Below are 72,089 nucleotides of genomic sequence, written 5' to 3' on the forward strand. Positions count from 1 at the left end.
TACTTGGGACACCCATTCAAAGTGCTCAATAGGGTATATGAATCCACATTTGATAAGCTTGTCAAGCTCTTCTTTAATAATCTTTGCATACTTAGGGTTCATTGGGTAGGGACGTTGCTGGACCAATTTAACAGTGCTAACCATTGTACCACAAAAGGTGGAACACCTTTCATATCAGAGTCCTTGGAATTTAGTCTATGAGTTGCATTGGTCAAATTCTTCTATAGAGTCATCGGTGGTACTGTCAGCTTGGTCTACAAATTTGGGATTTAGATTCTGAGTTGCATTGGTCAGAATCTTCTATAGATTCATCAGTGGTACCGTCAGGTTGGTCTACAAATTGCTTACCCTTAGAGGATATATGCATTGCATTTATCATGTTTAGGGGTGAAACCTATGGTAACTCTTCCCCCTCTGGTGTGACCCACGTGGTTCCTCTGTTTCCCTAGGTGTCTATGGTTGCATCTAGGTGTATCCAATCAATGTTATGTGACTCCGTGATACTCGATAACACATCCATAAAACGAGAATCGTGGCCAATGTATGTATCCTTCTTACACGTATAACAGTATGTAGTGGGGCTGAGTGAACTTTGGTGTCACCGTGATGATCGATAATGGCTCTACTTCCTAGGGGGTGTACTTTATTGATCACCAAATTCACTCTAATGACAGAGTCGTAGAATTGCAGATACAAATGGTTTTTAGACCAATCATGGACCATTTGTGCTTCCCTCATAAAAGGTCATCCTAAGATCATTTCATATGACATAGGATGCTTAGACAAATCCATCACGATTAAAGTATGTCATACCTTGTGCCCTAGAACTTTGAGCTTAAGATCCTTGAGCATCCCAATAGGTTTTGCAATGGTACCATTGGCCATGTTTAGCACAATGTTTGTAACGTTGTGGGATTTTCCCATGGATTCCCAACAATTTTTAGTAACGATGCTAACTCCTTCACCACCATGAAGGATTCCCTTTATTTCTTTGTAGTGATAGGTAGGGTTGCATTAGACTCATCACCTTCAAGATACTGCCCTAATTCATTGATGGGTACCTTGACAATAGACTCGTGTCCATCTAAGTCAGGCGATTGCACTTGATTCTCCTCAACACTCATAATCTAATTGGGCCAATTAATTTGCACAAACTGTGATAATCCAGCCTATATCTCCCCATTGAGGAATGCTCGAAGTGCAAAGAATATCTTAGGATCTCCATATCTTTGTTATGATGGACCTCTAAAGACATGAAATCCTCTAGCTTCGCAACATTCAATGGCATTTTGTGAGGTGTAGGTCCTTCACTAGGAATTGGTGAGGATGGAATCTCCCCTTCCGCAATGGGATCAGGCATTCCCTCACTAAACATCCTTTCATACAAGAAAGGTGTATGCCCACTTTGTGATGTCTTATCCTCACTCTCTTCTCGAATGATACTGGGTATGGCTAACGGTCTATGCTTCGTGTGGTGAGGATGGACTTGGGTGGGAAAAATTGTGTCAAAAATATTCACAAGTCTAGGTTCTAGCTCTAGAGTTCTTTGAGTCTCTTCCACCAAACCTCTTAGGTGTTGATCTTGCTCAATCTCCTTTATTGGGTTTGGGTAGGTCCCAATCTTCTTCTTGCGGTTTTCCTCTTTTGGCCCTTGTGGCTTATCTTGGAAGTTCTTGATTGGATTTGGTAACACTTGTTGCGTTTTCAGGGATTCTTTATGGCTCTTGCAAATTGGGTTTTTGTTTGGCTCTGTCTCATGGTGTTCTTTGTTGGCTTTTCCCTTTGTGGTAATGGTTTTGGTTTCCATTGTTTCAATTGAATATGAATCATCATCCGGGTCATTCATATACAAGGGATCATCTCATGTCCCTATGTTTGTCTTGGAACTCGGTTTTGAACTTTCGGTATTTAGCGATCTCTTCCTTTGTGTTTTCTTTTTCTTTGCTCGAGCAATTGATGCAGTATCTCTCTCTTCAAGGATTTTGGTTTGAATTTTGAATAATTGATCATGTAATCACATTGGCGGGTACAACGGGCGGTATTGTTGACGTCCCACTCCACTATCAATTTTGACCAAATTCAAGGGTGTTATCTTGGGTGCATTCCATGTAATATAGGACACTCTTCATGAGTATCCATCCCATAGGCAATACTAGTGTCTATTTCTTCCTCACAGCCATCCAAACAAGCATTGGATGGCTCGCAATCCATATGATTCACAGGGGTGACTCTTGGATGTGGGGAATGCGGTCCTAGCACTGGAGGTGGTAGCGGTGTAGCTTGAACAACATTTTGGGCTCTAGGAACCATGTATTGTGATAGTTGCTCAACAGGTGGGACAAGCATCAATGTAGGTACTCAAGGTGAATCCGTCTAAGCCAAAGGTGGTCTATTCGTCATCACATGTTTGAACATTGTGCAATCCTTAGCTTGGTGAGCATACTTACCACATGCATTGCAATTCTTGTTGAATTTTACTCTAAATGTAGGGCATTCACTAGTGCTGTGTGCACCAAAGAAAACTGAGCACCATTGTTGCTCCCTTCTTGGATACATATGGTTGTTTTGTGGAGCACGATTATCTCTAAGGCTTTCTTGAATGGCCTTGGTGAGGTCTGCCAAAGTTATCTTAGATATCTTTCGCTCTTTAACAATAGGCTTTATGGTCATTGGCTCATGCCCCAATGCTTGCCAGCTACTAGACTTTGACTCACAGGACACTCTTCACTTGCAATCATTAAATTATCTTCCAATTGGATTGCATTGGTAGCGACTGCCTCCCAGGTAGTAATACCTCTAATGACTAGTCCATTATAGATATTTTCATGCTGCAATCCTCGAAGGAATCTATCAATCAATCGGTTATCATTAAAACACTCATTTACAGGACAATGAGAGTTTAAGTGCTTTAGAAAACTGATAGAGTCTCTCATTGACTCGCATTCCTTACGTTCAGCCTTTTGTAGCTGAGATGCTACACCCCAAAGCCCACCTTCTCGTATGTACTCCTTCAAGAACAATCTTCAAAGAGTAGGGTAAATCATTTTCTCTTCCATCCTTAAGGTCCTATACCAATCCCCAGCCTTCCCACTCAAAGTCAAGCTTAAAGCATTGCACTTATGTATTTCATTGTGTTCTCCTAGGGAATCACATACTTGTTCAAATACTTCAATGTGCTTTCGAGCATCTTCTTCCCCATTGAATTTTTGCGTAAGCTTTGCAATTTGTATCACTTTACTCCTAGGTTCTCTCTCAGGCACATGACACATATTTTTTGCAATAGATCAACCTATCGTTTGAGAAATGTTGCCAAATCACCTATGTGAGGAGGTATGGCCGGTGGAGACACTCCTAGAATCATATGTGGGCGGGGGGTGATCACTGGCCCTGGCATATATATAGTTGACGTAGGATATGGAATATGACTTGGCACAGGCCCACTCAGATAAGGGCTCAAGAATGGCACTCGTGGAGATATGTTATTGGTACAATCGGAGGTTTAGGAGACATATGTGCATAACTATCTATAGGCACATACAATCGAGGCCTAGTCACTATGTAGCGGTAAGTTGATGTTTGTGGGCTCGGACTGCATTAGGACTCTAGGCAAAACGAAATATGAGGGGTCCATGGGAATCATCATAGGAGTCTCCATTTGTGATAGAGTAGGTTGTTTGGCCTTGCTCGTATCCAAAAATCTCATGGGGCCAGTTGAGGATACGTTTACTCCTCGATTTTGCCTCTCTGAGTGGATGATGCCATAAATGACGTCACATATAATTCTTTGTTGCTCCTCAATATTAATGGCGCTAGATGTGGATTGTACAATCTCTATCCAACCTATAGATCCATCAGCATGTTAGTGTTGAGGTTTTATTTCCAATTTTCATTGAGGAATAACCCTTCTAGACTTGACGTGTTAGAGGTCTCTTGTGAGGTGGAAGCAATGTTGCTCCCTGTGGTTTTGCCTTTCGTGGTCGGTACTTTTGAGGGAACTTCCAAGAGAGGTAGCTCGGTAGGGCCTGCATTGAAGGAGGTAGGCCAGAATATCCACATGGACACTCTTAGGGGGTGTGAGACCCACATGAGATGTGAACAGAGAATCTACTTCCCCCCCCCCCCTTCATACGCTTCATTGGCCTCGAGTTCGGAGTGAATAGCTCTACTAAATGTCTCCATAAAACGGTTAAACATGCTAGCACTATGTTGTGGAGCCCCGGTGGACGCGTGTCCCTCTTCCTCAGGGTTTTGTATAGGATAACCTTTCATCTCTGAGTCAGAGGAAGAGTCACTAGCTGCTAGGTGGGGATCTTGAGTAGTACTACCTTGGGTTCCCGCTGAGGGCCTAGAGCTTAATGTGGAGGGATAATGGGTGCCCGTGTAAACAGAGGCACTCTCTATATGATCGTGCTCTAGAACACGAGCAGAGCTTAGGTGCATGTGACCTTGACACCCTAGAAGTGTTGGTGAGTGCCCGTGATGGCCGCTCACCTAGTTTTTTGGGTGTTTAACAACTAGGTTTTACTCTCAAATTTTTGCTTTTTTGGTCATTTTTTTAACCAAGCTATGGAATAGAACGTGTGATAGCTCAAAACAAGCATATCGGTCAGAGGAACGTGGCATGCTTTACAGCCCAAGATTTGGTTACTTTACTCCCTCAAAATCCTCAAAATAGTCTATTTCTAGTTGGGAACAAAGCTTTAAATGGAAAGTCCAAGGGTGCAAGTGTGAAGGGGAGGGTGGAGGACTTGTCTCACATGCCCCCACTTTCTCTTGTGGAGATAGACTATATATATAGTCTTCCTCTTGTGGAGGTAGACTATATATATAGTCTTGGGTATATACTATATCATAAGATTGAGGACTGAGGCCTGGGCTTAAGCTTGGGATTGGGGAATGATCCTGATCATTCTCTTTAATACACGTTTTTTCTCTTTTCCTCTCCTTTTTTTTTTAGTTTTTTCTCTTTTTTAAATTTGAGGATAAGGTTTTCAAATATGCCTACGTGGTCGTTGGTCACACTTGCACGAGACTGCGTGTGTCGGTGACCACGCACAGATTTGCGTGCCACGCACAAAACTGAGCAATTGCGCACGTGGACGTAGTAGAACGAGGATAGAACGACAGAACTAACAAAACAAAACTAAAACAAAGGTGACAAAACCAGTGAATAGAGCTTAACAGAACTGAACAAAGCTTAATAGAATAGAGCTTGATTGAACAAAATAGCACAAGCTTAATAGAACGGGATTTTCATGCCATTCCTAACAAACTTGTACCAAAAGCGCACACACGCACCTTCCTCTACCTTTCCTACATGCACTGAGTGACTTCACGAGGCAGCACAGAGTGCTTGGTGCAAGGCAACTCCCCCGAAACAGTGCCAAAAATGTGCACGTCTGCCGCACGGGTTGGAGCTAGGAACTTGCCAAGCACCACGTGCGAGCCACAGATGGCTGCAAGCACACAACCAAGCTAACCTAGCAAGATCAAAGAGAGCAAGAGTGTGTCACTCACCGCTCTACGCTCGTCGCCGTGAAGGATTCCTCGTCGTGAAGAAGAGGGAGCCGTCGTCGCTGCGCTCAACCCCCTCGCCGCCACCAATGCTGAATCGCTCTCTCTCTCTCTCTCTCTCTCTCTCTCTCTCTCTCTCTCTCTCTCTCTCTCTCTCTCTCAAGCATACACACACACTTGTGAGCACACAATGGAGAAGGAGATGGAGATAGGGCAAGAGCACTCTGCTTTAGCATGCACCCCTCAAAATGAGGGATTTAGGTCACAATGGCCTTTTTATATGGGTTTGGCCCATTCACACATGGGCGCCCACACTGGCCGGGTCAAAGTAAAAATATTGTCAAATGAGATATGTGGTGCGCCTCTCATTGGCGATCACTCAAGCACCTATAGGACCAACAAGCCCGACCCATGAATCATCGGTTAACTTAACAACTAAAATCTCATGCTAAGTCCTACACAACATTTGCCAAGGTTGCACTCCAATAAGCATTTGTAATGGTTGCATTACCTATACCTTGCGAGCCTATGTATCGTTAAGCTTAGGAGTTAACCTAATGAGGTGAGAATTTTTCTTGCATTAGTGGCATTTCAGCTTCTTCTTACCTATATCGTTAGACTTATTTTTGTTTGAGTGAGAAGTAGATGTTGCAGGGAGCATTAGAGGTGGAAACAATATTGTTCTTCTTCTGACCAACCACAAATGGTTTCTCAATAGTACACAAGTAAGCCCCTTCTTTTGTGGGCATGATAAGATGATTGCATTGGGTAAAACAAATCTAGTAGAACTGCTAGAACTTACATCATCATCCACAGAACATTTTCATGCTCATGAGACTAGTGTTACTTATGCAATGTTGTCACCCATTTCTCTATTTGCATTATTAACTTTGATCTTTATATAATCAACAATTTACCTCTCTAAAATTGTTTGCCACTGCTCCCTTGTCACAAGCATTTGAACAAGCATGATATGAAGATCCGTGAATTTTCTTTTGTGTGGACACTAATTGTTATGCTTGATTAGTGCATGCTTGCTTCATTTGTAGATCCATCTATGTATGCTTGTGTTTAGAGGGTATAAGGTTGAGATTTGCTAGTGTTATGCAATATTGTTGCTATGTGTGTAGGATTGATTTAGTAGTGTGAGGAGAAGTGGGCTGAATACTACCAATCTCTGCATTGCTCCTTCATTTCCATTGAGCTACCTCATAGTCTCTCTGCTTCTTATATATGTTGTTATTTTTTCACTATTATCTTTGTAAGTGCCTTATTCTCTTAGCTAGCTCAACAACCCATGGATGAACAAGTATGGTAAAAATAATACTAAATATGGTTGAATATTTTATATATCTTATGTATCTTGCTATTTTTTCACTATTGTCGTAAGTGCCTTATTCTCCTAGCTGGCTCAACAACCCATGGATTGACAGGTATGGATAAAAATAAAACTAGACATGATTGAACATATTCTACATACTTGTCATGCTTAAAACTTAAACCTTTTCTTTTATCCCATCCAAATTCATGCTCTTATCATGGCAATATGGGAGAAAGGATTTTTTCTGAAGCGTTATTTGATGAGTTTTTCAAACCACTAAGAGTTTTATATCATGAACCTGATCAAATTGCCTTGCTTCAGACAGAGAGGCAACTTGGGATCACATTTCCAAACACCACCTCAATTGAAGTGATGGTTGATTCATATGTTTATATTACAAAAGGCCTTGTTCACATTTGATATACCTCAATGATACGATACATGCACTCTTTATGCAAATATCCTATAGCTATTAAGTTTCTCTTGATGCATAGTGTTGGAAACTCTCGACGCACCCTCTACTTGACATGAGGTATAACCATGTGGACTTGGATATTTATTTATTTAAATATGATCCACAGGTTCAAAGATGACCAGCAATACATAAGTCAAGTATGTTACGAGGAATAAAGTTGAAAGCACGCGATCCTCAATTGTTAGCTTGGACGTTCATGATTTCTTCTAGTGTCAAGACCCATCAAGTATGTAAGCAACAACGTATATTGAATCCACTTATCAATATGAAATGCTCTTAAAGGTAGTGAATGAACTAAGGACCCTAGTCTCTTGCCATCACAACAATCAAAGCCATTGATCATGCGCATCAATCCACACCTTTGCAACATTTGAAAAATGAGCATCATACTTTGGGCATTGCAACACCAAATGCGAGGGCAATATTCCACGAGACAACTATGAACATCATGGTAGCACGCTCGAATCTCTTTCGGGCTCTGTTAAGTTGAGTTGCCGCCACAACAATCACTTGACTTAAGGTGATTATTTGCTCTGCTACAAACATCCCAATTCACAAAAATTTGAAACATATTTTGATGGTAAGGACCCTGTGTTCCCTTCAAACATGCATTCATCAAAGCGCAAAACACTGCCTTGCACAAGGGTAGAAGAAAAACCTTGCCCAATATTTAGATGATAATATTGGAGATTTAGGTCACTACCACAGTGACAGCGGCACTGCCTGTTGTTTGTGTGTGTGTGTGTGTGTGTGTGTGTGTGTGTGTGTGTGTGTGTGTGTGTGTGTGAGAGAGAGAGAGAGAGAGAGAGAGAGAGAGAGTGGACCTCGAGCTCTACATTGCCACAAGAGAAGAGAGAGAGAGTATCTTCTGCAGGTTCTTGCTCTCGTCTACTAACTATCGCAAAGCTTTATTTGCGCCAACACTATATTAATTGCAAGCATCAAGCATCGCTAAAAGGGAACGCTGAAAATCAGCATCTTTGAATACCTTCTAAAAACCTTAAAAAAGTGTACAACGTTTAATAGGCACCACACCTAGAAAAGCAGCATCTTAAAATAGCTTCTAAAAACCTCATAAAACTGTACAACATTTGATAGGCACCACTAGGGAATGCCAACAAGAAAGGGACAAGGAAGCCTTATATGAAACAAAGGCAAACAAGAATTTGTACGCCTTTCTCATTCTCCTCTTCAGGCATGCTTTAGCATGCCAAAACCAATGGACTCACATGCCAAACATGCCTTGGATGTGCTTTGATCACCACAAAAAATGCCATCAACCCATGCAAGGAGATGGGGAGCCGGGCAACTTAGCATGCAAATCAGATCAACAGGCAGACAGATGCAGGCAGGAACTCAAGAAACCAATATTGAGAGCTGCAACTCAACCAAAAGTCTACATAACCTTGGTGACATTCTACACAGAATCCCACCCATATATAATATATAATTGGAATCAGATAAAACCCTAGATACTGCAAAAAAACCCTTATTTTAGATATATATTGGAATCAGACAAAACCCTAGATACTGCAAAAAAACCCAAATATAAAAGCACAGCAATAGTAGCAACATTATCACTAGCCCTGCCTCTTACCTCCAAAATCATCAAGTGCAACTTGTGAAGTGCCTTCACAAGCTACTATTATGACAACACAATGGAAGCAAAGATCCACTCGACATCTGACAACACTGGCTTATCATTCCACTAAGCACCTCAAACTGGAGGTAGATACAATAAAAATACCCACAAACTACCACCACACAAATCAAAGGACACAGCCGAAAGCCCCTGCTCTCCTGTGGCCGAGAAAGCATCTCCCCTAAAAGAGGATAGATAAGATGATTACCAACCGTTTCACACATGTTGCTTCATATTCTACAAGAAAACTCCATATCAAGCGGGGAACACAACATTCTTCTTTCTGAGGCACCATTCTTTATCACCTGCTAGATGGGAGCAAATACAACCTTCTGTGCATTTCATATGTTAAAAATTCCCAATCTCCTTATTCCAAAATCAGCTGTTTTGAAGGCCCCTTACATGCAACTGTATGGAGAGAGGGGTAGAAAGAGCCATGGGACTTAATTAGTGAAAATAAACAGAATGAGACTGATTTTGGTACAACTGGCTTCTTGCATATGAAGCAGACGCCCTCCGTATAAAAAGCTCCAGCTTTGGGACCTACTTGATCCCAGAAGGAAAGGAAGTTTAGCTCGTCGATACATGAAAGAGAAAAACGACATCAACCCCTACTTGGGGTTGCCTGACGGGAAGGAAGAACTGAACCATGCTTGTTAGCATGTCTCTGTACTGATGATCCCATTCCAGAGCCATCTCCTGGGCCTTGAGAGGGATAAGTGGCATTTGCCATGTCTTTTAAGTTTTGTATCTGCTCTAAAGTTTCCACGACATCAGTCATTGTTGGTCTCATCTTTGAGTCCCGATTGAGGCACCGGTGAGCAAGTTGTCCTGCTTTTTGCGCACCTTTCACTGAATAGTGACCTTCTAGCCTAGGATCAATTATCCTTAAAACCTTTCTCCTGTCGCTCAAATATGGGCGTGCCCATTCAGCTAAGTGATGCTCTCCATTGGGTCTTGTTTTGTCCATGGATCTCTTGCCTGTAAGCATTTCTAGCAACACTACGCCAAAGCTGTAAACATCACTTTTGGTACTGAGGTGGCCTACAAATCAAAGGATCAATGATAGATGAGAACATTTCTGGAATAGTGAGAAAAGCAGACTAAAGGTACTTGTGAGATATTAATACCAGTCATCACATATTCAGGTGCAGCATAACCATAAGTTCCCATGACTCGAGTCGATACGTGGGTTTTATCTCCTTGCGGGCCATCTTTAGCCAGACCAAAATCAGAAAGCTTTGCTCGATATTCCTGAAAAATAGAAACTTAAAACTTTCAATATGCTTCTTGGGACTAAAGTGAAAGCCTCCAAGAAATCGAGCCAAAATCAGAGACATACTGCATCCAAAAGTATGTTGGATGTCTTGAAATCTCGATAAATGACTGGTTTTTTTCCACTATGTAGGAACTCCACGCCCTTTGCAGCCCCCAATGCAATTTTCATCCTTGTATTCCAGGGCAGAGGCAGAGCCCCTTCTGTGTCAAAAACAATTAACTGATTAGAGTACTGAAACCTCAAAAACCTGCAGACAAGACACACATGATTGAATACAATTGAGAGAGGGAGAGAAAATAAAAATATAAAAAAATTAACATCATAGGAGCAATCCCAAGAGACTGTTAGAGATCAGATTCCTGTCCGGTGGTGGCTCCAGTATCAGACAAGACACACATAATTGAATACAATTGTGAGAGGGAGAGAGAAAAAAAAAATTACATCATAGGAGCAATCCCAAGAGACTATTAGAGATCAGATTCCTGTCCGATGCTTGCTCCAGTATCTCTGAGGAGCAGCTTAGAGAATGAGGGCTGTTTTGTGGTTGCACTGCACGGTGTTGCCCACCCGGTAGACCAGCATGAGGCGGAACCCCCGTTCCTAGGGTTTCCCATGGTTAGAGTCTGGAGTCTTCTGTAGCTGTGCTACTAAATTTGTGTCAGGTCACTTTTAGTGAGTTTAAATATTTATTATAATTTTTTAGCCAGTTTTAGGTTCGTGGGGTTTTCCAAACAGGTAAAGCCACTCCTACGCCGGACTTATCAGCCACTCCCACCCTTAGTCCATCGTGCATCGTGCACGCTCCCATCTTCATCACTCTGTCTTAAAGGGCATAAGCCATGAAGAACCCAAGACCACACATGGGTTCTTGCGGAGAATCTGATAGAGATCACCTTTCAAGGGGGAGGCTAAGAAACGTTGAAAATTGGTGGGGGAACTGAAGAAAAGAAAGAAGAATTGGGTAAATTTTCAACGGGAAAGTTCGCCAAAGCGGAGTACAAACGTCAAATGCAAGTTGACAAGTGTGTAAAAAGATTGATGAAGTACTCCCAGAACCCGAAATTTATGAGACACCTGAAGAATCACCTGATGGATGAGATTCACGGGAGATGGCGAGAGGCTATCACAAAATTAAGACATGGCATGTCCGCCTAGGGACACTTGAGTTATAAGTAGTTCCAACTTATACGATCTCGTCCGATGGGGCCCTAGGGACACTAAGGAATGTCACAAAGAGAGAGAGAGAGAGAGAGAGAGAGAGAGAGAGAGAGAGAGAGAGAAGAGAGAGAGAGAGAGAGAGAGAGAGAGAGGAAATTGCGCTAACATGGCAGCTATACGGACGCTCTGCGTTTCACACTAACAGCCGTACGAAATTGCATGATTTGCGTTGGCAGGAGCTAGCGCTAGCTTTTGGACTTTGAAGCTTTTGAGTTTAAAGCTTTTCATGTATTGCTTTTGGAGAAGCCCCAAAGGGCCTTTAAATTGGAACCCAGGGCCACTCTCTAGCTCAGTCTTGCTTGTACAACAGAGTAGACAGGACCCTCGGGCCTTGTAACTCTGCTCAAGCATTAATATAAAAATAAATATCGAAAGGGGTGCCAGTCTTTGGGGCCATTATCTTTCGGCATGAAACTACGTCGGGCTGTGTCGACTCAATTGAACTATGCTTAAAGTTGTGAAGTGCTTTTATAAGGTCCCATGTGTCGTCCAACTTATAAGGTCCCATCTGATGGAACCCTTGGGGACATAAGATGTATAAAAAAAAAAAAAGACCGCGAAGTATTGATGACATGGCAAGCTGTATGGACAGCCCTGCGAATCGCACTGACAACTGACGTGGAATCCGTACGAATTTTCGCAAAGTACGGAACCTCCCTCTAGCACCAGCTTTTGGTATCTGATGCTTTTTCGAACCTGTAGCTTTTCATGTAACTGCTTTTGAAAGGCCATGGGCCTATAAATTGATTGCCAGCGTCTCTTCCTCTCTCAAATTGGCTTGGAAACATTGAGCAGAGATGACCCTCGAACATTGTAGCATTTGCTCAAGCATTAATATAAAAATAAATACCAAAAGGGGTGCCAGATTTTGGGGCCAACCCTCTGGGCACGAACTACGTCGGGCTGTCACGAGGACGTGGCAATTGCTAACTTGAGTTGTTGGTTTCTTTCCGATGATTTTTGTTTGATTTTTGGGACCCTCTTTTTGAAGTTGCAAATGACCGGACATTGCGTGGTCAGTGTGAAATGCCCGATGGCCGAGAGTTTCACCCACAGTCGGGAAGGGCAAGTCACCACGAGTTGGTCAGGTTAATCGACACTACAATCCAAGCAATAAAAGGGTGTCTAGGCTCAGTTCAAAGTCATTTAGGGCCCTCGCGACACTTATAAGTTGGTGGGTACTAGGGAATTAACTCAAAAGAGGCAAACTGGACACATGGCGGCTCCAGATGCATTTGCCAGATTCGCATGAAGAGGGGGCGCCCATTTCAAGAGAGGGGGACTGATTTCAACAAATAAGTGAGTACTACTGTGTGTGTGAGTAGTGCGTGCAGGTGCTCACAACTTTAATGGAAAGCTTGCCTTCTCCCTTGCTCTATGTAACGCGATGATTTGCTCTCGCACATCTCTCTCTCCCCTTTGCACATATGGTAATGCCCCACTAGTTGGGCTTCTCAAATCACCATGTATAGTTATGGGGATTTTATTCGCGTTTGCCAAGGCAAGAGCCTTCTGTACAGGAACCAGATTAGCTAATTGCTAATCCCCTTCAAGTATGCACATTCCATCATGAAGGAATGCAAAAACGGAGAGTTTTCTCGCGTGAAAACTCGTTCGATTTGAAAGGGAACTGTCCCATTGCGTGCGGGAGCACCTCAGACACCCGTAGGTGTGCTCGCTCCGCTCGAAACGGTCTAAAACAGAGAATTACAGCCTGCTGTGTTTTTCTGCAGGTTTAGGGTTTCGCACCTAAACTGCAGGGAATTGCCAGGGGAGCCTCGGAAAGGCCTTGGGATGCGTGTACAGGGCAGTAAGCACCTAAAAGTGGCAAAACAGAAAATTACAGCATGCTGAAATTGACCTGCAGCTCACTGGAAAGCTTCCATACCGCAAGGGGAAGTGTCCTTGACGTGTACTTTTGAACTACATGGATATTTGCGCCTTATGTTGGCGAAATTGGGTCAAAAACCTGCAATTACAGCCATGGACAGGTTTGGACAGCTTGGTGAGGGCTAGGTACAAGGGTTCGGATTGTTTATTTGTCAGGTTAGCCTCGGGAAAGCATTGGGTGCTTGTACAGGCCATTTTGGAGAGATTTCCCGCGAGGAATCTCGTCTAATTCAAGGGGCAAGTGACCCTACAGGTGCGAGAGCTCGAGGGCTACCTAGAAAAGTGATCGGCAAGCGGATCGGAGCGCAAAATAGAGATTTTGTCCGTGGAGACTTCTACCGTGGTTATGTTGCCGAAATCGGGTTGGAGTAGCGGAATTTCAGCCCGATAAAAGTGGGACATCTTGTGAAAGTTTACAGGTTTTTCTCGAGTATAATAAGAATAAAGAAATACCGAAAGGGGCATCGGGCTGAAATTCCTCTACTCCAACCCGATTTCGACAACATAACCACGGTAGAAGTCCCCACGGACAAAATCCCAAGCAAACATTGACTTTCCACGCACTTTAGAGCGCTTTGCAAAACCTAGCGAGAAATTGAAGCTCGCTGAATTCTCTGTTTTACGCTCCGATCCGCGTGCCGATCACTTTTCTAGGTAGCCCTCGAGCTCTCGCACATGTAGGGTCACTTGTCCCTTGAATTAGACAAGATTCCGGAAATTTCTCCAAAATGGCCTATACAAGCACCCAATGCTTTCCCGAGGCTAACCTGACAAATAAACGATCCGAACCCTTGTACCTAGCCCTCACCAAGCTGTCCAAACCTATCCATGGTTGTAATTGCAGATTTTTGACCCAATTTCACCAACAATTTCGCAAATATCCCTGTAGGTCAAAAGTACACGTCAAGGACACTTTCCCTTGCGATATGGAAGCTTTCCAATGAGCTGCAGATCAATTCCAGCATGCTGTAATTTTCTGTTTTGCCACTTTTCGGTGCCTATTGCCCTGTACGCGCATCCCAAGGCCTTTCCGAGGCTCCCTCGGCAATTCCCTGTAGTTTAGGTGCGAAACCCTAAACCTGCAAAAAAACACAACAGGCTGTGTAACAGTCTTGGACACTCCAAGTCAAGAATCAATCGCGACAGCACCAAATAACCACTTCAAAACAATTCACAGATCACAATAGATTTGCACTGGCCCGACGGAGTTCCGTGCCTAGAGATATTGGCCCCAAAGACTGGTGCCCCTTTCGGTATTTCTTTTTATATTAATCAGATCAAAGTACAAGAGAGTGGCTAGGGTTTCACTCTGAGACTCTGCGTCCAGATGCTCTCAGAAGTGAGGCCCTCACCACTAATTTAAAGATTACAAGGGATGCCCAAAAGCAGAGCCCCAAAAGCTTTTAAAATAAAAAGCATTAGTTCTCTCTCTCTCTCTTAGAGAGTCTTTTCTCTTTTTTTATAAAAAAAAGAAAATTCGCGTCGCTCATCATTTTCCAAAAAAAAACAAAAATTTCAGCCTCCGCGATTTCCGGAATTTAGGGTTTCTCGCAAAAATTAGGGTTTCTGCTGTCGGCCACGTCATCACTTTGTGACATACCCCCCTCTTGAAAGCATTGTAATCGACCGCGATTACGCCTGCAAAACCGACAAAAGCCATAAACCGTCTTAGCAAACACTGACTGTTAGTACCTACGTACTAGGAACACACATCTAGCACATGTACAAAATCGACAGTCACATCACACAACATCACAGGACATTACTAGATATCACAGGACATCACATGACATTAAACATTCATTCGGATCTTAGACCATGATTTATCGGCAATGTAGCTAGCAATCACATCTAGGTCCAATTAGAACCTCATCGTTGTCCGATTGACTAACCCCTATTGCAACCATGTCTATTCGAGATCAATCAGACCAAAATGCTACAGTCATTTCGGCTATCAGTTCCTGCACTCAACAGTCAGGAACAAATCAGTATCATTATCAGGAATTCCATTTCATAAAGTCATCCAGCAGAATACTGTCAGCTCTCAGTATCCCTGAAGCTCAAAGAGACATCAGTGACTTTAGTATCAAAATCGAGGCATCTGTTGACAAAGGAGTGGAGTAACTCCCCTCTTGTGCATCCCACTGCACCAAATCTTCGGCCAAGCTGAGTTTCTGGGTTCCGTTTGGAGTAGACTATGCTAAACCAAAACATCGAGGTAAAGTTTCACAATCCGACTAGTATCTGCTAGGTCCTCCTCCTCCATCCACTTCGTATCAAATGCTGAAAAGTTCTTGAACTAAACCAAGAACCGCCTTCAGACTTTACCTTTCTTCGTATCGTTATGTGCCAAAATCTGTTCAGAAATAACGATCTCCTCGTTTTCTTCCACTTCGGGTTGCTCATCAGGCTCTCCCATCATCAGGCACATCACCCTTAACAGGGTTCAAGAGACTCACATGCAATGCATTATGAATCCTCCAAGTATCTAGCAGTTTCAATCGGAAGGAGACATCATTTATCTTGTCCGTGATATGGAAAGGTCCGTAGTATCGCATACTAAGCTTTGGAAAAAGCCTCTCCTTTCCCTTTTTCTTTCGTAGGCATGCCTTCTCAAAAGTAAGAGCACCCAATCATCCTCCTTCAATTTCAAGTCGCGATGATGGCGATCCGCTGCCTTTTTCTATCGTTCTTGAGACTCCTGCAAAGTCTCGCGAACCTTGGCAAAAGCCGTATCCAAATCTCGCGAATAGTCATCCGCTTCAAATATCTAATCTTTCGTGCTCAGGAAGGATGGAACCTTCGCAGCACTTTCAACAATCTCACATGGCGTCTTCCCCGTCGAAGAGTGTATCGTGTTATTGTAGGCAAATTCCACCAAAGGTAAGTTCTTTTCCCATTGAGTCTTCTGATCCGAGATACAAGACTTCAATAAATCTAAAATCACTGAATTGGCAATCTCAAATTGCCCGTCAATCTGCAAGGAAATCTGTTCTTGATGGTGATTTGTTGAGACCTCTATAATCGATGCCCTTTCTCCAAGATCCGTCTTTCTTCAAACCAACAACACTGGAGAGCAATACGGTAAAGTACTAGGCTGGACAAGACCCTTTTCCAAGAGGTCTTTCACTGGGTTCATAATCTTCTCATTCTGTACTCAGCTCACACGATAAGGTGGCCGATTCGGTGGCGTGCTTCTAGGTATCAGATCAATGGTTTGATCTTCAGGCCCTCTGAAAAGAAATCGGCACGTGTGGAGAAAAATCTTGGCGTTCTTTTGATCAGGTCAAAACATATTCAACCTTTATCCAACGTTCAGTTCTCTCCCAAAAGAATGAGTAAGAAACTGAAGTTCATCAAGTACAATCTCTAAGCCCTTCATTTATCAAAGTCGCTTTCTCGGCCCGGTAGTCAACCACGGCGTAGTTCTTGTGGTACCAAGGGATCCTGAGTAGAACGTCACTCGCGTGCCCTAAACACCCCTGTCATTGCAAACAAAGTTTGCCAATGCTGGGTGTAATGGCAACATCCCATCCGGGTGCCAGTCGAACTACCTCCGCTTGTGGTGTCAGTCTGTCGGACGTAATTCCAAATCGAGCCGCCAATTCCAAGTGAAAAGGCTCCTTCAAAAGAGCTTCCTGATCCTTCGCTTTGCCCCAAAAGCGGCAAAGTTTGTACTTTCATTCATTAGATTCGGTGCAGGTCCCATGCCATGTGGTACCAGTTCTGCTTTTCTATCTGCCTTTTCTGCCACATTCCTCAGTTGCTCTCGAACTCTTAGACCTGTCGTCGTCTTTATCATTCTATTCTTTTTGTGCCTTATTAGGGCACTTCGCGGAGATATGTCCATGTTCCCCGCATCCAAAGCACTTCCCCTCTCTGATGAAGCGAACTCTCTCCTCAGGAGTAAGCTTGGGTCGAGCATCATCTTTCGCTGGGTTACTCTTTTTCTTTCTACTTTTATTCCCAGAAGTCTGTTCGGCTCATTGTGTCACGGCCTCATCTGTGGGGTAGGTCAGACTGCCAGAGTAAATGGCAAAGCCCCGCTTCGCATGACTCATCAACTCCTGAATAGAAGCTGACTTCTGTTCCAAGCAGTGATCTCGGATCTTTGTAGGTAGACCCAAGGTAAACCGCTCAATCTGTTCTCTGAATGAGATCTTCTTGAATGAAGAGGCGGGTAGAAAAGAGCTCCAGAATCTTTCACAATAAGCATTGATTGTGTCTTTCTTGGTCATCTAAAGATGGTTCCAAGCAGCTCGTATATCTCGTTTATATTCTTGCGTCAACCAAGAAGAAATAAAAAGCTTCTTAAATTTCAGCCATTTAACTGGCGCACTCTTGTTAAAAGAAGCGTGGACCACCAAGTGCGAGCATTCCCCTTAAGGTAAGAGGTAGCTCTCCGAATCTTGGAGTGCTCTGTATAGCGTCCTCCCGCGAAAGCGATGTCAAACTGCTATATAAAAGACAAAGCCTTCGAAGCATCTGAGTCTCTTGAAAAGTATCAAACTTGATCGAGTGGCCACCTTCCTTAAACTCTCGGACTTTCTTGCTTTTATCTTCGAGAAAGTCATACTGGTTGGCTTTGTAAAAATTCTTCTTGTTCGCATAAAACTTTCCGTCATAGGAATCTTGTCTGTAGACGAGTCCTCAATGGAACTGTCAACTCTGGGCGAGATGTAGCCTTCTTCTTGCCCTTTCCGAAGCTTTGTTTCTTGCTTCGCTTTTTACCTTTTCTGTCTTCTTCGCTCGAATCTGCAGAGCTAGAAGAACTGTCAGAAGAAGAAGAAGAAGAAGAACTGGGTACTCCTTCAAATCGAACACGCTTCTTCTATTTCTTTGCCTTGTCAAATGTCGACCGACGACCCAAATATCCCGGGAAGTCATTGCTTTTCTTCTGCTTTTTGCCGTGCTTTTTGGCTTTCTTTTGCGCGTCAAAAAGCTGAGCAATCCGTGCATCAACCACGTTCTCCAGTTCCTTCTCCATATATTTTCTTGGAGGTAGAAGGTTTCTTGAGAGCGGGTTTCGGGAGTGGTTGTGGTTCTCTGCCACTCCATCTGTACCTCTTCCCAAGGAGGTCTGATTCATATATTTTGCCATCTTCGGATCCTTGGCAAAATTGAGCATCATCTATGTTGCATCGCCGATCAACTGGCGACGCTCCATCTCTCGCCGCTCCGCCTAAGTAGGCCAAGGCGGGCCATACTCTCTCCCGGAATCTTCGTTGTGATCCCTGCCCGCATCTCCAGATACAGAGGGAGTCGACTGATCATTGCCTGAAGCCATAGGTGCCACGGAAAAAAAAAATCGGGGATCAGATTTCTCGTAGAAGAGAAATCGGCCGTGCTCTGATACCACTGTAACCGACTTGGACACTCCAAGTCAATAATCAATCGCGACAGCACCAAATAACCACTTCAAAACAATTCACAGATCACAATAGATTTGCACTGGCCCGGCGGAGTTCGTGCCTAGAGATATTGGCCCCAAAGACTGGCGCCCCTTTCGGTATTTCTTTATATATTAATCATATCAAAGTACAAGAGAGTGGCTAGGGTTTCACTCTCAGACGTTGCGTCCAGATGCTCTCAGAAGTGAGGCCCTCACCACTAATTTAAAGATTACAAGGGATGGCCAAAAGCAGAGCCCCAAAAGCTTTTAAAATAAAAAGCATTAGTTCTCTCTCTCTCTTAGAGAGTCTTTTCTCATTTTTTATTAAAATAAGCAAAATTCACGTCGCTCATCATTTTCACCAAAATATATTTATTTATTTATTTATTTATTTATTTATTTTTAGCCTCTGCGATTTCCGGAAATTAGGGTTTCTGGCAGAAATTAGGGTTTACAAGAATTTTAGGGTTTCTCGCAAAAATTAGGGTTTTTGTTGTCCGCCACGTCATCACTTTGTGACAGGCTGTAATTCTTTGTTTTGGACCGTTTCGAGCAGAGCGAGCACGCCTACGCGTGTCTGAGGTGCCCCCGCACACAATGGGACAGTTCCCTTTCAAATCGGACGAGTTTTCATGCGAGAAAACTCTCCGTTTTTTATTTCCTTCGTTATGGAACTATGCGTACCTGAAGGGGATTAGCAATTAGCTAATCCGGTTCCTGTACAGAAGGCTCTTGCCTTCGCAAACGCGCATAAACATTAAAACCCCCATAACTGTACATGGTCATCTAAGAAGCCCAAGTTCCAACTAGTGGGGCATTATTATATGTGCAAAGGGGAAAGAGAGATGCGCGAGAGCAAATCATCACGCTACATAGAGCAAGGGAGAAGGCAAGCTTTCCATTGAAGTTGTGAGCACCTGCACCCACTACTCACACACACAGAAGCACTCACTTATGGGCTGAAATCAGTCCCCCTCTCTTGAAATGGACGCCCCCTCTTCATGCAAATTTGGCAAATGCGTCTGGAGCCGCCATGTGTCCAGTTTGCCTCTTTTGAGTTAATTCCCTAGTACCCACCAACTTATAAGTGTCGCGAGAGGCCTAAATGACTTTGAACTGAGCCTAAACAACCTTTTATTGCTTGGATTCCAGTGCCGATTAGCACGACCAACTTGTGGTGACCTACCCTCCCCAACTACGGGTGAAACTCTCGGCCATCGACTGTTTCACACTGACCACGCAATGTCCAATCATTTGCAACTTCAAAAATAGGGTCCAAAAAATTAAACAAAAATCATCAAAAAGAAACCAACAACTCAAGTTAGCAATTGCCACGTCCTCGTGACACGGACCCTGTTGAATCTAATTTTAAAGTGTGATAAAGTTGTGAAGTATTTTAAGTGATTCTCTCGTGTGTCTTGCCCGATCTCCGATTTGGAGTGTCCAAGTCTGTAACATGCGACATGGGTAAAATTCAAGAAGATTTTCACGTCGACTTGGATATCATACGAATATCAAAGAGATGTCATCACAACTTAGCATCATTTGAGAATGACTAAGAAAGATACGTTGGATGACTACTGCCACAAGTTTTGGGATACTTATTTGCCAGCGTCTTCGTTTCGGAAGATTACTTTTGAGGGACAAGATTGAGCGGTTTTGTTGTGGTTTGCCAAAAGAGTTTGAGAGTATTGTCTAGAACAGAAGTCCGACTCTATTCAGAGACTTATGGGACATGCTAAGCAAGGATTTGGGATGTATGCCGGCTCATGGACTTATCCTACGGATGGGATAGTATCCACCTCAACAGGGCAAGAGTCTGCAAGTAAAGAGAATGAATCAGGGGAACCGGATGACAGCTACTCCCAAGATTTCGGAGCAATAAGAGAATTAGATGGTAGCGCATCCGAGGGTTTCGGCAAACTAAAGGAACCGGATGCAAGTTTATCAGAAGATTCCAAAGAAGAACACGGATCAGATGATAGTCTGTCTCATGGTTCCAAAGATTGAGACTAACATGCCAACGAACAGGGGAGGCTAGCGAGGCTACCCATAGATCCAAGGGCACAAGGAAAGAAAGTAAAGATAATCAGCTGGTAGATCAGAGAATTCCACAGATCTAGATTGAGGTGCCAACGACAAGGAGGCCAATTGGGCTAACAATAGGTTAAAGGGCACAAGAAAAGAATAGAAAGGTAAGCTAAGTCCACCGGATAATTTGGTCAAGGGCACTTTTTGGCGCTCAATGCAAAGTGGATAGAGGAGGAGAACCTCACAAATTCTCTTCATTGAGAGTTGTTCCTTGAAGTTTTTGGGCTATTAGCAGTGTCTATGCCAAAAGTTACCGATGAATCAGCACGCTGAATCTGGAGTGGTGCGGCCTACACAAGAGGGGAGCCACTCCACTCCTTTGTCACAGATTGCCTAGATTGAATAAAGTCACTTGTTTCTCTTTGAGATTTTAGGGTACTGATAGGTCGACAGTATTTTGCGGAATGACTTTATGAACTGTGGGACTGAAATGGAAATTTTCTTGATTGAACTAACAACATATGCTCTTTCATGTGTGTATTGTTAGAGACATGTAGAGAACGATGAAATGTTTGCAGCATTTTATCTGATACATGATTAAAACTTAATGCACCTAGACATCCAACAGAGATAAGTAAGATCTGGATGTGATGGCTAAGTGAATGAAGAATGAATGTGATTTAAACTTAGCACATATAGACATTTGTTAGAGATCAGTGAGATCTAGATGTGATGCCTTATTGAATGTGAACTGAATGAGATTCTAGTGCATCGAGATGTCTATCTAAATTAGATGATTGGATGTTGTTGTGAGTGCATCAAGAGTTCTGGACAGAATGAGATGGATAGATTGAATGATTGAAAGCACGTTGTTCGGTGTGAACTAAGTGTGATTTTGTGAACCGCATGCTATGTGGATGTATTGTCTTGTGGGGATGGTCATGGGCATGGTTTGCTTGATTGACGTGTGAAATGAAAGGATATGAATCTGATAGTAACAAGATTTAGTAGATCTAGACATCCGTGAAAGATCAGTGCAGTCTGGATGTGATTGCTAAATGGTTACAATGATCAAAATTTGTATCTGAGACCCTCGATGTGATTGTTCAGTGATTGATGTTTTTGTGAGCGTACTGGATTGGTAGAGTCCTTTGGCTGTTTTGCAGGCTAATCGAGGGCGATTACAATTCTTTCAAGAGGGGATAATGTCACATAGTGATGACGTGGCATGCCCAACTGAAAGAGAAATGATCGAGTGGACAAGGGGGACGAGGGACTAAAGAACTGAACTTCGAAGAACTTTTGAGCACCGATCGAGGGGCCTATCTCTAAAAATCCCAAAGCTTGAACTCTAAGGAGGATTTGTAAAATCCATTGACATGCTGATCTGGTTGTCCATACGGACGATGACGTGGCAAGACAGTACGGATTTAACGCCTTTTGCGTTTCAGGTTCCACATAGCAGGCTGTACGGATTTCTGCAAATTACGCTGGCTACTTTTGGAGAGCCTATGATGCTTTTGGGTTAATGTGCTTTTAGAACTAAAGCTTTTTGGGGCCTCTGCTTTTGGGCATCCTTGTAAGTTTAAAAGAGCCCTTGGGCCTCTCACTCTGCAGAGAACGTCACATAGTGATGATGAGGCACGTCCAACTGGAAATAGCCAAGTGATCGAGAGAAACTCAAGAACTGAACTTCGAAGAACCTCTGAGCACCGATCGAGGAGCGTATCCCTAAAAATCCCAAAGCTTAAACTTTGAGGAGGATTTTCGTAAAATGCCCTGACATGCTAACGTGGGAGTCCGTACCGACGATGACATTGCAGGACAATATTCATTTTCCGCGTTTTGTGTTGTTGGTGCCATGTGGTATTCTGTACGGATTTTCGCAAATTACGTTGACTGCTTTTGAAGAGCCCAATGCTAGCTTTTGAGAGCACATGCTTTTGGATTAATGTGCTTTTAGAACTAAAGTTGCTTTTAGGCATCCCTTGTAAGTTTAAAAGAGCCCTTGGGTCTCTCACTCTCCAAAGCATCCAGAGTCTAAGAGCAGAGGACCCTCGAGGGCATAGCAACCACGATACGGGATGGGACGTTTAATACTCAATGTATAATAATCGTACTACATGTATTTTTGAGAACCAAAAATAAAATACGTCAACCTTTTTGAATATGATACTTTCATAAGGACAAATGAAGCGGGTCATGCACCTCCTCGATGACTCTTGAATGTTTAATCATGGCATATACATAAACAAGCACCATGAAGCTCTAAAACACACTTGATCAACTAGCAAAAGACATTAGAATAGAATACGTTTTGAGTAAAAAACGTTAGATTAGAAAACCTTATGAGACGTACTATACGTTTCAATACGGGACTTCTCGTATTCTAAATAAAGTACACGTACTATAGTTGCTATGCTCAAGAGTTGTACTTCATTGTGAGCAATAATACCGAAAGGGTCGCCAGTCTTTGGGGCTAGTGCATCTGGGCGCGGAACTCTGCCATACCGTGTCGACTCTCTCTCTCTCTCTCTCTCTCTCTCTCTCTCTCTCTCTCTCTCTCTCTCTCTCTCTCTCTCTCTCTCTCTCTCTCTCTCTCTCTCTCTCTCTCTCTCTCTCTCGTAAAATTCAATGATTTTGCATGTCGCCATTGATTTCTCGCTTGGAGTGTCCCAAGCCTGTAACAGCCAGATTTGAAGAATGTACATGAAGTTCGAAGCTTTTTGGGTTTGTGCTCATGTTACCGGCAATTCATTCCAAAGTTTGCGGAGATTGCTTCTTCATAGATGACATGGCCTGGCCAACTGGAAGAGAAGTGGACGAGAACACTAAACGAACACTTAAAGAACTTATGGAGCACCGACCAAGAGGCCTAAAACCCTAAACACCAAAAGCTTAACATCTAGAAGAGATTACCGTAAATTGTGCTGACATGTTGACATGGCAATCCATACGGATGGTAACGTGGAAGGACTGTACGGATTTTTTGGATTTTACGCTTTTGTGCTGACGTGGCAAGCTGTAAGGATTTTTGCAAATTACGATGTCTCCTTTTGGGGATCTCCAACGCCAACTTTTAAGAGCACATGCTTTTGGAGAAAAGTGCTTTTGAGCCTGATTGCTTTTGGGGCTCTGTGTTTGGGCATCCCTCGCAAGAATAAAAGAGCCCTTGGGGCCTCACTCTGCATAGCCCCTGGAGCATCTGGACGTAGAGTCTGAGAGCAAAGGTCCCTCGAGAGTTGTACTTTGCAATGATCAATGCTAAAGAAATACTAAAAGGGACACCAGTCTTTGGGACCAATGCTTTTGGGCACGAAACTCCGCCGAGTCGTGTCGACTCTCTCTTGGGATAGTTTCCTACAATGTTAAAATATTCTTCTTCTTCTTCTTCTTCACTATTAAAGTTCAATGATTTTGAAGTTTCTGTTCGTGTGTTGATATTGATTTCTCGCTTGAAGTGTCCAAGCCTATTACATTCTGACACAAAAAAGGGGTTCTTTTTTCTTGGAAACCATCAAAGATTGCAGCATTTAATACTCTAAAAGAGAGGTTGACAATTGGTCCAGAGTTGGTACTACCGGTGTCACGAGGACGTGGCAACTGCTAACCTTAGTTGTTAGTTTCTTTCCAATGATTTTTGTTTAATTTTTGAGACCCTCTTTTTGAAGTTGCAAATGGTCAGACATTGTATGGCCAATGTGAACGGTAGTTTCACCCGCAGACGAGAAGTTTGGTCGACACTAGAACTCGTAAAGTAAAAGGATGTCTAGGCTCAGTTCAAGATCATGTAGGTCCCCCCGTCACACTTAGCAAGTTGGTGGATACTAGAAAGTGAAGTCACTAAAGACATAAAGTCACCAAAGGAAAGTATCCGACAGTTGGGCGACATTGCATTTTTGGATGCGGTCCCAATGGGGATAGATGGTAAGAAGACCAATGGGAGCCCAATGGAAGCATCTCCTAAAATTTAGGGAACTGCTATTTTGGGCTATGAAATCTGTTCGCGTCATTAGCATCAGAATGACAAGGGGAACATTTTATTACGCTGCTGCAAAGTAAACAGATGCACCAGTTGAGAGATTTTTAAGCAGGAAGCCCAATGCGGGGAAATTGCATACATGAGCGCCAAGTGGCACTTTTTGGCCAATTTACCAAGTTTGGGAGAAGAGAACTCGTAACTGACTTTCTGGAGCAGTTTTGGAGGCTGATAACTCTGATTTTCAGCCATTTCTCTCCATTTTTTAGCTTCCCATGACTTTACCTAGGACAGAGAAGCTCATTTTCAGCATTGGAATGCATCAGATGCGTGTATACAGGGCTGTTTTGCTGCGTATTCAGCGATACGCAGGTCTTGGCAGCCATGGAAATCTTCCCCTTTTTGCATCTATTTCTTCACAGATGTATTACAGGTCAAGGGCAGCAGAGGGGGCGCTCGATTTATGCTGGGGGATGCTTCATTGAGAATGTGTCAAAGGTTAAGAGCTATGGAGTGCTTTCTTTCCCTCCAATGTACAGTGTGGTGCTAGGAGTGATGCCCTGCACACTACATACTGCTCTCTCTCTCGCCTAAGTGCAGTTATGTGCCCCACAAGAGGGCTTTTCATTTGACTGATGTACAGCTGTGTGGGTTCATGCTTTTGTGCTGAGGCAAGAGCCTCCTTGAGCAGGAACAGGGGTAGCTCGCTACTACTCCAAAGCAGGCACCGGTGAGGGTCATAACCTCACCATACAAGTGCATTTTCAGCGCTGTGTATGCACTGTAAATTGACTGTTTTTCAGTCATACGGACACCAGAACCATTGGGAATCGTGCCCCACTGGCAGAGGACAGCTAGGGGACTGTTTGGGACTGAAAACAGGGCAAAAACCAGTAAATACAGCGTGCTGAATTCACTGTTTTTTGGCAGGAATCAGAGGGTGTCACCAGCGTGTGACTACTATCTATCCTTTTTGTTGATTTCTTTCTTATTATCTATTTACTTTCACTTTTTGGAAACACCCCTCAGGAAATCTAACTGCCCTGCATTGCATAGCTAGTGTGGAACTGTCTAGAGGGATACCAAGCCTGAGGGCAAGAGAGCACTAAGGTTGGACAAAGACTATGGTTAGCCAAAGTGGGGTCATAGACTAGCCAAAGTGGAATCCTTTGCTACAGAGGCTACATTGTACAAAGGGGGTCAAATGACCTAGAAAGATACAATGGCAGCATCTCCTAAAATTTAGAAAACTGCTATTTTGGGACCTGAAAATGTGTTTGCGTCATTACCTCCGGAATGACAAGGGGAACATTTTCTTACTCTGCCATGAAGTCAACTGGGCAACCGGTTGGGAGATTTTAAGGCGGCAACCTTGAAACGGGAAAATGCTTGTAAATGTGCCAAGTGGCACCTTTTGGTGCACTTTCCTCATGCAACAAGAAGTGGCGCTGATTATTAAGCTGGGAGAGGCTCATTTTCAGCTTCTGTCACAGGTTAAGAGCTATGGAGTGCTTGCTTTCCCTCCTATGTACATTGCTGTGCCAGGAGTAATGCCCTGCACACTACGCACTACCCTCTCTCTCCCCTATGGCAGTACGTTATGCCCCACTAGTGGGCTTTTCAATTGACCAATGTACAGTTGTGTGGGTTCATGCGCGATTGCCGAGGCAAGAGCCTCTTGCACAGGTACTGGATCAGCTAGCGGCTAATCCCCCCGCAGGTACAGGTGAATTCGGAGAGGTTTCACGCCAAAAATCTCGTCCGATTCAAAGGGCAAGTAGCCCTATAGGTGCGGGAGCTCGAGGACTTGCTACGGATGCGACCGGCACGCGAAACGGAGCCCGAAACAGTAACTTACAGCCTGCTGTGTATTTTTGCAGGTTTAGGATTTTGGCCCTAAACGGTCCCTAATACCCCCAAGAGGTTCGGGGTCGCGAGGGGACCGTTGTACAGGTGATCTGGCGCATTTTCGGGGCTGAAAACAGAGAATTCAGCGTGCTGCAGATTCTCACCAGGTTTTGCAAAGTGCCCGTATGCGTCGGGAAAGTCGGTCAATGCGTGGGAATACTGACTGTGAAGTGTCCTAGTACAGTTATGCTGCCGAAATCAGGCAAGTGGAAATTCAGCCGAGTTTGTGCGGGGCAGCTTGTAGGGAACCACAACGTTTATTCCCTCTTTTGAACAATGAAGAAATACCGAAAGGGGCACCTAAGTTGGGGGCCAATCTGGTGTCGGTCTACTCATACAGGTGCAATCTAGCAGCCTGTATCCCTCTCCCCTTTGTTGTGTCTTGAAAGTAAAGGTAAAGTGGACGACAAATTAAATGGGTGAAAGCAAATAAGGTTTAAGTTTAAAGTCTACCGCCCTTTTTGAAAGTACAGGCCGGTTTCATGGTTCCATCCTCGGGATTCAATAACTTTTTCCCATAGAAGTGAGCCTTGGTCAGTTTGGGCTTGAAGACACAGGGGATCATAGACCAGACACAAGGAATTGCAATTATGGCTGACAGACAAGATGATGTGACTGAAGAGGTTTCCTCTTTTCAGGGTCAACAGACACATGAAGTGGGTGAGTCCTCAAGACCACCACAGACGGATGATGATATATTCAGGACCCAGTTGGCTACTGTTGTGGCTATGTTCACACAAGTAATGTAGAACCCGAGGTTTTTAGCCTTTCTGCAACATCCTGTTCCGTCTCAACAGGTTGGGTCACTGGATCATATTCAAAAGCCTGTTAAGGCTCAAGCACAGGTGATTCAAACCGCACAGTCAATGGAAACACCTGTACACTTGACGGGGAACATACAGTCTCCACAACCTGTGCCTAAGGTGCAAGAACACGTGGCTGAGATGCCAGTCTTACAAACTGTACGAGTTCAGACAGCCACTTTTCAGCAACCTATAGCTGGTTCTAATGGGCAGGGAAGCAACCTACAGGCTATGCAACAGGTCTTCCCACCACCTTCAGTACACCCTGGCTATTTTGGAGGTGGATCGGTATTCCAGAGCATAGCTGGTCATGCACCTGGAAATCAGTTTTACACGCCAAGAACAGTGTTTGGGGGTGCTCAAACGATGATGCCTAACTCCATGTATGGTGTCACGCGCATGCTACCAGGGTGTCAGAGCACTCAAGGCCAATTTGGGATGCCACAAGCAAATTCTGGTATGGCTGGAATTACAAATTAGCAACCAAATATGGCATTTCCAGGTCAACTTAATTGCGGTCAAGGAACACAAATGAACCCTAACAGTGTTCCCATGTTTCAGTCACTTCCATATGACAATTTAACGCCGCTGGAGAGGCCAACTCCTTACAAAGAAGGTGGCAAAGGTTTGACTTTCACGACCTTTAAAGGGTTTGATGACAGGAAGAAGGCTCTCTCATTCCTCCAGCAGTTTGACAAGACCTATGCAAGGGGAAACTTTACAGAGGCTTCAAAGGTCCGCAAGGCAGCCACTTTCTTGACAGGGAATGCGGGACAATGGTGGACAACTTTATTGCTTCAAGGGCAAGCTCTGTCCACATGGATTTACTTCAAGCAGATTTTTGCAGCAGCATGGTTATATGATGACTTTGAAGCAGATGTCATGACAAAATGGCACCAGCTTAATGCTGCTACTTCCAAGAATCTGGATGATTACAATCGGAAGTTTTGGAAAGCTCTACGTCCAGTAACTTCCTATAGGTTTGTGCCATTGATAGAACAGATTGAAAAATACTATTGTGGCCTACCCAAAGGATTGAGAAAATACTGCACGAAGACCAAAGTCACTACTTTGACGCAGCTCATCGAGGTAGCAAACACTGGCAATGGTTTGCTCAAGGGAGAAGACTGTGAATTCAATACTGGCGTCGAGGAAGGATCAGCCAAGAAAAATTCAGCGAAGAAGTATGTTCCCAAGGAGGCTCCGAAAGGGACTCAGGAGCCAGCCAACGCAGGGAAAGACAAAGCTACGGTTGAATCAGAAAAGGGACCAGCGAAGAAATGGAAAAGACGTTTTCCTCGCAAGTCGGAAGAGCAAAAGAAGGTCCTCAGGTCAGAGAACAAATGCTTTATCTGTGAGCAGCCTGGCCACATTGCTTACAACTGTCCTACAAAGAAAAGGCCAGCTGATTCTGAAGACAAGGAGGACAAGAAAGAAAAGAAGCCCATGGCTGGTCTAGTTCCAGAATGTAAAGCTAAAAGGGGAAAGACTCACATTCTGGATGTAAAGCTAAAAGGGGAGTCTATTCCCACTATATCAGCTTCTACTATTACTTCTGTAATGAAAAAGCATCTTTTTGCGTACTTGGTTTTTGCACGTGAAGTGTCAAATTGTGATGAATCAAATTTATCTGTGCTAGATAAAGAAAGGTCAATGTTTTTACAACAGTATAGTGACTGTTTTTCCAATTCATTACCGTCTCAATTACCGCCAGAGAGAGCCGAGGACCATGCGATAGATTTGATGTCAGGCAGTAGCCCACCAAATAAGCCTCCGTACAGGGTTAGTGCGGCTCAGCAGAAAGAGATAATGGGCCAAGTACAGGAGTTGTCAGAAAAGGGGCTGATTCAGCCCAGTTCATCCCCATTCTGTTCTCCAGTGTTGTTGGTGCAGAAAAAGGATGGCTCATAACGTATGTGCATCGACTACCGTGCACTGAACAAGAATACCATCAAGAATAGGTTCCCTATACCTAGAATTGATGATATTCTGGACAAATTAGAAGATGCAGCTATGTTTAGCAGGATAGATCTAAAGAGTGGTACCATCAGATCCGCATTAGATCACAGGATGTGCACAAGACTGCTTTTAGAACAACGTTTGGCCTTTACGAATTTTTAGTGATGCCCTTTGGTCTCACAAATGCTCCTGCTACGTTCAATCGGATGATGGACAGAATTTTCCGTCCACACCAACAGTTTGTTGGTACATTCTTTGATGACATGATAGTCTACTCAAAGAATGAAGAGGAGCAAAGGCATCACTTGGCCATTGTGTTCGAAGAGCTACGCAGTCATAGGTTGCTCATCAATGCAAAGAAAAGTGAATTTTTTCTGGAAGAGATCCACTTTCTGGGACACATTGTCTCAATGGATGGTGTCAAAATGGATCCTGCAAAAGTTGAAGCGATCGAGTCATGGCCAGATTTGAAGGCGGTGCATGATGTCCAAAGTTTCTTGGAACTATGCTCTTATTACAGAAGGTTTATCCGAAATTTCGCTGAGATTGCTTCACCTTTACATGGTCTTCAAAAGAAGGCAGTCACCTTTAGATGGACACAGAAAGAGATTTCAACTTTTAATCTCTTAAAAGAAAAGATGACTTCAGATCCAGTCATTGTGTTGCCAGATCTTAGGAAGTCATTTGTGGTCCAGTGTGACGCCTGTGGTAGTAGCATTGGTGCAGTGCTAATGCAAGATGGCAGGGTAGTAGCCTATCAGAATAGAATTTTGCAAGGACCAAAGATGACCATGCAGGTCTATGAGAAAGAGTTACAGGCTGTGATTCATGCGCTCTTAAGTTGGAAACACTACCTGCTAGGTGCAGATTTCGTTGTCCAAACGGACCATCAGACCTTGCGATACTTCTTGACACGGACAAAGTTATCTGAGAAGCATATGCGATGGGCAAATATCTTGTCCATGTTCCATTTTCAGGTTGTGCATGTGGAAGGCCAGAAGAACGTTGTGGCTGATGCCCTGTCAAGGAAGCCACAAATTTCAGCTGTATCAATTTCTTATCATCATGAACTTGATGATATGAGAGAACAGTATGCAAATGATGAAGATTTTGCAAGGGTCTTCGAGCAGCTAATGCAAGGACAACGTCATGAACACTATCTTCTCAAAGATGGGTTCATGATGATGCATGGCAGATTGTGTCACAAAGCCATTGCGACGCAAAGTTATGGAAGAGAGTCATGTCCCACCGTATGCAAGGCATATGATGATGCATGGCAGATTGTGTCACAAAGCCATTGCGACGCAAAGTTATGGAAGAGAGTCATGTCCCACCGTATGCAGGGCATCGTGGTATCGATGCTACAATTAAAGCAGTTGAGACATTCTTCTATTGGCCTACATTGAGAAGAGATGTGGATGCCTTTGTGCGAGAATGCCTAATATGCCAAAAGGTCAAGTTTGACAGGCAAAAGGCACCAGGGTTATTGCAACCACTACCTATTCCAGACAAACCATGGGAAAGTATTGCTATGGATTTTATCTTTGATCTTCCGAGAACGCAGACAAGAAACGATGGTATTTGGACCATTATTTGCAGATTCAGCAAACAGGCTCATTTTATTCCTGTCAGGAAGAAGATAGAGCTAGATCAGATGGCACGCTTGTTTATGAGCAATATTTTCAAGTATCATGGCATGCCACAGTCGATTGTTAGCAACTGTGATCCACGCATGACAACTTTGTTCTGGAGAGGCTTGTTTGAGAATATGGACACCACGCTCAAATTCTCTTCGTCATTTCATCCTCAAACAGATAGGCAGTCAGAAGAGGCAAATTCTATTGTCCTAAATCTGCTGAAGTGCTATGTGTCAGAGCATAAAGGAAAGTGGGAGCAGTATTTGCCATTGGTGGAGTATGCATACAATAATACAGTGCATTCATCAACTGGCAAGGCACCCTTTGAGATAGTTGAAGGTGGCAAGAAAGTTCCTCCCATACTGCATACAAAGGACAAGATATTTGAAGGAGATAAGTATGTTCAGGACATGGATGAAATGTACAAGAAGGTCAAAGAGGCCTTGGAAAAGACTCAGGCAAAGCAAAAGAAAGCAATTGATCGTCACCGTCGTGAAGTGGTATATTCACTTGGTGATTGGGTGCTTTTACCCTTTGAAAAGGCAAGGTTAAAGAAGATGAAGGGCAAGGAAAGACTGTTTCCAAAGCTCAGCATGCGTTACTATGGGCCTTTTCAAGTGAGCGACATAATCAATGATGTTGCATATAGGCTGAAATTGCCTGACAGTTGGAAGATTCACAATGCGTTTCATGTGAGTCTTCTCAGACCTATGTGGATGATGTGCCGGAAGATATGCCAGCTGAAGATCAGCCGGAAGTCGAGGAACTTGACGAGATCTTGGTCCCGGAACAGATTTTGGCACACAAAGAAAGGAAAGTGAAAGGCAAGGTTGCTAGGAGTTACTTGGTAAAGTTCAGAAACTATCCACCAATGGATGCTAAGTGGATGGAACAAGGTGAACTTGCAGAGTCACCAACTGTGTTATCACTTTACCTTGAAGCCTTCGATTTGCAACCTACCTTGACCCCTTGAGTTTCAAAGCTACATGGATTGTCAGTGTGACAATGCCTTCTGAAACAAATGATGTACATGGTATTTAAAGTGAGCTCAAATGAAATACCTGTTACATGAATGTTAGAGCTGTACAGATTGTCAGTTTGGCAATTGCTCTTACGGAATGTCCAAAAGTTTGGTTAGTGCTATAGAAGTGAGTATTTCTTGTCAGTTTGTCAAGGATACAGTAATTGCTTCAATTAAAGAGTACATGTGTAACTGCATTCTTAAACTGTCGGTTTGGGTATGCTCGAAAGTGTTACGGGATCCAACGTGTACTATAAGACAGTGGCAAAATGTGTAGCTACCATTTTGTCATAGGAAAGTTAGTGACTCAAAGCAATGGCAGAGTGCGCAGCTACCACTATGTCATTAGGACAGGGTTCACACGCAGGCAATACATGTGTCGACAAGGTGTTGAATACACTAGGGTTGACAATGAGCATGTATGTGTCGTACATGTGTCGACAGGTGTTGAATACATCAGTGTTGACTGGAAGCATGTACGACATAGATGCAAACGAGGACGTTTGAGATTTCAAGAGGGGGGTATGTCACCAGCGTGTGACTACTATCTATCCTTTTTGTTGATTTCTTTCTTATTATCTATTTACTTTCACTTTTTGGAAACACCCCTCGGGAAATCTAACTGCCCTGCATTGCATAGCTAGTGTGGAACTGTCTAGAGGGAGTCCAGGCCTGAGGGCAAGAGAGCACTAAGGTTGGACAAAGACTATGGTTAGCCAAAGTGGGGTCATTGACTAGCCAAAGTGGAATCCTTTGCTACAGAGGCTACATTTCAGTTTTGGGTGTGGCTGCAGTGTACAAAGGGAGTCAAATGACCTAGAAAGATACAATGGCAGCATCTCCTAAAATTTAGGGAACTGCTATTTTGGGACCTGAAAATGTGTTTGCGTCATTACCTCCGGAATGACAAGGGAAACATTTTCTTACTCTGCCGTGAAGTCAACTGAGCAACCGGTTGGGAGATTTTTAGGCGGCAACCCCGAAACGGGAAAATGCTTGTAAATGTGCCAAGTGGCACCTTCTGGTGCACTTTCCTCATGCAACAAGAAGTGGCGCTGATTTTTAAGCTGGGAGGCTCATTTTCAGCTTCTATCACAGGTTAAGAGCTATTAAGTGCTTGCTTTCCCTCCTATGTACAATGCGGTGCCAAGAGTGATGCCCTGCACGCTACCCACTGCCCTCTCTCTCCCCTATGGCAGTATGTTATGCCCCACTAGTGGGCTTTTCAATTGACCAATGTACAGTTGTGTAGGTTCATGCGCGATTGCCGAGGCAAGAGCCTCTTGCACAGGTACTGGATTAGCTAGCGGCTAATCCCCCCGCAGGAACAGGTGAACTCGGAGAGGTTTCACGCCAAAAATCTTGTCCGATTCAAAGGGCAAGTAGCCCTACAGGTGCGGGAGCTCGAGGACTTGCTACAGATGCGACCGGCACGCGAAACGGAGCCCGAAACAGTAAATTACAGCCTGCTGTGTATTTTTGCAGGTTTAGGATTTTGGCCCTAAACGATCCCTAATACCCCCAAGAGGTTCGGGGCCGCGAGGGGACCGCTGTACAGGTGATCTGGATACAGGTGATCTGGATACAGGTGAAGGATTCCCAAGACTCTTCTTTGTAATTTACCCTCCTAAAGAATAAAGAAATACCGAAAGGGGCGCCAATTTTGGGGCCTACAGGTTGTCGGCGTCTGCTCGGAGCATCCTAGCTTCCAAGCCGTGTGTGTTCAAGTATTAATTCCCGTTGCAGGTTATCTTTGCAAAGTGCTCTGTGTGTGTGTGTGTATAAAGTAAAGAATTTCGGGTGAAAGCCAACACCTACCACCCCACCACGGGCCGGTTTCAACCGGATTTGCAAAAGCCATTTGAGGTTTGTTGTGATGCGTGTGGTCACAATCTGGGAGTAGTCTTATAGCAGGAGGGCCATGTTGTAGCTTACAATGTTCTTGCGACCAAAGCACGTTGCACGGGTTGCACAGATTCATGACAAAGAGCTATTGGCAATCATGCATGCTCTTACTTTGTGGCGTCATTTTGTACTAGGAGCCGATTTTACAATGTTCATCGATCATCAAAGTTTGCGATGCTTCCTGACCCGAAAACAACTTTCACAAACATATAAGATGGGCAAATATGTTGTGGCACTTTCACTTTCAGATCGTCCATGTTAAGGGAAAGACGAACGTAGTGGCAAACGCGTTGTCTCGCAAGCCACAAATTTCGGCCCTTTCGGCGATCTACCATCAGAACTTTGAGGATATGGTAGATCAATACGCCACAGATCCAGATTTTGCACACATCTTTAACCCGTTACAAAGTGGGGAGATAGTTGGAAGTTATACTCTAAAGGAAGGCTATGTTATGCAAGAAAACTACGTTGTGTATTACCCAAGGGTTGAGAAATAAGGTTTTGACAAAGTGCCACTGTTCGGGCCATCGCGGAATACACACCAATTTGAAAGTTGTAGAGAAGTATTTCTGTTGGCCGAGGCTCAAAAAGGATGTGGACAAGTTTGTTCGCAGTTGCTTAGTATGCCAAAAGGTCAAATTCGACAAGCATAAGGCACCAGTCTACTACAACCTCTAACTATTCCTAGCAAAACTTGGGCGATATAGCAATGGACTTCATTTTTTATTCTTCCCAAGACTCAAAGTGGGTATGATGGCACTTGGACAATCATCGACCAATCCAGCAAACAGGCTCACTTTATTCCGGTAAAGAAGACAATTAAGGACGATCGTTTGGCTAAGCTATTTGTCTTACAAATTTTTCAATTGCATGGTATGTCTAAATCTATAGTTTTAGATAGAGATCCCCATTTTACGGGCTTGTTTTGGAGGGCAACTTGGGAGAATATTGGCACACGACTAAAATTCTTGTCCTTGTTCCACCCACAGACAGATAGGCAATCAAAGAGAGCCAATTCAGTGGTCTTGAACTTGTTAAAGTTGTACATCTCTAACCAATGGGAGAAGTATTTGCCCTTGGTGGAGTTTGCCTACAACAACACGATTCATATGTCTACGGGCAAGGCACCATTTGAGATTTTTGAGGGTGTCAAGAAGGTTCTACCTACTCTGAGAACCAAAGATAAGATTTTTGAAGTAGATAAGTACACACAGGATCTCGACACTGCTTTTGCCAAGGTACGAGAGGCTCTAAACTCTAGAGAAGTCTTAAGCACGGCATAAGAAGGCAACAGACGAGCATCGACGTGACTTGCAGTTGAAGGACAATGATTGGGTGCTATTACGGTTTGAGAAGGCACACCTACGGTGTCACAAACTGGTAACGTTGTTGCCCAATACACACACACTTCCCCTTGGCATTGGACTCCCTGCAAATGACCCGCTGAAATGCTGACGTGGCATGGTTGTACGACAGCCCCGAAAAACGCGGAATTCCAACCAACTGTACGAACGCTCGCTTTTTGCGGCGGATTTCACGGCAGCTACGTTGGCAAATTTTTAGAATTGCTTTTTGTTGCTTTTGCTACCCAATTGGTGAGAGAGAGAGAGAGAGAGAGAGAGAGAGAGAGAGAGAGAGAGAGAGAGAGAGAGAGAGAGAGAGAGAGAGAGAGAGAGAATTTAGCTTTATTTCCGAGAGAGAGAGAGAGAGAGAGAGAGAGAGCTTGTGAGAGACAGAAGGCTTTTGATCTTCAGCTTTTGGGGCTCTGCTTTTGGCATCCCTTGTAAATCTTTAAAAGAGTCTTCGGGCTCTCACTTCCAGAGCACCTGGACGCAGAGTCTGAGAGTGAGTCCCGACTACTCGCATTGTATTTTGAGTTGCAGATTAATACAAAAAGAAATACCGAAAGGGGCGCCAGTCTTTGGGGCCAATATCTCTAGGCACCGAACTCTGCAGGGCCAGTGTCGAATCAATTGTGAAGTGTGAACTGTGAACTGTTTGAAGTGTAATCTTATGGTGCCGCGGTAGAATCTCGACTTTGAATGTCCAAGTCTGTTACAATGGTATCAGAGCGCGGCCGATATCCCTTTTACAGAGAAATCCGATCCTTTTTACGCGGCACTTATGGCTTCAGACAGAGATCACTCGACTCCCTTTGCATCCGGAGATGCGGAAGGAGAGAACGAAGAAGATTCACGCGAGTATGGCCTGCCTGGGCCTACTCCGGCGAAGCTTGAAGAGATGGAGCGTCGACGACTAATCGACAACGCAAGAAAGATGATGTTAAATTTTGCGAAGGACCCGAAATTTGCAAAATTTATGACTCGGACCTCCTTCGACCAGGTATATGCATAGTGGCAGCAGACCACTGAACCACCCCCCAAACCAGTACTCAAGAAACCTCCTACCCCAAGGATGTTTACTGAGCAGGAATTAGAAGAGGTGGTTGATACACGAATTTTTCAGCTTTTTGATGCGCAGAACAAAGCAGAAACACACGACAAAAAGTAGAAGCAAGGAACTGACTTCCCGGGTTATTTGGGTCGTCAGTCTACTTTGCCTCGGCCAAAAAGCAAAAGCATGTGTGGTTTGAAGGATGACCTAGTTCTTCTTCTTCTTTTGAGAGTTCTTCTAGCTCTTCCGATTCGAGTGAAGAAGACAGAAAAGACAAAAAGCGAAGCAAAAAAGCAAAAGGGCAAGAAAGTCTAAATCTCGCCCAATTTCGGACAATTCTACAGAGGACTAGTCTTCAAATAGTTCGGACTCCGACGATCGCTATTTCTATTCAAAGAAGAAAAAATTTTACAAAGCCAACCAGTATGAGTTTCTGGAAGATAAAAGCAAGAAAGTCCGAGAGTTAAAAGAAGGTGGACAGTCAATTAAATTTAACACTTTTTTTGGTTTTCGAGATGCTTCGAAGGCTTTGGCCTTCATACAATAGTTTGACATAGCTTTCTCTGGAGGGCGTTACTCAAAGCTCTCCAAGATTCGGAGGGCTACTTCCTATTTCAGAGGAAATGCTCAAACTTGGTGGTCCACGGTCCTATTGAACAGGAAAGCGCCAGTTAAATGGCTGAAATTTAAAAGGCTTTTTATTTCTTCTTTGCTGACTCGAGAGTACGAACGCAACATACGAACTGCTTGGAACCATCTTCGGATGACCAAGAAGTATACTTTTGGACGCATATTGCAAGAGATTCTGGAGCTCTTTTCTACCAGCCTCTTCATTTAAGAAGATCTCGTTCAAAGAGCAGATTGAGCGGTTTACCTTGGGTCTTCCTACGGAGATCCGAGATCACTGCTTAGAACAAAAGTCAGATTCCATTTAGGAATGATGAGTCGTGCGAAACGGGGTTTTGCCATTCACTCTGGCAGTTTGACCTACCCCAGAAATGAAATCATGACGCAAAGGAATGAACAGACTTCGAACAATGAAAGTAGAAAGAAGAAGAGTAAACCAGAAAAGAAAGAAAAGAATGCACGACACAAGCTTACTCTTTCACAGAGAGCTCTTACATTAAAGAGGGGAAGTGCTTCGGATACGGGGAAACTGGGCATATCTCCGCAAGTGCCCTAAAAAGGTACCGAAAGAACAGAAGTCATTTGAAGTATATTGTGATGCTTGTGGTCGTAGTTTGGGTGACCAAGAAGGCCATGTCATTGCTTACGAGAGCCGATTGTTCTCAAGGCCGGAATTGAGAGCACAGATTTATGAGAAAGAGCTTTTGGTGGTTATCCATGCTCCTACTCACTAGCGGCACTACCTACTCGGAGCGGATTTTGTTGTCTTTACAGACCATCAGAGTTTATGCTACTTCTTGTCACAGAAGCAGCTATTGGAAAAGGAGATGTGGTGGGCGAACATCTTGTCACAGTTTCACTTCTAGATTGTCCATGTGCAGGGACAGAAGAATTTGGTGACAGATGCTTTGTCTCGGATGCCGTTGGTTCTGGATATGGTCGATATACATAATAGGAGCTTCGAGGATATGGTCGATCAATATCCCACAGATACAGATTTTGCAGACATTTTCGCACAAATACGGGATGGGGAGATAGTAGCGGGATATTCCATTCGAGATGGCTACTTAATGAGGAAAACCATGTTGTGCGTTACACAGCCGTTGAGGGAAAAGGTTATGACCGAATGCCATTGTCCACCTTTTACGGGTCACCGCGGCATTGCTACCACCTTGAAAGAGGTAGCGAGATACAGCTTTTGGCCGACACTCAAGAAGGATGTGGACGAGTTTGTGCGCAGGTGCTTGGTATGCCAGAAGGTCAAGTTTGACAGGCATAAAGCACAAGGATTGTTATAGCCTTTGCCCATACCCAGCCGCCCCTGGGAAAGTATTGCAATGGATTTCATTTTTTATCTCCCGAGAACACAGAGTGGTCACGATGGTATCTGGATTGTTTTTGACAGGTTTAGCAAGCAAGCTCATTTCATTCAGTGAAGAAAACAGTCAAGACGGATCACTTAGCGAGACTATTTGTGGCCCAAATCTTCAGATTACATGGCATGCCCAAGACGATTGTCTCCGATAGGGACCCCAGATTTGCGAGTTTGTTTTGGAAGGCTATTTGGGAGAACATTGGCACGCGGTTGCAGTTCTCGTCATCTTTCCACCCGGAGGACTGACAGGCAATCCGAGATTGCCAATTCAATGGTTCTATATTTATTAAAGTCTTGCATCTCAGATCAAAAGACTCAATGGACAAAGTATTTACCTTTGGTGGAATTTGCCTACAATAACACGATACACTCTTCAACGCGGAAGGCGCCATTTGAGATTATTGAAGGTGCTACAAAGGTTCCACCATTCCTAAGCACGAAAGATAAGATTTTTGAAGCCGATGAGAACACGCACGACTTGGACACGGCTTTTGCCAAGGTCTGTGAGGCTTTGCAGAAATCTCAAGAAGGACAGAAAAAGGCAGCAGATCGCCATCGTCCTGATTTGAAATTGCAGTAGAACGATTGAGTGCTCTTACGTTTTGAGAAGGCATGCCTGAGAAAGAAAAAGGGAAAGCAGAGGCTTTTTCCAAAGCTTAGTATGCGATACTATGGACCTTGCCAAATCTCCGAAAACATAAATGATGTCTCCTTCCAACTGAAGCTACCCAAAACTTGGAGGATTCACAATGCTTTTCATGTGAGTCTCCTGCAACCTTTAGAGGCGATGTGCCTGAAGATGGGGAGCCTGATCAGCAACCCGAAGTGGAAGAAAACGAGGAGATCCTTGTTCGAGAATAGATATTGGCACATAAAGACAGAAAGATTAAGGGTAAAGTGATAAGGCGGTTCTTGGTTAAATTCAAGAACTATCCTGCATTGGATGCGAAATGGATGGGGGAGGAGGACCTAGCAGATACTCCTCAGATTGTGAAACTTTACCTTGAAGCTTTTGGTTTAGCATATATATACCTAGATGAATCCAGGATATACCCAGATTCACCCTTGAAGGAAAGTGCAAGGTATAGACTCATGGTAGTCACCCACGAGACAATATAACCATCAGCTCCATCATGCATAGTATTGACTAAATACCACGACATCCCCACTAACGTCGTCAGTGTCCAATAGTGGGTGTAGAACTAGGTACAAACATATGCTCCCAAACACAACACACACCACACGCACACACACATGAGCATACATCAACACAAAGTTCAACGTGCTGAGTTTCTGTCATGACTCCGGAGATCACGGGCAGACTCAGCCATAATGAAGCCTAGCACTAAGAGAAGCGTTAAATTGGAAAAATTAGCACAAAAGAAAAGGTAGTTGATAGGGCATACGCACCACAAAAGATAGAAAGAATTAGCACAATATCAACTGGTCGTAACTCGGACGAAAACTTCACAATGTGAGGTCTGCATGTCCGCTATACGACTAAAAAATATACCTAGATGAATCCAGGATATACCCAGATTCACCCTTGAAGGAAAGTGCAAGGTATAGACTCATGGTAGTCTATTCCAATTTTTAAATACTAGAGTCAATGGTGTCTCTTTGAGCTACAGAAATATTGAGAGCTGACAGTATTCTACTGTAATGACTTTATAAAATGGAATTCCCGATAATATGATACTAATTTGTTCTTGACTTGTTTAAGTGCAAGAATTGATAGACGAAATGACTACAACATTTTGGTCTGAATGATCTCGATAGACATGGTTGCAATAGGGATTACTCAATCGGGCATTTATGAGGTCCTGAGTGGATCTAGATGCGATTGCTAATTGCATTGCCAATAAATCATGGTCTGAGATCCGAATGAATGTTGAATGTGATTTGTCATGTGATGTCAAGTGATGTCGTGTGATGTGACTATCAATTGGTACATGTGCTAGATCTGTGTTCCTAGTGCGTCGGTACTAACAATCAGTGTCTGCTAAGACAGTTCATGGCTTCTGTCTGTTTTGCAGGCATAATCGAGGGCCACTACAATGCTTTCAAGAGGGGGGTATGTCACAAACTGGTGACATTGCTGCCGGTACAGACACACTTCCCCTTGGCAATGGACTCCCTGGAAATGACCCGTTGAAATGCTGACGTCGCATGGCTGTACGACAACCCCGAAAAACACGGAATTCCAACCAGCTGTACGGACGCCCGCTTTTTGCGACGGATTTTACGACATCTGCGTTGGCAGATTTTTGGGATTGCTTTTTTGCTGCTTTTGCTACGCAATTGGAGAGAGAGTGTCACAAGACGGGCACTACGTGCGAATAGGAAAGAACAGACTGAACAAACTTTTAGCACTTCAATAACAACTGACCTTAAGAGAGAGACGACACGCGACACGGAGTGGCGGAATTCCACCCAAGAGAGTATTGGCCCCCAAACCTTGGCGCCCCTTTCGGTATTTCTTTATATTACATCAACACAATACAAGCCGATACTCCACGATCTGTACCTTCTCCAGGAAGCATGTCAGAGAATGAACCCTGACCTCATTATTTAAAGGCCCTTGGCCTAAAAAGCAATTACAATGAAAAGCCTTCAAACTCAAAAGCATCTGGTCCAAAAGCAAAGCCAAAAAGCTGCCAACGCAATTTACGAAAATCCGTACAATCTTGCCACGTCAGCATCGCCAACGTGAAAAGCGAAAATCCGTACAGTTCTACCATGTCATCAACCAGCGTGATTTTCAAAAATCTGCCACGTCATCAACTTGCTTCGCAAGTTCGTGTGTGTGTATGTGAGTCCTACTTTATTTTAATCCCTTTGTGTCATTGGGGCCCCATCGGACGGGGTCCCCATAAGTTGGTAGGACTTCTTCTTTTACGACTTGTTCTTCTTAGGGTTTAGGCCCCTCGGCCGGCATCTGTAAGTTGGCTACATTCTTTAGGCTTTGAAATGTCAGCAATTTGTGACACCTCCCCTTCTTGAAAGAGAGTAATCAACCACGATTACAGCATATCTGCAAAACAACTCAAGTTAGCTCAAAAATTTCCGAGGGTCGTTCCGAGCGACATTCCGAGGGACAATCAATTTGCTCTTTTTGTTAAGGAGTTAGCTTCTCCTTCCGGCTCTTTTTATCAAGGAGTTAGCTTCTCCTTTCGTCCGGATCGGAACTCTTTATATTCCGGCGTAGTAAAATTAGCCATCACACCCAGACCGTACTGATCTTCCACGGGTGTCTTGATGCACTAAAATTACATACCGAGGCAATCTCATCCAATTAGGAATATTCAGTAATTGGCACATCACAATGCAGCACAAATGCTTACATATACATGTTACAAGACACAACAAACAGCATCGTTGAGCACTCCCCCAAGACAAACGATCTGCAGTATGAAGCTACTCAACGACTACCTCGTCACTCCCCCCGCAAATAACCTAAAAAGGTCCGAGCCATGAGCTCAGAGGACTGTACAACCAAGCGCTCCCCAGACCGCAGTCTGCATCGCTTGGAGGTTCAAGCATACAACCAAACGCTCCCAGGCATAGGTCTGCGTCGTTCGGAGGTTTTCTAGCATACAACAGAACGCTCCCCAGGCATCGGCCTGCATCGTTCCGAGGTTCAAACAATAGCAAAACAGTATTTCTCACTTCTCCACTCGGGAGTAAAATCACCAATTATTGAAACCAGTATTAAAACTAGAGTCAAACGATTCAAATCGGCACCAAGACAGATTTAAAACAGATAGCATTCATTTCAAACAATACTTTCTCAAACAATTCAAAAGTATCTAACTAGAAAACACCTAGAGAGGTCATTCAGGGTTATATTCAGACAACCAAACTTTGAGGACAACGAGCTTGCCCTTCTGCATCACGGTGATGGTTCGGTTCCGGACTTGGAGAGTTGCATCATTCTTGTCGTGCGAAGGCATGCCCAAGAGAACATCGCAATTGCCCAACTTCATAATGTGGAAATCGGCTTTTCCATGATAATCTTGTATAGTCACTGGAAGTGCACCAATGAGCGGTACCACTTTCTGAGTTTGCCCCGTGGCTAGCTCGGCTTCAATTTCTTTACCCTCTGCATCATAATCAAAGTGCATCTGCTTCAACAATTCTGGATAGATGAAGTTCTCCATAGCTCTGGGGTCAAAGAAAATAAGGGCTTTCAAGCCGTAGACTTTTCCATAAGCTATGCATAATTCATTAAAACTCTCAAGGTGTATACCATAAATATCGGATACTAGTTCAATAGCAGGTCTAGCCTTCTTGGCCGGAGGTGGCCCCGAGGATCTGTTTGTCGTGGGAGCAGAAGGTTGCATTGAGGACGTTGAGGCTCGCTCAGGACATGTATTGAACGTATGCCCTGTCTGGAAATATTCGAAGCATCGGCCTTCTTGTAACAAGGCGTCTCGTTGACATTGTCTCAGACGAAGCTGTTGAGGTTGGTTTTCACAGGATTCGCGAGAATTTGTTCGTTGTTGCCGAGAGTTTTGGTTAGTGGTTAGAGGTTCTTCTGTGGTAAACTCCAACTTTCCTTTCATGAGCTTGTAGCCGACCGCGGCATGGTCCATAAGCTTCTGCATGGTAGAGACTCGCTTGGAGAGAGAATATTCCTACAATGGTGATGGTAGTCCAATGGTGTAGCGTTCGCACTTGTCCTCCAAGGGAATGAACTTAAAGGACATCGGAAGGTACATGTTGAGAAACCTTTGATTATAGTCGTCCATGGTTTCTGTGGCAAGCATTTTCAAGTTGCCCCACTCTGCCAAAATCCGGACTTCAAACGTCGAAGTCATGTAACTACGTGCAAAAACTGTCTTGAAAGCTTGCCAGGTCCTTGGAGCATGCGGTTGTGTCACGCTTGAACTCCACCATTGCATAGCATTATCTATAAGAAATCCCGCTACTTGAGAAATCTTGGATTCTTCTGTATAGTTCCCCAAAGCATAGACGTTGTCGAATTGTTGCAGGAACTGCAATGCTTTCTTGCGATCTTTCATCCCGGAAAAAGTGAACATTTTGACTGTCGTGCCACCATCTTTGAAATCTTTGGGTTGGTTAGGCACATATCCCGGGTATGGATAATAAGGGTATCCATATGGGCTCCAACCATTGTAGCCTGGTGGCGATGGTGATGGGGGTGGGGGCAATGGCGGTGGCAAAGGCGGTTGCACTTGATCACTGTCAAATGGCTGCACCATATTCCTGAAGACACTCCCGATCGGAACAGACGACTGAGAAGGTTGCTGGTTGGAAGCTCTCGTACTTTCTGGTGCCGAAGAGGAGGTACCACCTAGGGCATCAGAGGGCATAACATATAGCTCAAAAATTGTTGAAAACTTTGCAACATCGAAAGATTCTGCTAAGGATGCCGCGAAAGAATGTCGTGAAGCTCGTTAAGCAAAAACTCTGAATCCATGAATTCCAAGTCTTGGGTTCTTTATGGCTTATGCCCTGTAAGACACAACGATGAAGACGAGAGCGCGCCCAATGCACGATGAAGCAAGGTTGGGAGTGGCTAATAAGTCCGGGATCGAAGGCCGAAGATACCTCAAATACAATTCCAATAGCTCTGTATGCTCTTTTGTAGGACCGGTATGCTTTCAAAAAAGCACACGCCTGATGCTTTGATACCATTGTCACAAGACGGGCACCACGTGCCAATAGGAAAGAACAGACTGAACAGACTTTTAGCACTTCAATAACAACTGACCTTAAAAAGAGAGACGACACGCGACACGGAGTGGCGGAATTCCACCCAAGAGAGTATTGGCCCCGAACCTTGGCGCCCCTTTCGGTATTTCTTTATATTGCATCAACACAGTACAAGCCGGTACTCCAGACTCTACACCTTCTCTAGGATGCATGTCATAGAATGAGCCCTAACCTCATATTTAAAGGCCCTTGGCCTAAAAAGCAATTACGGTGAAAAGCCTTCAAACTCAAAAGCATCTGGTCCAAAAGCAAAGCCAAAAAGTTGCCAGTGCAATTTACGAAATCCCGTACAGTCCTGGCACGTCAGCACCGCCAACGTGAAAAGCGGAAATCCATACAGTTATGCCACGTCATCAACCAGCGTGATTTTCGAAAATCTGCCACGTCATCAGCCTGCTTCGCAAGTTCTTGGGTGTGTGTGAGTCCTGCTTTATTTTAATCCCTTTGTGTCACTGGGGCCCCATCGGACGGGGTCCCCATAAGTTGGTAGGGCTTCTTCTTCTTCTGCTACTTGTTCTTCTTAGGGTTTAGGCCCCTCGGCCGGCATCTGTAAGTTGGCTCCATTCTTTAGGCTTTGACAAGTCAAAAGTTTGTGACAAAGAGAGAGTTTTGCTTTATTTCCTCTCAAGAGAGAGAGAGAGTGAGCTTGTGAGAGACAAAGGGCTTTTACTTTATTTTGCAAGGCTTTTGATTTTCAACTTTTGGGGCTCTGCTTTTGGTATCCCTTGTAAATCTTTAAAAGAGTCCTTGGGCACTTCACTTCTCAGAGCATCTGGACGTAGAGTCTGAGAGTGAGTCCCGACTACTCGCATTGTACTTTGAGTTGCAAATTAATACAAAAAGAAATACAGAAAGGGACGCCAGTCTTTGGGGCCAATATCTCTAGGCACGGAACTCCGCAAGGCCAGTGTCGAATCAATTGTGAACTGTGAACTTTTTGAAGTGTAATCTTGTGGTGTCGCGGTAGAATCTCGACTTGGAGTGTCCAAGTCTGTTACATACGGAAACGAGAAGGGTAAGGAGATGCTTTTTCCAAAGCTAAGTATGTGATACTATGGCCCTTTCTAGATCCAAGAAAAGATCGATCATGTATCCTTCAGACTAAAGTTACCAGATACTTGGAAGATTCACAATGCATTTTATGTGAGTCTATTGAGACCTTTCAAAGGTGAAGTATCAACGGACAGGGAGCTGGAGGAGCAGTCCCAAGTGGAAGAGACAAAAGAGATACTCATTCAAGAACAGGTCTTGGCTCACAACAAAAGGAAAGTGAAAGGTAATGTCAAGTGCAACGGAAGTGTTTGGATTTAGCTCAGATCTAGTACTCCGCACAAACACAAGGTTACTTAACTTCACTTGAAAAGAGAAACTGTATTGAAGACAATGAATGAGAGAGACGGAGAGAGAGAGAGAGAGAGAGAGAGACGACACCGCATGTCGCGTCCCAACCACCCTCGTGCTCTATTGCCAAAGCAAGTACTTTCTTTATTACTTGCACAAATGCTGATACAATGATGCTAAATTATGAATGTTGGCCGGAACTTGATGCAGATGCTTGGTGCTACTGAGAAATTGAAGGGTACTACGGTAGATGTTGAGGGGTACTGCGGTGGATACTTGGTACTTGAAAGTTGAGAGGCTAAGTGTTGGGTATTGCGGGTATTTGGTGCTTGGTATTGCTGGATACTGAAGGTGCTTAGTGTTGCGGTGTTGTTGAGGTGCTAATGGGTGCTGCTAGAGATGCTTCGTACTACGACGACGACAAGGTGTACTTCGATGATGATACTTAGTAGAGATGCTTGTATTGCGAGGCTATGGCTGAATGCCGGAAACGCTAGGGACGGATGGCCTGGATCTGCACCTTGGCTGGCGACAAGGGGCTGAAATCTGGAATGTTGAAACACTGATGCTTTGAAAGGCTGAAGACTGCGATGCTGAAAATGCTGGTTAATGATGCTGAACGTAATGAAAACGCTGAGGCTGATGGGGAAAAATGCTGGTTGCTGGTGCTGAAAAACGCTATTTGCTGATGCTGGAAAACGTTGTTACTGTTGGTGAAAAACGTTGTATGCTGATGGTGCTTGAGGGTACTTCCTGCATACTTCTTCTTCCGTCTCCCAGGGCTGCCATAGGCTGCTTATATATCACTTTTATGCTGAGTCGAGCAACACTTTCATAGCCCCATGATTTGTATAAAAATGCCAATGTCAATCATTATTAATGCTTAAGAGGTGGTTCACATGCTCACATGCCTACATGCGGAAATGTTGTATTGTGCAAGAGAGGGTATGCAACTACGACCTGCCTGGGATGCACATCCTGCCAGAGGCTCACAAAGTGCCAAGCTAGGTCCTATGCTAACTACGACTGACACTAGACTACAACAGAAGCTTGTCCACAAGGCGAAAGTGCAGTGCGCACGTGACAGGTAAGCTGACACCCCGGTATTTAGTCAAGTTAAGAAACTATCCAGCTTTGAATGCCAAGTGGAGGGAGAAGGAGAACCTAGCAAATATTCCGCAAATTTTAGAGCTTTACCTTGAAGCTTTTGGTTTAGCAGCGACCATTCCAAGAGTTACTGATGAATCAGCATATTGAGTCTGGTGAGGTGCGGACTGCACAAAAGGGGAGTTACTCCGCTCCTATGTCACAAGTTACCTCCATGAAATAAAGTCACTTATTTCTCTTTGAGATTTCACGGATACTGACGAGCTGACAGTATTCAGCTGAATGACTATGTAAAGAAGTAATTTGAAATGGGAATTCTGAAAACGAATCTGTTACATGTGCTCTCTCTGTCACAAATTGATGACGTGTCAAGCCACTAAAGAACGGAGCCAACCTGCAGATCCCAGCAAAGGGGCATGAACCTTAGAAGAAGTAATAGTTCTCACCAACTTACTGATCCTCGCCGATTGGTGGCAACTCATTACAGAGAAGTCTACCAACTTACGGGACACCATCCGATGGTGCCTATAAGAATAAAGCAAGACCTAACTCACACAAAAGACTAGCGTAATAATTGATGACATGGCACTGTTGTACGGACGACCCAGTTTTATGTTAACATGCTGACGTGTCAGACCGTACACACAATTCCACGTTTTACGCTGACAAATGCTAAGTTGCAACATACGGATTTTCAACTTTTAGTGCTGCCAGCTTTTTGGCTAGATGCTTTTGAGTTTGAAGCTTTTCATGTAACTCCTTTTGAGAGGCCAAGAACCTTAAAATATGCGCAGAGGGCTCATACTCTGGCACGCTTCCGGTTAAAGGTGCAGAGGATGGAGTATTGGAATTGTACCGAGTTGAAGCAATATAAAGAAATACCGAAAGGGGCACCAACGTTTAGGGCTAGTGCTCTCTCGAGGTGGAACTCCGCCACTCCCCGTCTCGTGTGTCGTGCACTCTCTTTCAGTTCAATTGTTATTTGAAGTGCTTAAAATTGTTCACTGTGCTCTTTTCTGTTGGCACGTGGTGCCCGTCTCCATGACAATGGTATCGGAGCTTCAGACGTGTGCTTTTCTGAAAGCATACTGGTCCTATCAAAGAGCAGACAGAGCAAGGTGGCACTTACAAAGTTTACTGGAATGTTTACTAAAGAATCTTTGTGTCCCAAAGGGACAAACAAAGAAGGCACATCCCTTCACTCAATGGGAAATGAATCATGACACAAGATGAGGTTTGCTTCGCCAATGAGCATTCAAAAAATGAGACAGAGGCAGAGGTGGCTACTAATCTCCACCTTGACAACTTCGACTTTCAAAATGTGGAGATTCATATTCTAGGCAAGCACTTTCGGGGCTTCATGTACCATTATGGGTCCACTCCCTCCCTTTTTAGGCTTTCGCCTTTACTTTGCCTAATTCTAACTTACCATTTTGAGCCCTTGAGGCATATACTTATCTACTTGTATTTGCCATCACCCCATCAAAGTTTTATTGGCTTTTTGCTATTATGAGTCATGTTTTTTCTCTATTTTGGTGCAATTCAATGCTCAAAGTGTACTTAGCTCTATGGTACACATGTGTAGCTCAAAACAATCAAGAAAAATGACCAAAAAAAATTTGTCGTTCCGAGCATCGAGGCCGTGCCCTAACTTTTGCCATTCCAACTCCAACCCCAACCCCAACCCCGTTCTTGTTCCCAGTACCATGTTTCTATAATTTATCTTTGTCGTGGGGTTTTATAGGGAGGTCAAGTAAACTAGCATTTTCCCTATATGGGTAGGGGGGGTGCCCACACAATTGCAATTTGTCCACTTCTAGTTATAGCCAGCGTTTTGAGTCTCTCTCTCTCCCTATCTCCAACCTTTTCTCTCTCTAGTAGCATCTTCTCTCTCCAACATTTTCCTCTAACGTTTTTCCAAGATCGCCACATTTTTCCAAGATCACCCTCCCTCTCTAGATCCCTTGCGTTAGTGCGTCTCTCTTTCCTTGTGCGCCTTCTGTTGCCCTAGGCGACCATGCTTGGCATTATCAAGATCCCTTGCATTCCTGGCATGTAATTCCTTTGCATACTATACCCCTCCAAATGGTCCTTGCCTATAACCTGGCATAGTAGCTCTAAGAGCACCATACCCATCTGGGTTTAGACCAAGAGTAACTACTCCTACCACAAGGAAATTGCATAATGCCAGGTTTCAAGAATCCAACAAGGACCTATGTATGACACATATATAAAAGGGAAGACATATTCTTCGCTATCATATATTGGAGGACCTAGAAAGACTTTGGTGAGATCTACTCTACTCTTGATTATTAGTTGACTCCACTTGGACTTACAAGGGAAAAGGAAAAAGTAATAAGTTTTGACACATTTCATGATACACAGGATGAGCTAAAGGCTTTGGTTTTTATACAACACTCTAAGCGGGAGGAAATTTCACAAAAGCCTTCATAGATAGGAAAGCTTCTTCCTTTCACTAGTGAACCATGGTCTATACTTCTATTAGGGAAATAAGCTCCATGGACTTCGCAAGCCAGTATTTGGCTCGTTATGGCTTGCAATGGCTTGTTGCTTCCGCTTTTGAAGCAGATGTATTTAACTCCATGGAATCAATTATAGTTCAAAGAGGGAGACACACCATTCAGTTATAATCAGAAATCTATAACAGCAAAGCAAAGAGAACCAACTCAAACACATCAACCGTGAAGAAAAAAGAATAAAGAAATTAAGAGGACATACTCCGGAATAGGTGGTTTTCAAGGCTACCCCTCTGCAAAAATTCGTAGACAAGAAGTCGCTGGTCATCCTCAGTGCAAAACCCAATAAGTTTCACAAGATTAGGATGATGGAGCTGGCCAAGAAAAGTGATCTCCGCCTGTTTAAAGACATCAAGTCCAAAAAAATGGATTAAAAAACAAAGGCTGAAAACAAAAACATCAAGCTACTGACAAGCTTTGAAGTGACCTGAACAAAGATTCAGGATTAACAGTCAAAAACATCATAAGGAAAACTACCTGAACTTAGCTAGCTTGGTTAAATTTAATCCGCTTTAAATTTCAAAACCTCTTTCCTAATAATAGACAACGTATTTTATTTATAAGATTCTAGATATGTAGCTGGCGTTCAGGTATTTATAAGACTCTTAAGTATGTGACTGGCGTTCAGGTAAGTTGATTTTTGCTGCTGGGTAAAGATGCTCTGCCAAAAGAAAGGGTCTGCTACTATCAACACAACGTTTGAAAAGTAAAGGTCCTTGTACGACATTTTAAGTCCGTTCAGATATATGATCTAGCCTAACAGAATGAACAGGCAAGCTTCTGAAGCTGTATGACAAATGGTCGACGATGCTGAAAACGTTTGGCGAAGGATCGAACATTGCTAGCGGCTTTGTCGTAAGTGTACGCTTGCAGATACCATCCAAATAAGACATTTCTTCAATAAAAGAACAAAAAATGAGGAGAATATCTTTACTCACCAACCACTCCTTATGACCCTGCAGCCCATTGTGATTCAATGTTTTCACCGCAACTGTGAGCCCAGTTCCAGGCTTTACGGGTGCAGTTCCATGCTCATCCACCCAACCCTTGAAGACGCATCCAAAGCCACCCTCACCCAGAAGACTATCTGGCCGAAAATTTCTTGTGGCCAGTTTCAGATCAGTAAAAGAAAACCTCCTCAACTTTGAAGATGCTACTAGCTCTTCTTCTGTTTTTGAAATAACTGATGACTCTGTGCCATCCGACTTGGTTGATACATCTGATTTGGCCGACTGCTCACTGGGAGGCACTGCTGAAGAAGTGGGCTTCCTTTTTGAGGAGCTAGAATTTCCTGCAAGATGACGAGAAACTTAACTTCAACATGACACCAAATGCACTTAAGCCCGTGACTTCTGATGCATAATACACAAGTAGAAAGACTTTTTGAATCCTACAGTGCTTTGAACACAAAACATTGACAATTCACAAGACTAGGCAACACATATGCAAAGCTAACCCAGTTAGCAGCACTCCATTATATGTCTTCCTATAATACTAGCATATTTCGATTAGCTAACCTATGAATCCTCCCATAAGAAACCCTTTGCTTTGCACCTTGTGCCATTCAATACATAGAACCATTTCTATCTCAAGTCACTCGCTTATAAATCCTCACATAAGAAGCCCTGTGCTTGGCAAGCAGTAGAGCAAGCCACCCTAAGCTCATTCTGGAATCTGAATGAGCAAAAACCAGAGTCTACCAGAGATGCAAACTTCAAAGATGACATAGAAATAATTCAGTTTCTTAAAATGCCCAAATCGAATGCCACAACGATAATCCATTAAGCTTAGAATTATGAAACACAAACTTTTATAGATATATTCATTTGATGCTCATTCTGAACGAGTAAAAACCAATCTGCCAAAAATGCAAAGGTGATGTGGAAATCCTCCATTTCTTGGAAGGCCCAAGTCAAGTGCTAGATCAATCTCACAACCAGATGAATCACCAAAATTACACGAGCATGTAAGAAATACATACATCTGTGAATCTACTCATTTAATATAAAGAACAAAAAACTTAATGTAAGCTGCCATTTTGTTCCCATCTTTCCCCTCTGCTAACAATGAGGAAAAGGCAAAAGTTAGTTAGAGGTGTTGGTAATGGGTGAAAACGTTTTCAAAGCCCTTCTCTTAACCTATCACCCCAACTGCACTCCAAAATGCACATCTAATAGTATTGCACAGATCATGAATAACTACTGATGATGGTGACTTTAAGCCCACATCACTTTGTTGACTCAGCTTCCTCATTCTAGAGTCACGGTCAACAAAATTGTTGCTAAATGGAATTGATGTATTCCACACTATACAATAAAAAAAGGCCTCAATGGCTAAGATTCCTCCTTATATGCTAAACTGAGCTTCCCACACAACTTGTCAGCTAACAATAATAATCCTTTTGTTCGATTAGCCAATAAAAAATCTAGAAAAAGGATTTCACAGGTTAGAACAGCACAGCGATCTTAACTTCTTAAAGCCCTTTCTCAGTTCCATGACTACAAGTTTTGAATGACACAACCCTTTTTCCAATCTTCCTTTCCTCAGTCTTCAACATACATGCACAAGATACAAATCTTGCGTTCAAACGTGGCATAGTTCTTAAACAAGGGCCTGTAAATATATGCCTAAAACAAGCCACATAAGATAAAGAATTTGAGCATACTCACATTCTCATTTCTTATCAAAGTGCCGCTTACCAAAGACATACCATGTAACCTTGCCACAGCCACATGTAAGCATCAAACCACTAATAACAATCTAAACTACAAGTTGTGCCAGCAGACACAATACAGCACGGCAAGAAAGCTCATATGTCCTAATATACATGCAACATAGCTGAAGTTAAAAATACACCACTACTCACAGGACACAAAATGCAATTTTGCACGAACCTGCACGAGTGCTATGGACCCTAGTGTTGGTTTCTGCAGCAGAGGATGCAGGACTAGGATTTGCAGACCAGCAGCTTATGCAGCCCGAGAGGAAGGACAAGAAATGGCAGCCATTACTATGATCTTCGCCTTTCTGAGCAGACTTCACTTCCTGCGACGACTTTCGCACCTCCTCCCAAGCCTGCACCTGGGCCCCTGCAACGCCCAACCCCATGTGGGATCAAAACCTCCCCACCATAACGACCTTTGTAGGAAAGGCACCGTAAAGCACTGAGGAACAAAATGAGCTCTCAGGTAGCAAGATCTGTGTCACAGAAAGCAGGAAAGTGCTTGAAACAAAGGCAAGCTCGGACCCCCTGCTCCTGACGACAAGCACAACCTCAGGAAGGAGAAAATCAGGTTTCCATCAGAGTGATCCTCAGAGTGATGACGACAGTGGTGGAATGTAAGTTGTCTCGGCGAGCGACCTGTGAGTATGTGCGTGTACGCGCGACCTGTGAGTATGTACGTGTGAGGTTGTGTAGGTTGTGTAGCAGTACACGCACAGCATATGATGGCAAGGCATAAAGGAAAAACTTTGCGGATGATGATGGAGCTGATATCACCCTTGTGTCCCTACAGTCTAATGTAAACGTGCTTAAATTTTACAACTTGAGGCAGCGAGGCTTGAGCCTTGAACCGTGAAAGGCTCATTTTTGAAGGGGGATCCTTATCATTCATTTGAAGGGTAAATTTTAACTTGCCCTTCATTAAGCTCAAAAATTAGAAAGGGCTACGTGTAGATTATTTCAATATCCTACTTTTTTTTAAGAGTATAATTATTTTTCATCTTGATTGAAGGGTAAAATTACCTTCAAAGGAAACAAAGCCTTCAAAAATGAACACTGCTTGAACTCTCTAGACTTCGACTCCGATAGTGCTTTAAAAAAACCAAGATCATGTAATTCCCACCTACAAATTTTGATATTTACCTCTAAACTTTCAATTTGAAGGTGAAAAACCTACAAAATTCAGAGAAGTTTAGTGTAATATTGTGTAAAAACCTTCAAATTTAATCAATTTACCTCTAAACTTTATCATACAACTCCATGTAACAAACTCCAAGGGTGTGTGTCCTTGTTGGTGAGCACAGATTGGTTAGAACACTCGCCTTCCTTTTCTGGACCACCTAGAAATCAAGCGGCTTCCCCCCTTGGAACATCAGCTCTTTCACATTCTTTTCAATGTGGAATGCAAATAGCGAATGGGTTCTAGCAGAGTTGTACGTTGATTGATGTATACCTACATTACATGGATTACTAGGTTACATTGAAGCGTAAATGCGCGTTTGGTGTGAATGGCATCAATGGACAATGTATGAGGCTTGTTAGGCATCCTTGCACAATCTAAACGCTTCCTTATTACGTACATAGCTAACTCTGATGGCCAGCCTAGCCTTAATCTCTTATCGATAGAAATTTTGCTCGAGCTTGCAAAAAAAAAAACAAGGGAGAGAGAGAAATACCTACAATGAAGTCTTCTCTGCACACCCAATGTTCTTTTCTCCTATCCTCTTCACATAGATACGCTTTCAAGTTCTTGTAGTGCATGCTCTATTTATTTTCTCCCCACTTTTTGCATAATTTGTTGATGAGTGGCCATAGGCAAAGGCATGCAAGCTCTCATTGTAATGAGCACTCTAACATGCCGACTAAACGGTAGTGATTGTAAGGCACCCCCTTTTTGTGGACGACTAAAGACTCGACATAGAACCTTTGTGGGTTGCTTAAGTGTGGCACGTGGCTCGAAAGCGCACATTAATTTAATATTCACTCTTGGGAAAACATGTGGCAGGAGCTACCAAAAAGTTTGGCCCCAATTATCCTACTCTCCTTGTAGGGGCTCTCTCTATTTTCTCCATGCCAAGAAGAAAAGGAAAGTGGAATAACCTTTCCATCACCCAAAGTGCGGCCGATTGGTTGTCCCATTTCCCTCTCTCGCACCTCTCTCTCTCTCTCTCTCTCTCTCTCTCTCTCTCTCTCTCTCTCTCTCTCTCTCTCTCTCTCTCTCTCTCTCTCTCTCCTAAAACATGGCTAATTTTTATCGTTTACCCTCAAAACACTCAAATAGTGTTGATTTGAGGGCAAGTACATGACTGAGATGCAAACCATGTTCAAAGGTGATTAATGACAAACCATATAGAATCATCTACAGATTGAATCATTCTCCTCTCGCTCTCTCTCACTCTTTGTGCATGTACATGAATAGCTTCCTTCAGATTGGTCGGTAATAACACTCGTTAGTCTCATGGTTTGTCCATTTTCCCTCGATAGCACACCATTTGGTTGGCCTCCTTGGTGACAGCACAATGTAGGCTTTGTGTGGGGCTGTGGAGCTAGAGTGCTCAACACATTGGCCATTGCAATTTAATGCATTGTGAGCAAGTCTTGTATGCAGGAAACTTACAAGCAAATAGGTCATTTTCAATAAACGTAACATGGGTTTAGCATGTCATAAATCTGTAGCAAACGAATCATAAATTAAACATGGCAATGTTATAGTCACTGCAACATTGGATAAGGTTTGCAGCGGCCTTTATTGGCTTTAGCAAGGGAGCCTCATTAACCTGCATGCAATGCAGGTTAATGCAATGTTGTACCGAAACAACATTAAATATCATATTTTCTACTTGTAGCTTCTTCAACAAGGTTGTTTGGGGAGCCTTGGGAGCATACAACATCTTTCAAGCATTAGTAAAAGGCAACATCAATATTGGGCATCTTTGCTTGTGAATTCTACTTAAGAGGTAGTTCTTGAAATGAAGTGGCTGGCATCTCGATAGTGCTTTGGGCAACATGTATACCATATGTAATATGCTTATGATCACAAACGTGCTAGACGAGCCTATGCGGAGGGAGCACTCTTGTAGACATGTATACAAAGGTGCTAATTTCCAAAAGCACTAAAGTATTTGTCAAGCTACCCATTTAATGCCTTGTGTGTGTGAGTTTGAGCTTGATGTAAGCTTGCGAGCTGAGAGTGAAAGCAAAGCTTAAAAATTCAAATTTTTGAACACATCTTTTGCATGATGCTCTTTTATGCAGATTGAGCTTAGAGAAGCTACTATGGAAGCTTTTTGTCAGATATCGAAAACCAAGTTTATGCTTATGTAGTGTAGTCATTTTGGCTTGTCTTGATGCTTCTTGGTTAACGTATGGATTTTGAGCTAAATATGATAATTTTTGCCTTCCTTTAGTGTATTTTTTGGCATGCTATTGTACTCTTCAAGAGTTTTCTTCCTTATGGTCATTTTATTACCAAATTATATTAGACTTCATGTACATTTGGCAATATTCAACTTTCTTGGTTTCTAATGCCTCTCATGAGTGATTGAGACAAATTTTGTTTCAGGTGGGAGATTGACAGCTTTCAAGTTGCTTGCTTGATTTGGTGCTTGTTTATCCACATATCTAATGTCTATCTTTCATGTTTATGTACAAAGTTTGGGGATATTACCTAGTATGCTCATGTGGTACCATTTTTGGCAATTATGGAAATCATCTTAAGTCTAGATATTCCTTTCTGAGGGTCGTGTTGAGATTTTTTGAAACAGACCACTAGGGGCCAGGTTATCCAGTGCGAGGTGGATTAGGTCACTCAAGATCCCCATATCGTAGCCTTGCCATAGGATATGTCATAAAATCTAATATCTAACCAACCCAAATGAATTTATCATATTAAATTGATCACTTAATGTGGGAGAATAAACGGGAACAAGGGTTAAGATATAGACATGTGCTTATAGATCTATCTCAACATGGGGCCAATGGTAAAAGGGACCAAATGAGAGATGGTCTATCAAAGAGCAAGGCTAACCAATGGAGCATAAGACCTTAGGGTTAGCTTCATTGAAGACCTCCAATAATGTGTGTAAAAGTTCTTTGACCTTAGGTAAGCTAGGGCTGAGCTCGAGGTGGAAGCCCCCCCGACCCAAGCTCGAGGTGCTTGTCCTGCTTGAAGTATTTGTCATGCTTGATGAGTAAGGTGCTTGAGCACCTAAAGTCAAAAGGAGCCCTACATAAGAGGGGGCGAGCCCTTATTGTAGGGGTTAGTGAGAGAACACACAAACACACACTCAAGGTAGCCCCAAGTCTCAAGAGGCAGCAAGGACACATGTCAAGCTCCTACCCATGTTAACCTCATGGTGTGTCTAAAGCCTATTGGTTGATCACCCAAGAGGTCCAATGATAAATTAGGAGATTTGATTAATTGATTTTGCATTTATCGGGTCCTCTCTCTCAAAGGGGAAAGGTTGACACTTGTCCCAAGGCTACCCTTGTTGCTTGTATTGCCTCCTGCTTGTGATTGGCTAAGCCTAGAGGGGTCCAATGTGGAGGGGTCCAATGAGATTCAATCATGAGCTACAAGGGGTGCTTGACCAAAGCAGGCTAGGGGGTTGCTTAGGGGGTATACTCTCCCACACACACTCTCATTATGCAATGTTTCTAAGTGCAATAGCTCCCTCTCCTTCTCCGAGCAAGTAGAGGTTGAGAGCCTACACCAACACTCTTGGCTATGGAGTGCAAATCCAACCAATAGCCATGCTTCAATGCTTAAGCTTGCCATCTTCTCCATCTTCATTAATATGCTATTATGTATGCTAGCAAGAAGAGTTTTGATAAGTGGGAACTAATTCTTTCTCCTATGAAATGTTTCTTCTTCCTCTCCCCTACCCTCATTCCCTACTAGCTCTCTCCACCTCGAAGGTGTTTGAGGTCTTGGGACTGAGGCTTGGGATAGTTAAAGCTTTCTTCAAGATTTATGTTATGCTTGTGATGCATGAAGCTTTCCATCTTCATTGCATCACCTAGGTCACAAGGAACACAAAAATTGTATTGTAACAAGTCTCTCTTAATGGGAGAATCATAATACAAATGCCTATTGGAGGGGGGACCGGCTCCACATAAATGCGGTCCTCAACTGTTGTCATGTTCTCTAAATTCTCTCTCTTGCAAAAGTATTGTTCATGCCAAGTTAACTAATTGCTATGATTATGTTGCTATCTTCAATTATGTTCACCCGCTATGCTCACAAAGTAATTTCTCAAAAGTACTCTCATTAATTTTTGCTACTGATAGCCGTTTTTCGGCTCTCCATAATTGCCATAGTAAGTTACTCCACCCTACCAAATTCACCCAAACGCTATGGCTATCCCTACCATTTCACTGTACATAGGCGTGTGTGAGTTAGGGGGCTTTTCCCATATCTTCTTAAAAACCCTCAGCTAGCTAGTCACTAAGCTAGTTGAGCCAAAAAAATAAAAGTATATTATGGCCTCTTTGTGTGTAAATATTTCATTGTATATATGGCCTAAATATAGGGATTTTTTATAATTATTTTGGTATTTTATTTAAATATTTCTACTTAGGTGTGTGTTTTATTAAACCTATGTACACCTTCTTTCATCCTCTTACACCATAATTATATTTTTTGCCAATATGTACATACTCTAACCTCATATTTTTCTTTTATACAAATCACTCCCACATTTTCACCCTCACCCTAGTGAAAACAAAAAATTGATTTCTACTCATTGGTTATGTTTATTATATTATTTACTTGCATACCTTTTCCTCTTTCACCCAAAATAATTCAAAGAGGGACCATATCATATGATTCCAATATCTTTCCATATCCATAACTCCTCCATATTTTTATTATTATTTTTACTCATTATTCTAACACCATGTGCTCATTGAGCTAAAGTCCATGAATAGTCCATACACTAATCCCACCATGTATATATTTCTTTATTCACCAATAATCCTCCTCCATGCATGGGTCAAGGGCAACTTGGATGCTTTGTATTATAATATGACAAAGTAGGGGCTCACTCTTGGATGCATTGTACAAATTCAACAAAGGAGGGGGCCACTAAAAGACTTTTGCAGGCATGAAAACAAGCTTTTTGGTGAGAATTTTGGCACCTATCTCCACTCCGAATTTGGAGCGGTGGTCAAAAGAGAAAATGTAGCCTACGCTCTGAATAATCACCTCAAATTTTTTCATGATTTTTGGAGCTACCAGCGGTGAGCTATGATTTTTTGAGTGGACCCCAGTCTGCCCACTTTTCTCACAAGTAGCCCTTAGTCTTCTCTCACCCTTCCACACACCTACTCACTCTTACACATCCCTCCCTCTCCTTCCCTCACTCAAACCTGCAATTTCCATGGCTTCTCCCACCCTCTTCACCATTACCCTTCTCTCTCATCCCTATAGTTCTTTTATGAACCTCTACATACATACACCCTCTCCATGTCTCTCTCTATTGCTTCTATGTTACAATTTCATTTACCTCTCCTAAAAATATCTAAAATTCAGCATCTTAACCATGATAACTTTTGCAAATTGAGGATTTTTCATCAACAAATCCTCTTTTCATCGTGGTGGTCAACCGTGGCGGCGGCGTAAAGAAACGAAGAAGAAGAAGAAGACAAGTGGTCATTTTTTCCACAATCTACACAAGGGTGAGTTCAAGCTTCTTCAAAGCTTCACCATCTCAATGATTCTCTTTTAATTCACCCCTCTTCCTTCATCAAATCAACTCATCCTAACCATTGTAAATGTATCACTAACAATTCTAGTGATTATTACCACTAACAATTAACTTCTCTTGTAAAAATACACCCACACTATCAACATATGGAGTAGGCAACCACACAAGTAAACCAAATTCACTCACTCCCATGGAAGTTTCTCTCCTTTCACCACATCAATAATTCTCTTACTTGAGCCCACATCCATGTGACTCAAGAGAAAAGAGAGACCCCATTATCATTTGAAATTCATAAAAATTCATAATCCTTGATCTTTCCTAATAAAATTGATTAGGCTTAATCCTAATCAAAGCTTCTAAAACCTATAAATAGAACCCATTCCTCCTTGTAAAAGACATCACTATACCATTGCACACTAGATTGAGCGTACCACACGTCAGTTCTATCTTGGTTGTAAAGAGAGAGTAAGCTTTCTATACACCATCACCTTAGTGCATAGAAAAGCTTGAGCTAGTTTGAGTGAGTGTGAGTAGAAGATATTCTTCCTACCATTGTTGTATCTACCCCAACATCAATGAATTGGTAGTTTTGGGTGCAATTCATGTCCAAAGGCTCACGCTTCTCCTCCAATTTGGCTTAGCAAACTCATTCAGCTTCATAAGGTGACTTGTTTCATTGACGGTTGTTGTTTTGTTGCTTGTGATTCATTGGCTATTGTTTGGCTACCATTGTAAGAGGGTGGATGGTGAGAGGGCTCCCATAACCCTAAGACAATGTGCTAGTGATGCTATAACCAAATCTTGTCACTTGATCCCGCAAGCTCTAAGTTCCTTTTTGTGCAAAATATAAAGTTGAAGCTTAAGTTGTACACCATCTCGCTCTCTCTCTCTCTCTCTCTCTCTCTCTCTCTCTCTCTCTCTCTCTCTCTCTCTCGTGTTTTAGTGTGTGAGAGTGTTCCATTGGTGTTAGGGTTAGTGTAAATTCCTTGCTTGTTTGTGGGTTGCTCTAATGATTCTCCTCTTTTGCGTCCTAGTTCGCTCTTAAACTAGGTGGTGCCCCTTGTGTAGTTGGGATTTGGTTGTGGGTTTGTTGTTTTGGTTTGTGTTGTGTTGTGCCCCAACCCCATTGAGCAGCACGGGAGCCTTGAAGGGTGTCTAGAGGTTGCTCTTCTTGTTGCCCGCCCCGGACCGCCTCACTACTTTCAAGTTAAATAGGTCAATTCCATTACATTGGTATCAGAGCATTTGGTTTCTCTTTTCTTGCTTAAGAAGAGAGGTCCTTAAGTAGCCTATAAATGGTTGATGTTGTTAATTATATCAGGGTAAGTGGAACTGGGACTATTATCGATTTTGTTGAGCCCACTATGTGGGATATGGTGTACACCTCGGGAGCTTTGGACTTAATAATGGAGTCTTTTTAGACTTGCATACGACTTTACCATTATTGAGCCATAAGAAGTCCGAAAGGAGCTAGCCCTCGGCAACTCTGCTATGTTAGACCTACTCCACTACTCTCTATAATTAACCACTTCGAGCCGTGGGTGTAGATACTTAAGAGCCAATTTTCAAAGGCTAAGAGGAGTCGCAACTAAAGTTTTGAATTGCTAAAGCATACACTAAGTACATACATAAATTCTGTTAACATGGCTGACAATAATCAAGAGAGTATAATGAACATTGATAGCTTTGATTTTGCAAGGTGCTAATGATGATGCCCCCATGTTTGTCAATTATCTTGTTACTAGGTTGCAACAAGCTATGGGCAACCCTGCTTTGCAAGCCGAAGTTACTCAACAACTTTGTCCTTACGGAATTTCCCTTCCTCTCCAAGAGGAGAGAGAGCTTAGGAGGCCTCTTGAAGAGACCCCCAAAAGAAGACTCTCTCCCATTTGAGAGGAGGAATCCAAAGAGCAAGAAAGCAATGAAACATTAAGTTCCTCTGAAGATGTGGCTCCATGAAGACGACGGTCTAGATGATCGCCCACTCCTCCCAAGAGGAAAATATCAACACATAGTCCCTCTCCTCGTCATTCCGAAAGAGAAGAGAGGAAACAAAGGAAGAAAAGGGCTAGGAAGAGGTCACCCTCTTCTCCTTCTTCTTCACCTTCCTCCTCTTCCGATGAAAGCTATGGCTATTCTCCTAGAGAATACAAGAGGAGAGGACATCGCAAATCATACCCTGCATGGCGAAGGTCACAAAAGCTAAATAAGTCCAAGGAGGGAGAAAAGAGTATCTCTTTTCTCACCTACGATGGCACCTTTGGTGCTACCGACAAAGTGTTGGCCTTCATCCAGCAATTTGATGCAGCCTTTGGAGATGAGGGCTTCACAGAGTCCTCCAAGCTACGCCATGTAGCTATGCACTTTCAAAAATCAGCTCGTTAATGGTGGGCTAGCCTTCGTGGAAACGGCAAAGCCCCAAAGACATGGAAAACTCTACAAGTTTCCATCATGAAGCAATTACTTGCAAGTGATGCAAAGGACAAAGTGCTTAGCGAATGGCGCAATCTAAAGCTTCTTTCTCATGAGTCTATCCACAAGTATGTAGACAAGTTTTGGGATTTACATATCAAGGCTAATGTCTTTCAAAAGATAGACTTTGCCGAGAAAAGGCAGCAATTCTGTGCGGGATTACCTGAAGAGATGGCCGAATACATCAACTCTCAATGGCCTGGTACTATTAGTGAAGTAATCCATCACACCATGGTTGCTTCACGCATTAATTTCCATCAAGGGGCTAGACGTAATGTCAAGCCCATGGAAAAAAAAGACAAAAATGATGCAAAGGGGAAAACCAATGTTCAAAATTCTTCCCAAGGCACTTCCAACAACAACAACAACAACAATCGTTCCAAGGAGAAGGGAGTTTACAAAGGCAAAAACAAACTCTCTCCTGAAGATCTTGAAGCTTTTTGCAAGGACCATAAGTGTTTCAAGTGTGGGGAGCAAGGACATGGCTATCGTTTTTGCCCCAAAAAGAACGCTCACAATGAGACTCCTAGGGCTTCCACCATCGAAGCTCCAAAAGAGGATGCTCATTGCAAAGGATCATCACTTTCCTATGCTTGGGGAAAGGTAAGAGAGCATGATGCCTTCATCTTGTTTGACCCTAGCCCTACTCACAACTTCATATCAATGGAGTTGGCCATCAAGTTGGGCATTCAAGCTTTCGAGATGGAAGATATGGTAACGGCTGACACAGCTTTCAAGGGACAACAAGCCTCTGTTACTCCCTTGATTGGGAAGTTGAGGCTTCATGTCCAAAGCTATGTCGACAAAGAAGACTTTTTCATCTCTCCTCTCCAACATGAGGATGCTATCCTAGGGGCGCCATGGTTTGATCACATGGCTGCCAATATGAAATTCCCTGAAGGAGAATCTACTTCATCTACAGGGGAAAGAACATGTATATAGATGCTAGTGAGTGTGGTCGCACTATTACACTTGTAAATCCTCCTGCTTTTGATAAGTCAATGAAGAGCTCAGTTTTTGCGTACATGATTTTTGTCAAAGAGTCTCTTAAAGATCCTAATGTTTCATAAAATGTAAATGGTAGGAATCAAGAAGAGTTAGACTTGTCTAATTTTCTAAAAGGATTCCAAGATGTGTTCATCAATGATATCCCTATGGACTTACCTCCAAAACGTGGGGATGATGACCATCGTATTGAACTCCTTTCAGGAAGCTCACTGCCTAACAAGCCTCCTTATCGAGTCTCTCAAGCTCAACAAGAGAAGATCATGAGGCAAGTACAAGAATTGGTAGACAAAGGGATGGTGAGGCCTAGTTCCTCTCCCTTTTGTTCTCCAGTCCTTCTAGTGCAAAAGAAAGATGGTACATATCGTATGTGTGTGGACTATCGAGCATTAAACCATATCACTATCAAAAACAGATTTCCCGTGCCTCAGGTAGAAGATCTGTTTGATAAGCTACAAGGCTCTACCTACTTCAGTAGGATTGACCTTAAAAGTGGCTATCATCAAATAAGGATAGTGGATGAAGATATCCTAAAGACCGTGTTTGGCACAACGTTTGGTCTTTATGAATATCTACTCATGCCTTTTGGCTTGACTAATGCGCCAGCTACGTTCAATTGTCTAATGCAGACTTTTTTTATACCTTATCGTAAATTCACTGGATGTTCTTTGATGATATCATCATCTACTCCAAGTCTTTGGAGGAACATAAGCAACATCTCCAAGTAATTTTTCAAGCATTGAGGGAGAATAAGCTTTTTCTCAACCAAAAGAAAAGTGATTTTTTTCTTCAAGAGATTCAATACTTAGGTCATATTATCTCTCAAGATGGCATCCGTATGGATCCATCGAAGCTAGAGGTAATAAAAGCATGGCCTAATCGAAGGAATCTACTGGTATGTGCGCATACTATAGACGCTTCATAGCAAAATTCTCTCAAATAGCAGGACCACTACACGACTTAACTAAGAAGAACGTTAAGTATGTATGGACTGCTAAGGAGCAAAATGCTTTTTAATAAGCTCATTAAGAAACTTACCTCCCAACCAATCCTCATGCTTCCAGATCTCTCAAAGCCATTTGAGGTCCAATGTGATGCTTGTAGTGACTGCCTTGGAGCAGTTTTGCTTCAAGAAGGGCATGCCATAGCCTATGAGAGCCGAAGGCTCAATGCGGATGAACGAGTCTTGGGCATTTATGAGAACGAGCTTTTAGCTGTTCTACATGCCCTAGACACGTGGAAGCACTACCTATTGGGGACTCCATTCATTCTACACACTGAACACCAAAGTCTCAAGTATTTCATGACACAAACCAAGCTTTCCGACAAACAAATGAGGTGGGCAAATTTTATTTTGCAATTTAATTTTCATATTGCTCGCATTACTGGTAAGCACAATCAAGTGGCAGGTGCACTTTAATGACGACCGAAAGTTAATGCGGTGTCTATAGCTACTCACAATGATCTATCTTCTATGATAGATGAGTATGCTACTGACCCTGACTTTAGAGACATAATGTCAACCCTTGCTTTGGGAAAAAAAGAGGAACCATTCACCTTACAGGATGGTTATCGTCTCCATGACAATAGGCTATGTGTTACCCATTCCCTCCGTTAGAAAGTTATATATGAATCCCATGCTCCTTTCTATGTGGAGCATAGAGGTATTCAACCTACTCTTCGAGGATTAGAGACATATTTCTTTTGGCCTACCATGAAAGTGGACATACAAGAGTATGTTTCAAATGCGTAGTATGCCAAAAGACCAAATATGATAGAGGGAAGCAACCTGGATTACTCCAGCCATTGCCTATCCCAAATTCACCATGGGAGAGTATATCCATGGATTGCCCAAGTCTATCCATGGGAATACGGGAATATGGACAATAGTTGACAGGTTTAGCAAGCAAACACACTTTATTCCTATCAAAAAGACTATTAAGGCACACCAAATGGCAACTCTCTTCATATCTCAGATTTTCAAACACCATGGATTACTCACATCCATTGTGTCAGATAGAGATCCTAGAATGACCAGTAATTTCTGGAAAGGTCTCTTTGAAAATCTAGGAACAAGATTGAATTTCTCTTCGGCCTATCTCTCGCAAATGGATGGCCAAAGTGAGATAGCCAATCTTACGATGCCCGATCTACTCAAGACTTATGTTACCGAAGTAGATCAATGCTCACAATAGGAAAAGTACTTACCTCTTGTAGAGTATGCCTACAATAATATTGTACATACTTCTACGAGAAAAGCACCCTCTGAGATCATTGAGGGAAGACCTAAAAGTCCCTTGCTACTCAAAGTACATGGAAATATTTTTGCCGCCGATGAGTATAACCGTAACCTACAAGAATCTTTTCAAAAGATTAAGGAGGCTATATCCATCTCTCAACAAAGGCAAAAAGCTGCTGCTGCTGAAAAACACAGAAGGGCCTTAACGTTCAAAGAAAATGATTGGGTCTTACTTAAGTTTTTTAAGGCTCGATTAAGGCAAACGACGGGCAAAAATCCTACGGGCCATCATAAGTATTATGTTAAGCTAACAAAAAGATACTATGGTCCTTTCCAAATTTTCAAGCCTATCAATGAGACGGCCTACCAACTCAAATTGCCCAACCATTGGCTCGTCCACAATGCTTTTCATGTGATCCTACTCAAGCCCTACAAAGGAGAGCCACCAAGTGAACCAATCAATAAAGACCCTCCCGAAGTTGAAGACCAAGAAGAGGTGCTACAACCCGAAGCTATCCTTCGGCATGAAGACAAGGTACTATGATATGGTAAAATTAATCGACATTATCTTATTAAGTTAAAAAATTATCCTTTTGAAGATGCTAGATGGATGCAAGGAATACAACGTAAGGATAGTATGAACCTTGTCAATGCTTACAATTCTACATTAGAGTAAGCAAATGTACAAATTTCTTTTAAATGACCCATGTTTTTGTCTTATAAGACTAGTATACTTTTTAATTGTGCATAAAATTTAAATAGTATGCATGCTTAGAATCATGTTTGTGATGACGAAGTCTCTCAAACACCAAGTAGAATTTGTCACTCTACTTTGGGAGAATGAAATGGACTAAAGAGCAGACATGCTTGCGGCAGCTATGTCTCCCAAGCACCAAATGGATTAGTCGTCCATCTTGGAAAGATGTCGTAGGGTAAAAAGGGATCCTCTACCCGCTAAGCAAGATTGACTAATGACTAAGGCTTTCTCTCTTCTACCTCATAGTCGAGGACGACTATGATTTCAAGAGAGAGGTAATGTCATAAAATCTAATATCTAACCAACCCAAATGATTTTCTCATATCAAACTGATCACTTAATGTGGGAGAATAAACGGGAACAAGGGTTAAGATATAGACATGTGCTTATAGATCTATCTCAACACGGGGCCAATGGTAAAGGGGCCCAAATGAGAGATGGTCTATCAAAGAGCAAGGCTAACCAATGGAGCATAAGACCTTAGGGTTAGCTTCATTGAAGACCTCCAATAATGTGTGTAAAAGTCCTTTGACATTAGGTAAGCTAGGGCTGAGCTCGAGGTGGGAACCCGACCCCAGCTCGAGGTGCTTGTCCTACTTGAGATTCTTGTCATGCTTGAAGTATTTATCATGCTTGATGAGTAAGGTGCTTGAGCACCTAAAGTCAAAAGGAGCCCTACATAAGAGGGGGTGAGCCCTTATTGTAGGGGTTAGTGAGAGAACACACAAACACACACTCAAGGTAGCCCCAAGTCTTAAGAGGCAGCAAGGACACGTGTCAACTCCTACCCATGTTACCCTCATGGTGTGTCTAAAGCCTATCGGTTGATCACCCAAGAGGTCCAATGATAAATTAGGAGATCTAATTAATTGATTTTGCATTTATCAAGTCCTCTCTCTCAAAGGGGAAAGGGGGACACTTGTCCCAAGGCTACCCTTGTTGCTTGTATTGCCTCCTACTTGTGATTGGCTAGGCCCGGAGGGGTCCAGTGAGCTTCAAGCATGAGCTACAAGAGGGGTTGATCAAAGCAAGCTAGGGGGTTGCTTAGGGGATATACTCTCCCACACACACTCTCATTATGCAATGTGCTGAGTGCAAGAGCTGCCTCTCCTTCTCCAAGCAAGTAGAGGTTGAGACTTCTCTATCTTCATTAGTATGCTATTATGTATGCTAGCAAGAAGAGTTGTGATAAGTGAGGAACTAGTTCTTTCTCCTATGAAATGTTTCTTCTTCCTCTCCCCTACCCTCATTCCCTGCTAGCTCTCTCCACCTTCGAAGGTGTTTGAGGTCTTAGGACTAAGGCTTGGGATAGTTAAAGCTTTCTTCAAAGTTTATGTTATGCTTGTGATGCACAAAGCTTTCCATCTTTATTGCATCACCTAGGTCACAAGGAACACAAAGATTGTATTGTAACAAGTCTCTCTTAATGGGAGAAATCATAATACAAATGCCTATTGGAGGGGGGACCGCCTCCACATAAATGCGGTCCTTAACTGTTGTCATCTTCTCTAAATTCTCTCTCTTGCAAAAGTATTGTTCATGCCAAGTTAACTAATTGCTATGATTATGTTGCTATCTTCAATTATGTTCACCCGCTATGCTCACAAAGTAATTTCTCAAAATTACTCTCATTAATTTCCGCTACTCTCAAGTTAAATAGGCCAATTCCATTATGGGATATGTATATATGGGACCATGTGTCGATAGTCGAGTTGGCTTGACACAATTGGTTCAATTTGTGCTTAATTTTTTAGTACAATGTCTTTACATCATTTCTGGTTTATTTTATGCAGAAATATTGTTGGAACTCTGCCAAAAATTGGTCATATTTGTTGCCATAAACTTCACTTCTTTTATGCATCTTTTATATCATATTTTTTTACTAGCATACAATTTGTTTAGTGCCAAAACCCCATCAGAGTTTAGCCACTCTTTTGTGGCATTAGTTTATGAGTTTTCTTTAGTAGTTTTATGGATGACATATTTCCCCATTACTTCCAAAACTCTACCAAAATTTACTTATGAGTATGCCATAGTATCATGCTTGATAGTGGAATCTTGTACAGTAGGAGATAAGAGTTTCATAGCATCCATAATTTTAATGGTAGCAAATTCTCTTTATGGAAAAAGTAAATCCAAAAGGTTATTGTCTAGAAGAAGCGGCTAAAGCTAGCATTTGAGGTTGAATTTAAGTGTGCTACCATGTCTCACAAAGAATAGCTTGAGCTCTATGCACTGGCTAAGTCTAAGATTAAACTTCACTTGGAATATCGAGTTTGCTTTATTGTGATCAATGAGAAGACCATTGTATCTTTATGGACAAATTTGTGCAACACTACGAGAAGGAAATTGCTATGAACATAGTTTATCTTCTAAAGAAACTCTTTTATTTAAGGATGAAAGAAGGCACTTCTATTGCTTTTCATTTATACGAGTTTAATATCATTTTTAACCAATTACAGACTCAAAAATTGAACTTTGATGAGAAAGAAAAAGCCACATGTCTTTTATATCCATTGCCTTCGTCATGGGACACATGTAACTATTGTCAAAAATTATACTCCTGCTACTAGACCCTTAAAGTTTGATAATGTAGTTAGGAGCTTGCTTATTGAGGAGATAAGATGAAAGTGTGTGGAACAAGGCAAGCGAAGTGCCATCCTCATGGTTGATAGAGGAAGAGAGTAGCTTAGGGGGAAGTCTCGTGAGCACAATAAATCTTATGGACATCCCAGTAAGTCTTGAGATAAGAATAATTTTGAATGCTATCATTGTGGCAAGAAGGGTTGCATCAAGAAAACTTACAATGTGGAAGTGGGGAAGCATTTATCTACTTCATTGCCACCATATGTGAATTTGAGCCAAGAGTATTGTCCCAAGTATGACAAGGAAAGGATTGAGATGGCCAATTTTCCTTATGCATCTGCAGTTGGTTCTTTGATGGATGCCATGATTAAGGCTCGTCTACACATTGCATTTTTTGTGGGGAAAGAGTTGTGCATTTTCTTTAGAGGCAAAGACGCATGTGTAGTTGGCTACATAGATGCTAATTATTCAAGAAATATGGCCAAGAGAATGTCTTTACATTCATTGGTGGTTCTATGCCATGGCAATCTTGTCTGCAAGTTTGTATGTCTTAGTCTACCATATAAGCAAAGTATGTTGCAGTGGTGGATGCTAGCAAAGAAGCCATATGGATTACTTGTCTAGTGGATGATTTGGGCATCAATAGAGACGTTCTAATTTTCTATTGTGATAGTCAGAGTGCTAGAATAGAATATAGTGCTCCATCCAAAGTCAAAGCACATTGATGTGACGTATCACTTCTTTTGTGAGGTGCTTGAGGACAAGTGCATAGAGCTTGTCAAGATTTACATAAATGATAACCCTGTTGATATACTAATCATAGATCTACCCTCCAAGAATTTTGCACACACTATCGAGTACTTATGGGCATTAGGTAGAGAACTAGACTCTACGTACATCGTACACATGTCCATAGCTCGCTTAAAGGCACATTGGCCTTTAAGTGGGAGATTGTTGGGTTAAATGGCCAATGTGCCTAGCCATGTCCGGTCGCCAAACACTTACCCTTTACAATGCATTTTTATTAAGAAGACACCAAGTGAAAAAGGAGTTGCAATTTGGATTGTTTTAGGAGCTCCACCACACGTAGTAACTCTCTCATCTCTCATTCTCCCTCTTGCTCTCCATGCACACATGCATAGCTTCCTTTAGACAACTACCTCTAAAAGATAGGCAATTCCCACCAAAGTAATCTCTATGACTGTGCTCCAAAATACGAAATTAATAAAAAGCCTCTAGTAGTAGAAGTGATAAAGAAGATTGTTGGTAATGGCAGGAACTCAATGTCAAGGGAACGCCCACTAGTCGGTACCATCAACAACTGTGGGATTGAGGAAGCATCGAAGAGAGGTAATAGTTGATGAAAAAGATGATATTAAAGAAGAAACTGGTATCACCAAGAAATGTGATGAGAGATGTCAAGAGGAAGAACCATCATCACAACACTAGACGACAATCCACTTGCTGAAGGTGGCTCCTATAATCAAAATTTGGGGAGGCTAACTTCATGAAGATAATAGAGGATATCTCAAAGCTCTCCTGAAGATGCCCGTCAATAGAAATCCTAGGAGAGAGAGTAGAGCTCACATTCGAGGACACCCCAAAACATTGCCACACAATAGTAAAGGAAAAACAAAAACCGAAAGGCCAAAACAACAAAAATAACATAAAACTCAAAAAGAAAGAAAAAAATCATACAAAGAAGACAAGCTGCAACCCCCCCCCCCGCCCCAAAAAAAAAAAACCTTGAGAGTACAAACTGTAGAGCGCGTGCGAGAGCTTGTGTGTGTGTGTGCAACACTGGAGAAGAGAGGAGACATAGGTTTGGGTGGACTCCAAACACAATAGTGTTAGGGTTATGAGTCCTTATTCTTTTATGTAGAATGAATGGGCAGAGTGTTAGTTCCCGAGAGTCTCCGGCCGCCCAACACTTAGGCGTGGCACATTGGGCTTTACCACCCCAACAACCTCCCACTTAAAGGACAATGTGCCTTTAAGCTGGGGTGACAATGTGTATATATATATATATATATATATATATATATATATATATATATACAATACAGGTAGACAATGACCATGATCATCTACCCAATGCCCATGAGTGCTCGACAATGTGCAAATGGCTCTGAAGGTAAGCCCTTTGTTAGAAGATCAGCAGGGTTTTCAGTGGTGTGAATCTTGGCAAGCTGCAATCGCTTGTCCTCAAGCACCTCACGAATGAAGTGATACTTCACATCCACATGCTTTGTCTTTGCATGAAACACTGGATTCTTTGCCAATTGTATAGCACTTTGACTATCACAATGTAACACATGCATCTCAACATTGATTCCCAAGTCTCCCACCAGCCGACCAAGCCATATAGCTTCCTTGAAAGCTTATGAAGCTGCAACATATTCAGCCTTTGTAGTAGACAAGGTAACACAACCTTGCAAATGAGATCGCCATGAAACATAAAATTGCACCTCCAGTGAATTCAAAAACATAGCCTGAAGTGGACCTTCTCTTGTCCAAGTCTCCTGCATAATCTGCATCCATGTAACCAATTACACATGCTTCCTTTCTTCCAAAGCAAATGCACATTTCTTTTGTACTGTTCAAATATTGGATAACCCCTTTCACTGCCTCCCAATGTTTCTTGCCTGGATTTGACATATATATGCTAACAACTCCCACTGCAAAAGCAATATCAGGACGTGTAGCAATCATAGCATACATCAAACTCCCAAGTGCAGATGAATAAGGCACTTGTGCCATTTCAGCCTTTTCCTCTTCAGACTTAGGGCAATCATTTTTAGAAAGTTTCACATATGGAGGCAATGGAGTACTCAATGCCTTCCCCTTCTCCATATTGAAACACTTGAGCACTTTAGCAATGTACTCAAATTGAGACAAATAGACCAATTTCTTGCATCTGTCTCGCTTAATGCGCATGCCAAGGATATGGATTGCTTCACCCATGTCTTTCATTTCAAAGTTTGCATGTAACTTTGACTTCAAGGCTGAAATCTCATCCTTGGATTTCTCGGAAATTAACATATCATCCACATAAAGGACCAAAATCAGCAAACTACCATCGTTAGCTCGCTTAGTGTAGAGGCAATGGTCCATATTGCTACGTTTGTAGCCTTGAGAGAGCATGAACGAGTAGAATTTACGATACCACTCCCTTGATGACTGTTTTAGACCATAAAGAGTCATTTCTAACTGACATACCAAGTCTTCATTGCCCTTCTCAACAAAACCTTCTGGCTGCTACATATATATAAACTTCTTCTTCAAGATCACCATGCAAGAATGCCGTCTTGATATCCATCTGGTCAAGTTCCATGTTGTCTTTAGCAACCAACTCAAGTACACACCGCAAAGTAGTCATCTTGACAACCGGAGAAAAGATCTCATCAAAGTCAATACCCTGCTGCTGCTTAAATCCTTTAGCAACAAGTCGTGCCTTGTACTTAGGTTTATTATCATGAGGTGCAATTTTTTGCTTGTACACCCATTTGCATGGTAATGCCTTTTTACCTTTAGGCAACCGAACCAACTTCCAAGTTTGAATCTTATGCAACGAGTCCATTTTTTATTGCATAGCTTTCTTCCACTTTGCCTTGTCATCCATTGACATGGCTTCCTTATAGCAGGAAGGCTCTCTGCAATCTGTCAACATAATGTAGTCCAATGAGGGAGTAAATCTATCAGGAGGCCTTGAAACTCTTGTAGACCTTCTAATAACCGCTTGATCTAGTTGTCCCTCAGCAACATCTTGTATTGCAGGAGGATTCAGTGCTTGTTGTCTGACATTAGGCACTTCAACCCTATTGTGGACAATTCCATCTTCTTGGAAGATAACTCTCATGACCTCCACTGTATGCACAGGATTCTTATGCATCTTTTCTTCATTGAAGTATACGTCATTACTACAAACTATCTTTTTAGCTTCAGGCCCATAACCGAAATCCCATCTCGCCAGGATTGCCATAGCCAAGAAATATGCATTTCTTTGACTTAGGAGCCAACTTGCTTTGAAACTCCTTTGGAACATGGCAATACGCTTCACAGCCAAAGACTCTAAGATGCTTGTAACAAGGTGGCTTCCCAGACCAAAGCTCTTCAGGTACCTTCTCATCTAAAGCCTTGTTAGGAGATCTATTAATAAGATGGACAGCAGTTGCTAACGCTTCCGCCCAAAATTCATTAGGCAACTCTGCATTAGAGAACATGCTACATAACTTCTCTTCTATGGTATGGTTCATCCTCTCAGCAACACCATTTTGTGGAGGGTCATATGGAGCAGTCAACTCTCTTTTGATGCCTTTGGAATCACAAAAATTCTGAAAGGATTTAGTGACATACTCACCACCATTGTCTGACCTCAAGCACTTTACTTTCTTGCCAGACTGATTCTCCACTAATGCCACAAAATTTTGAAATTTTGAAAGAACTTCATCCTTCTTCCTGAAAGGATATACCCACACTTTCCTTGAGAAGTCATCAATGCCTCAAA

The 72,089-nt window shown here is 42.8% G+C and overlaps 1 protein-coding gene across 2 annotated transcripts; it reads right to left on the reverse strand.

Moving 5' to 3' along the window:
* Positions 1-8,992: 8,992 nt before the first annotated feature.
* On the reverse strand, positions 8,993-52,548 carry LOC147444700 (receptor-like cytoplasmic kinase 176). 2 transcript variants are annotated; one of them, XM_086527248.1, is made up of 6 exons: positions 51,989-52,548; positions 50,033-50,385; positions 49,297-49,432; positions 10,295-10,431; positions 10,083-10,206; positions 8,993-9,996 (listed from the first exon to the last, which is right to left on the reverse strand). In XM_086527248.1, the coding sequence occupies exons 1-6, from the start codon at positions 52,200-52,202 to the stop codon at positions 9,557-9,559; spliced, it is 1,404 nt and encodes a 467-aa protein (XP_086383374.1). In that variant the 5' UTR covers positions 52,203-52,548; the 3' UTR covers positions 8,993-9,556. The 2 variants fall into 2 exon arrangements, with proteins under 2 accessions (XP_086383374.1, XP_086383375.1); XM_086527249.1 differs by having other exon boundaries at positions 10,295-10,428; positions 51,989-52,547.
* Positions 52,549-72,089: the final 19,541 nt, after the last annotated feature.

Source organism: Adiantum capillus-veneris, chromosome 13 (genome assembly GCF_014529385.1).
Source record: "Adiantum capillus-veneris isolate H3 chromosome 13, ASM1452938v2, whole genome shotgun sequence".
Classification (NCBI taxonomy): Eukaryota; Viridiplantae; Streptophyta; class Polypodiopsida; order Polypodiales; family Pteridaceae; genus Adiantum; species Adiantum capillus-veneris.

Bases quoted from the DNA above. Each gene is read 5' to 3' on its own strand.
- LOC147444700 (XM_086527248.1), bottom strand. From the start codon at position 52,202: ATGGGGTTGGGCGTTGCAGGGGCCCAGGTGCAGGCTTGGGAGGAGGTG. The intron at 49,433-50,032 runs GTGAGTAAAGAT...GTCTTTAAACAG, and splicing joins AGGGTCATAAGGAGTGGTTG to GCGGAGATCACTTTTCTTGG. The intron at 9,997-10,082 runs GTATTAATATCT...TTTGATTTGTAG, and splicing joins ACCTGAATATGTGATGACTG to GCCACCTCAGTACCAAAAGT.